This window comes from Henckelia pumila, chromosome 1, assembly GCF_033568475.1.
Source record: "Henckelia pumila isolate YLH828 chromosome 1, ASM3356847v2, whole genome shotgun sequence".
Lineage (NCBI taxonomy): Eukaryota > Viridiplantae > Streptophyta > Magnoliopsida > Lamiales > Gesneriaceae > Henckelia > Henckelia pumila.
In genome coordinates, this window is record NC_133120.1 from 144,606,091 (window position 1) to 144,678,179 (window position 72,089).

General features: G+C 36.8%; 2 protein-coding genes across 4 annotated transcripts in view; both read right to left on the reverse strand.

The window, feature by feature from the left end:
- The window catches only part of LOC140877771 (uncharacterized), a 5,899-nt gene extending 2,947 nt beyond the window's left edge, over window positions 1-2,952 (reverse strand). Inside the window, exons 1-5 of one of the 3 annotated variants that reach the window (XM_073281355.1) lie at window positions 2,777-2,952; window positions 2,587-2,685; window positions 1,341-1,569; window positions 841-932; window positions 1-233 (exon numbers count right to left, since the gene is read on the reverse strand). The exon at window positions 1-233 is cut by the window's left edge and continues 120 nt beyond it. In XM_073281355.1, the coding sequence (XP_073137456.1) occupies window positions 84-233; window positions 841-932; window positions 1,341-1,569; window positions 2,587-2,685; window positions 2,777-2,908 (702 nt within the window). In that variant the 5' untranslated portion in view covers window positions 2,909-2,952 and the 3' untranslated portion in view covers window positions 1-83. The remainder of the gene's footprint in view (window positions 234-840; window positions 933-1,340; window positions 1,570-2,586; window positions 2,686-2,776) is intronic. The other 2 variants (XR_012149306.1, XM_073281349.1) reach the window with 2 other exon arrangements.
- A 31,684-nt stretch (window positions 2,953-34,636) lies between these two features.
- LOC140885578 (5'-adenylylsulfate reductase-like 5) lies at window positions 34,637-40,338 on the reverse strand. The gene is made up of 4 exons (XM_073292540.1): window positions 40,002-40,338; window positions 36,781-36,962; window positions 36,085-36,209; window positions 34,637-35,425 (listed from the first exon to the last, which is right to left on the reverse strand). Exons 1-4 carry the CDS (start codon window positions 40,167-40,169, stop codon window positions 34,992-34,994), a joined length of 909 nt encoding a protein of 302 aa, XP_073148641.1. The 5' UTR covers window positions 40,170-40,338; the 3' UTR covers window positions 34,637-34,991.
- Between the last annotated feature and the right edge of the window lie 31,751 nt (window positions 40,339-72,089).

Below are 72,089 nucleotides of genomic sequence, written 5' to 3' on the forward strand. Positions count from 1 at the left end.
TGCAAGAATACACTCATATCTTTGTGTAAGAGCAATTATTTGCTAAAGGGCCTAGAACATCACGCAAGAACTGCATTCTTATATCAAGATGAAGGCAACGATTTCATAGGGTAAAACTGGACTGAATTGCTGAATTTCATCAAATGAATCGACATGAGCAAACTGATATAGAGAATTAAATAGCTATCATACCTGCTCACTATTGAGCTGCATATTACACTCATATCCAGAAACTGAATAAGAAATTGGCAAAATTAAATCCGGATGCCCCCATACCACATCTCAAACATAAATGCACAAAAAATTAATACCGAGCAAAAGTCTCCCATCATGCAAGAATACACTCATATCTTTGTATAAGAGCAATTATTTGCTGAAGGACCTAGAACATCACGCAAGAACTGCATTCTTATATCAAGATGAAGGCAACGATTTCATAGGGTAAAACTGGACAGAGTTACCGAATTTCATCAAATGAATCGACATGAGCAAACTGATATAGAGAATTAAATAGCTATCATACCTGCTCACTATTGACTCATATCCAGAAAATGAATAAGAAATTGGCAAAATTAAATCCGGATGCCCCCATACCACATCTCAAACACAAATGCACAGAAAAATTAATACCGAGCAAAAGTCTCCCATCATGCAAGAATACACTCATATCTTTGTATAAGAGCAATTATTTGCTAAGGACCTAGAACATCACACAAGAACTGCATTCTTATACAAAGATGAAGGCAACGATTTCATAGGGTAAAACTGGACTGAATGCCGAATTTCATCAAATGAATCAACATGAGCAAACTGATATAGAGAATTAAATAGCTATCATACCTGCTCTCTATTGAGCTGCATATGCTCATAAACTGCACGAGCCAAGTATTCATCTTCTTCATCCTCCCATGCTTGGATGAAACATTCTGACTCTGTCAGTGTTCAGATTTTATCCATCAATTTTGTCAAGCACCAGCTTGATGAAAAATGTCTTGAAGGGGAGTTGTATGTGGAGATCAAGAGACATGTTTTATATTTTTAGCTAACAGCATTGAACTTGCTGATCAAATTCCAACCACGCACATCAATAATTTTTGACAATGAATGCAAATTGAAGCTAAATGTTCTGGCATTCAGCAATAAACCTACTTGCAGCGAGTGAAAGATTTGCCAAAATTCAGAGTGAGAGCCTAATTTTTTTAAGAGTTTTTTGGTAAGGCAACATTATCTCAATATCAACCATAATGCTCTAAACATCATATGCGAAGACAGAAAATATTGAAAATTGCCTTCGCAACCACGGTAACTGCAATTTCCATCCACCGTAGCTGTATTCATACCTTTTCTAGTTTTCTCTGTTCTAAGATCCTCATAAAATATTCTTTCCATCAGTAGTAGCATTTCTTCATAGTCTCCTTGATAACTTGTGGAAAGCACGTCATCTTCCCATATCATGTCATCAGTTTTAGCGTCAAAAGTCGGAATCCCATATTTTTCATGCAAAGATGATTCCTTAATTTTTCTTAGTTCATCAGAAACTATGTCCTGGAGAGTTGATTTGACAAGATTCTGCAAAAAAGAAACTTTTAAGCAAATTCAATACTAGCAAGATAACTAACATAATATGGTAAATTTATCAGGAGAGTTCATTGCCATACACTAGAATTCTGTTAGGCAAACAATATCCCTTCCATTGAATGAAAAAATTGGTTAGTGTGAATTTATATTTACTGGATTCTGTTAGGTAAACAATATTCCATCAAGTACACCAAAGATTGTCCTGCGAGGGTGTGAGATATAACAGCAGGTGAGGAGAAGAGTCACAAGCAGATTCATCGTTCCAGGTGTTGGAAAAAGGCTTAGGTACAATTGAAAATTAGTATTCATTACCCAATGGTGAGAAAGGGGGCAGCGAGGTAAGAGCCCATGCATAGGTCATCGAGGTACACAAATGCATATCATGATTGCAAGTGCAGAAGCCACATTCAAGAGATGGAATGGGTGGTTAATATGAGTACAAAAGGAATCTCAGTCTGAAACTTCTGAGATAGACAAGACACTCTGTTAAGTTTATATAATATATAATAGGTATGACGAGCTCTGCAAGTAACAACTGTTTAGCATTAGGATAACTGCCCTCAAAAGACAAGCCATACGAGGTTTAGTAGGCAATGTAGTAGTACGTGTTATTTTTCGGTATAAAAAAAACTTTGCTCCACAGCCATGGGTATTATGGTATACAAATGGATATTAAAGGAATCTTGCACCTGATGAATCACTTTCACATCTACTTAATTGAATAAGTCAACCCATTTCCTCAAGAAAAGGAGACGTAGGATCATTCTCCACAATTCCCTGTCCTAAGCACCGTTAGCCAAAAGGAGAATAAGCTAACCAGAAGGCTAAGGTTAAACTGGATATTTCTTTGTCTCTTACACACAAACATATAAACTAATTCTTATATTCTCATTGAGATTATAAGCGTTAACATAACTGTGCAACAATTAACAATCCACAACCAATACACAAACGTTCCCAGATAGAATTTAAGCTTAAACAAATAAAGAAATAAATAGCAACCAGCACCTCGTGATTGGAAGAGTCGTCCGCAGCTTCTGGTAATCTCAATTTCCAAAGCAAGCGAGTTCTATCCTCGCGTACCCTTTTAAAGCAATTTTCTCTGAGCTGCATTTCGGAATATATTTTTCTGCATAAACAATTGATTCCACACACACAAACCAAAAATAATAATAATAAATAAAAATTGACGAAGCACCTTGTGTTTCCAATCGGTGTAAGTAGACGATTGAGCTTTCAGAGATGATCGACGAATTCTGGGAGCGGGCGCGGGCGCGTCGTTCTCCTCTTCCACCATGTCTCCTCCGCTACTGCTCTTCATCTCCCCCATCACGCGGTTGCGAAATGATATATATCTAGCACAAATTCATAATTAATAATTTATTCTGTTCTATTCTATTCTAAAAAGATCTATTCTTCTATTTTATTATTAATTATTAGTATTCTCTATTTTTCTATTCTATCTATTCTTCCATTCTATTTTACTAGTAACCAGACGCACGCCTTCTATTCTCTATTTTTTTTAACTAAAAATAATAATAACAATAATAATAATAAATAGTGAAATAAAAAAATGGACTGTTTGTAAATAAATATTCATAAAAAACAAAAAAAATATAATAAAAATGATATTTTCATAATTACATAATCATTCAAGGGTAAAATCATGAGAGATGTCATACCAAGAGACCATTAAGGTGCTCTTACTTTATATATAGTATAGATAATAGTTGGAAGACATATAGTAACTGCTAACATGAGGATACCAACTTTTGTTTCCGATTTTACCCTCTCATCCTACTTTTATCCACTATTCCACTAAACCTCTCACTCACTCCACCCACAAAATTAAAAATACATAAAAAATAACTTCTATTTTACATTATGCGTGTGCCTTTTTTACTAGTTATTGTAAGAGTGTGAGCCACCCTGCCATGACCTATGGCCCGTTTGGGTTGACCTGTTAAGGTCCGCCTTCAAAACGACCATAAACACCTCAACCCGCCCAGCCCAACCCTGCCACGGGTTGCGGGCTAGACAGGCCAACCCGCCAAAATTTTTTTAAAAAAAATAAAAAACAACATTATTTTTTGAAATTGAAAAAAATATATCAACAACATTACACAATAACAAATAAGAAATGTCACAATTAAACAAATTATATAAAATTTTGATGTTAACTATTATATTTTGGATAAAAAAAAATCACATTTCCAAATAATATGAATAATATAAATAGATATTTAACCATAAAAAATAATAATGTAAGATATTAAAAATATTACAAATACTAGTTTTAAAATTTTAAAATCACATTATCTAAAAATAAGTGTTTTTATGCCCATAATTTAAAAAAATAAAAATTTTATTTTTTTTAAAAAAATGGTGGGCCGGCCCGCCCCGCCTCAACACGCGGTCCGTTTGGGTTGGCTCATTTAGGCCCGCCTCCAAACAGGCCCATAAAACCCTACCCAACCCAACCCACCAATTTTTAATGGCGGGACGTGCTGGCCAAAATGGCCCGACCCATTTTGACGGCTCTAGGTGGATGCGTCTTGTTAAAACCTTATTAGAAAAAATCCAATGGGACAAAATTCTAGTGAAAGAAAAAGAGTACGACATCTTATTACTTATTAACTGTCTCATTAAAAATCATGTTATGAAATTCACGTGAGAAAAAAAAATACAACTTTGATTTCTCTCCTTCTGCAAGCATCACTTAAAATTATTACATCTTAATATTCTAATCTTGTGCATTGATTTTCCAAAAATTGATGTATATGATGTCTTCGCCCTTAGATATGGTACTTCAAGATTAAATTTTTTTTTTTTAATCTTCAAGTTGATGAAAATAATATTTGAGCATCAAATCCCTTGAGGATTTTCTATATATCATCGTCAAACCAATGCAAGTATGACAAATGCAAATATTTTCATAATCATCTTCGAAATTTTGACAAGTTTTGCTAAAATTAGCTCATATTGTCATATGTCATTTTTCAATCATTTTTATTGATAATCTCTATAAATTATAGTTTAAGATAATCATCATTTTACATAATATAAAAAGTAAATTAATAATTATGTCATTTCTCTCCCAAATAGTTTATGAAATCTCATCTTTTATATACTTGTATTCTTCACAAATAACATGATCCAAATTGGATTAATTGAAATAATCGATTGTTCAAGCTTCTAGCGTCCTTTTTCATTTACTTGCAAATAATATAAGATATGGCCCTGCGGGATATCGATTTTTTTCATAATGATAAGCCTCCATTATTTTCTCACATTGAGATGTTCACTCATTTTTTTTAAAGGGGTTCTTCGTCACTTCAGACAATTTGTATACATTTTTCAACTTGAACATAAATGTAGCTAAATAGTATAGACGATCTTATACACAAGATCAAATAATATATTTTGAGATTTAAATTTTGAACATCAAGTTCACTTTATATTTCATTGAGATCGATCTCAAAAATATTCTTGTAGCTTATATTTTCTCACCCTCAATGTTGAAAATATTGTTTTAAAAAAAATGAAAAATGAAAAATTACGACATAAAAATCTCATATTCAAAATAGTTGATCATAATATCTAAATATTTATAACATATTTACAATCTCTTCAAGAGATTTATTTTAGTTTATTTCTTGAACAAATATTAACTTTCAACACATAATCAGTTGGCATGATAATTTTATGGCATTCCCAAAATATGACGCATTTATTCTCAAAATCAATGGTTTAGTAGTTGATTGGAGGCAAAATAAATCATCTAAACCAGCATATTTATAATCATAAAATTGATATGCATACCCCTTTTTTTTAATCAAGCTTGTCTTGATTATATATTCTAGAAATTTTTCTTAATACATATTTTCGCAAACACCAAGTTGCGATTTGTGGACCATGTTTATCATTACTAATTCATTCCAGATAATATGGAGATTTCTGTCAATTTAAGCTTATGATGTTGATATCAAATTTGATAAGCCACAAACAAGAATTCATAAAATCTTATGAAATTTTGATTCAAAAACCTTCATATTTATCGATCCATGAACTTTTGACTTCTTCATAATATCTTTGTGCACTTCAATAGTTTGTCAACTATTTATATAATTTGAATGCTCAATTATGCAAAACTCTGAAAGTATTTGCATCAATGATATTTTTGGAGATCTTTAGCTTTTCTAGAACTATTGATTTGCAATATAATATGTATAACAAATCAATATTCAGTGGATTCATAAATGCATATGCGTCAATATTTATCACTATTTTATAACATAAAGCACATCATTTTTTCACCGTCAATCAAATGATTTTTAAGATCTCTCATACGTGCATATCAATATACGATGAATATAATTTGGGTAGACATCAATAGTCTTCACAAAATCTATATTGTGCTTGATGAATATCAATAAAATATTTTTGTGTACATCATATACAACATCATGATATATAGTGATATGAGATCATGTACATTTAGTAAAATACTTGATTAAGTATTTATGTAATAACCCAATTTCCATTATAGTAGGAGTTCGGACGATCCGAACCAATCAAGCCATGGGGATCGAACCATCCGAACAGTTCAGAACCATGAATTTAGTTCGGAAGCTCCAAAGCGATCGGACGCTCTGAAGTTGAGATCGGAAGATCCGATCGCATGTAGATAAGATGATATGGGTTTGATGTGACCTGACAAGGAGATCGGATGATGCGAAGCTAGAATCGGACGATCCGAACTCTATTGGCAGCCAATTTTCAGATAAGAGGACAAGTGTTTGGTGGGGGTTGTTTCAGAGGGATCGGACAATCCGATCTCAGAGATCGGACCATTCGAACTACACCTATAAATAGCGGCCGAGGGTGGCCACTTTCAGTGCACCAATTCCTATTGCCCTCTCATTCTAGCTCGATTTTAGGGGCTTTTAGGCATTCTTCTTGAGGGCCAGGAGGCGACGGAACGCTGCTGGGTTCGTAGCGGAGTTGTGCCCAAGTTTTGGGATTATCGGCATCAGTGGGCTGACGACAAACTCAAGTATAATACTAGACTCGGATTAGCTTTTGTGAGTAGCTATTAGTCTAGTTAAGGCTTTTAGTAAGCTATAAATGATATAGTGATTATATGCTTATAGGCTTGGACTTGAGTACCCGGATGGCTAGGTTGATTGAGTTGCATGATTTTAGGTACGGACGTACTATCCGAGATCCTCTGGTTGAGTATATGTATTCTATGATTGCATGTTTTATGTGACATTGATTATATGTGCATTTATTATGCCACGGATATTATGCCGCATGCATTGGCACGTTGAGCCTGTAATTTACATTGAGATAACCAGTAGAGGGGTCGCTCAGCCCCATGATATTTTGTGGATGGATACCATATTTTTGTATCCAATTATGTCCACGATTTATGGTATGGGAGTCACCTCCTGATGCGAGGGCCCAACATGCTACATATCATGGCGCCTTTGACTGAGCAGTGTTTTATCTATGATAGGTTCCCGGTACCCATTCATATGTATTTGTATTTTCATTCATAGCATGTATATACTCATACCTCCGTGTTGAGCATTATTTGCTCACGGTCTTGTGTTTTATTGAACACCTCATTCGACGGGACAATAGCAGGTTTTCCAGGTTTGGGGATCAGTAAGTAGTTGGCAACCGAAGAGTTGGGAACTCAGTTGGTGCCAGTGGTATTAGGTAGGCTTGACAATTTGTATTGGATTTTTGATTGGGTTGTATTATTATTATTTTGGGTTTCAGATATTTACCGGTTGTATTCTGCCGGGTTAGTATTTGATTTAAGTTTTTGTAGTTTTCTCTGATTTTGTTATTTAAGTTTTAATTGAATGCATAAGATTTGGTTACTTAGTGATTCCGGTATGAGTCACTATATTTATGGTATCAGAACATGCAATATGAGTCTTTGGGACATAGTTCTTGAATTATTGGGGTATCATGTTAGAGTGACGATTGGGACATCAGATGTGGGGATGATGAGGCACCTAGGTTTTCTCAAGGTTGTCGTCATCAAGATGATCTTCAGAGACTCGATTTATGTAGGTTCCAGCAGGATGGGACCTAGAGAAGGATCGTGTCCAAGATGTCATGAATAGCAGGATATTGGTTGGAACATATGGGATACTACTGTCCATTCTGCTTTGACCTAGAAAGGCATTTCTGAAGATTCTCCACAAGTAGTTGGAGAGATTTTCATAAAGATCTTGTCTCATCTACCCGATAATGGACCCAACAATATTGGAAGGATCCAGGTAGATTAGTAAGAGTTCGTGTGGAAGGAGTTCTGCCAGTATGCTTGTATTGATGCTTGAGAGAGGCAGACTGGAAACTGCATGTTCAAATCTGTAGTGACCCGCACCGTGATCACCTACTAATTAGAATCTTAAGAATGAAATTAATCAATAAATAATCTTAATCGGAGTAAATTGCGGAACTTAAATAAATCAATACCAGAAAAGCAAAACCTAGTGGTCAACCTTGCCATCCAGCCTTGGTCACTACCTAACCTCCCTATCCTCAGGAGAACTACCTGCATCTGCCCCATTGAATAGGGTATCCAGACAACAAAAAATAACCGAAAGTGAGCCTAACATTCTCAATACAAGAGTTTGAGTATACAATATCATATGTGCATGTATGCAAATGAACTGGGTACCAAGACACTCAGGTCAAGAAACTAGCTGATGTGGTGATATTCTCCTATATTTATTTGAGTTAATTTGTATGATTAGGATAATGTACATTGATTAAATGCATTGTATAGTTCATAATTATTGTTTTTGGTTTGATTTAGGAGAAGAAGGAGAATGAGCAAAAGGTAGATGAATTTGAGAGGAAAAGATGGAAAAGCTATTGCGCAAGAATGAATTATGGAGCAACAATGATAAAAAAAAATTATTTTTAATTCTAGGAAGATCCAAATCCGATCTCCATCGTTCAGAATGAAGTTCAATATGTTTTGAAGTTGTTGTCCAAATTTTAGCTCAATCCGATGGCTAGATCTTGAGATATGAAATTTTCAAAAATGTTGCGCGCTGGAAAAAAAAGTGAGCTCGCTCGATCGGTAACGTTTGACCGATCGAGCGAGACCTGTGCTGCGGGAAAAAAATATTGGACATAAAGTTGCTTGCTCTATCGATAACTTTTGACCGATCGAGCGAGATGTGAAGTTCGGGAATTATATTTTAATTATGAAACTGTAACACCCGAAAATTTTAATACGTAAATTTGCATGCATAATTAAGGAAAATAATTATTTAAAATTTATATTTGGGTTAAATGACATTTATGTGTTATTATGTGAATTATATGCATGATTTAATTTATTTTAACATTTAACCCGCTATTTTAGAATTTTTAGATTTTTAAGGAAATTATTGGTTTTGATCGCGTAGACGGGACCGTGGACGGACGAGATACCAAAAATTCTTAGCCAAAAATATTTTATGAGCTTTATGAGCCTTAAAATAATATTTTTAGGTATTTTGTCAAGAAAATTTTAGTATTTAATTATATATTTATTTAAGGATTGATTTTTAGCCAAAATAAGTCATTTTATTGACTTTTATTAATATTTAAAAATTCCCAAAATTATTATTTCGGGATTTTGGTTTAATATCAGATTTATTATTAATTTTAATAGTTTAAAAATTTTATATTTTATGTCATATTATCTACCTAACTATATTATATTAATTAATATCCTATTTTAATTCTATTTAATTTATTTAAAACCTAAACCTACCCTACCACTATCTCCTTCAGCCGACAACTCCCTTTTCTTCCACCCTCCTTCAAGCCTCCATCATCCTTCTTGGCAGAAAACCCCATAGCCGATCATTCAAGCTTCATTCCTTGAAGAATTTTGGTCCGTTCGTCGTCCCGAAGACCCGTAGACGCGATATTCTTCGTCAATAATTTAAAGGCATGTGTAATTCTTTTCTCTCAACACCATATAAGCTATTACACGTTTCGTTACAGATTTTATTTGTTTGACATGGGTTATACGTGAATGGATGCAATAATTTGAGGATACACTGTGCATACCCCTCGTTTCTCTCCAAAATTTGATGCATATCCACGATTTTGCCTCCATGGGATGGTCAAGTACTGTGGCTGATGGTCAGGGGGTGTGTCAGGGTCATAAGGGTCGAGCCATGGCCAGGGTTAAGGCTAGATAGGGCTAGGCCGTGATTTTGGGCATGAGGTTGACAGCAGGTGCGCAGGTTAGGGTTCATGGGAAGGGCTCGGTTTGGTTAGGGGCTGGGCTGCATGGCTTGGGTTCAGGGGCTAGGTTAGTACCGCCCAGACGTGGGCTACGTCTGGGCGGCGGCGCTCCGGCCAGGGGTGGCCGGAGCGGGCCGGCAGCAGGCCAAGAAGGCCTGCTGCTCACGGCCGAGCCGAGGGGAAGAAAGGGGCTACGGGTTGGGCTATGGGTTTGGTATGGGTCGGGTCCTGGGTGGTCCGGGTCGGGTTTAGGTCATAGTGGGTCGGGTTAGTAGGGTCCGAGTTTGGGTTAGGTGGGCCGGGCTCGGGTATTTTAATTTTTAAGAATTTAATAGTTTAAGTGGGTTTTGGGCTTTAATAATTAGTTAGAAAATTATTTGGGCCTCCAAATAAATTTTTTTGGGCCTTAAATAATTTATTCAAGTTAGCCCAATGATTTTTATGGGCTTGGGAGCCCATAGGAATTTTTGGGCCAGTCAGTGATTTTTGGGCCAGTCCAAAAATTTTTATGAATAAATTAGTTATTGGGCCCAAATATTTTTATTTAAGCCCAATAACATTTAAGTACTTTATTTTAGTAAAAATTATAATTTGTAAAATTATTTATTTTAATTATGGGTATTAAGTCAGTTAAGGGGTTTAGTAGAGAGATCAGCAGTCTGGACCAACCCATGAAAAATAAATGAGTCCGAAATATATATTTAATTATTTTATGCATAAAGTTTATATTTTAAGTATAAGTATATTTATTATGAAAATAAATTAAATATATATTACGGACATATTTTCAGTGCATGCATTCATGAAATTTCTTATGTATATAATTATGTAAATGATGAGCAATAAAATATTTTTGTGGAAATTGAAGTATGTGTGGCATAGGGGTGGTTTTTCACCATATAATTCGGTAGTTTTACTACCATAGGGGTGGTTATCTACCATATGATTCGGTAGTTTACTACCATAGGAGGTGATTTATCACCGCCATCGTACGTTGGTTTGTGAGACTGATCAGTCGACACATGAGCGTCACACTTATGGATAGGACCATCTTCAGGTTTAAAAAGCATTGCTCAATTATGTGATATATGATAAAGAAATAATATGTTTATGATTATGGTTATGATTCAGTTATGACTCAGCAGTTTTATTATGTGATGAAAATATTTCCATGCATGGTCATGTACATGTATATGTATTAGTAATTATGTGATGCATTATTTTTAACCTTGTTATAAAGGATTAGACATGTTGAGCCCCTAGACTCACTACGCTTATATGGTGCAGGTGAGACAGATGACTTTTATGTAGCTCCTACCGGTGGTGAGGACGTATGAGTTCACGGAGCAGTGGACCCCGTGACCGTCGCAGATTTTAGTTGATGTTTAAGAAACATTTATTTTATTATGCTGAGTTTTTTTAAACAAGTTCTTCTTTTTATTATTTTAATTATGGGAATGTTGAATTATCAAACTTAGTATTTTTATTTCTTGCATAAGGATATTTTCAGCAATTAATTAAGTTATTTTTATGTAGTAAAATTATTTTTTTTATGTTTATACATATATGTATGGGCGTATATGTATAGTATTATTTATAGATTATTTAAAAAAAAAATTCCGCATTTATTAGTAGTAGGCGTTTCATTTGGTATCAGAGCGCGGTCCTTGGAGGGTGTCCTACTGCCACGTGAAGCTCAGAAATCCTACTACCGGTCTGTAAGTTTTAAATGTTTTCTTATGAATTATAAGGAGCATATGTAACGATTTAAGATTTTCATGTTAGAAAAGTTTTAGAACCCTTAAGTTATGCATTGCGATTTACGTAAAGAAATATGTGGTGGTGCAGAATGCCTCCAAGACAGATGAATAGGCGAGGGGGACCTCCACCTCCGCAGAATCCGCTTGCAGCATTGGAGCAGGCCAATGCGAATATGATGGCTGGGATTACTGCTCTGTTGGAGCAGCAGGCGGCACGTCCTAGGCTCACCCATGATGAGGATGTTGCCGAGCGGTTCCAGAAGAAGGTACCTAAGGAGTTTGTCGGCACCACTGATCCACTCATTGCTGAGGGGTGGATTCGATCACTGGAGTCCATATTTGACTACATGGGGATCACTGATGCTGACAGGGTGAAGTGTGCAGTGTATATGATGAGAGGTGATGCAGCCTCTTGGTGGGAAGGTGCGGTTCGAGGTGTGAATCTACCTAAATTGACTTGGATAGAGTTCAGAAGCATGTTCTATGCCAAGTATTTCACTGAGGATGTGCGCAGTCGCATGATCCGGGAGTTTATGAGTCTCCGCCAGGGAGACAAGTCTGTGGTGGATTACATCACCCAATTCGAGAGAGGGTGTCGTTTCTTGCCTCTTATTGCTGACAGTGCGCCGGATAAGTTGAGGCAATTCGTGGATGGTTTGCGGGCTGACATCAAACATGACATTCGCATGTTGGATGTCACTACTTATGAGGCGGCAGTTAGCAGAGCATTACGTTCTGAGGAAGGGAGGCGAGAGATGCAGCGAGAGCAGCAGAGTAAGAGGCAGTTTCAGCCAGGGTATCAGAGGGCAACTTCGCAGCCTCCTGCGAAGAAGCCGTATACTGGGCCGTCTAAGGGCCCGAATCAGCAGGGACAGCAGCAGAGGCCTCAGGGGCATCAGCAGCAGCAGCAGAGGGGCGGGGCCCCTAATACTGGAGGAGTTCCGATCTGCCCACAGTGTCAGAAGCCGCACACCGGGAAGTGTCTAGTGGGGTCCAATGTATGCTATGTTTGCAAGGAGCCAGGGCATGTTTCATATAACTGCCCGAAGAGGAAGAACACCACTGGGTGGGTGTTCGTCATGCTGGCTGAGGAGGCAGACCCAGATACCTCCTTAATCACCGGTATTTCCTAAACTTTTTTTTTTAAGAAATTTTTTTGGGAATTTACTTCATGATTTTAAATTGCATGAATTATCTGTTTGTTTAGTTAGAGTAGGATGCTCATTTTATTCGTGTTTAATTAAGAGAAATAATTTTGTAACTTGTATTGGGAGAAAAGTAAGTTTAGTATGCGATTGTTGGGATTTTCTGCGTGCAGGGAGAATTCTAGTGGGAGGAAATTCCACGTTTGCGTTGCTAGATTCAGGAGCCACGCATTCGTTTATTTCCCTAGAGTATATCAGGCGGATATGCATCAAGCCTGAGGTTGCTGTTACAGGTTACGATGTCATTATGACGTCTGGTCAGGTTCTTACTACCACTAGTGTCTGCAGAGATTTGGAGATGGAGTTACAGGGGCATACTATCAGAGCAGATTTTGTGGTTTTACCGTTGACTGGATTCGATCTGATTTTGGGTATGGATTGGTTGTAAGTCAACGGAGCAGTGATTGATTTTCGGCAGAGGACAGTGGTATTGAAACCAGTGGTAGGCGACCAGTTTGTTTTCTATGAATCTCCGAGAAGTGAGATCTCGCCTGTTATCTCTTATACACGTGCGATGAAGTTATTGAGACGTGGTTGTCAGGGGTTTCTCGCCAGTGTAGTCACTTCATCAGAACCACCTAGCAGATCATTGTCAGACATAGAGGTGGTTTGTGACTTTTCAGATGTCTTTCTGAAAGACGTTTCGGGAGTCCCACCAGCTAGAGAGGTGGAGTTCAGTATTGATCTGATACCAGGTACTCTGCCTATCTCTAAGGCACCGTATCGACTTGCTCCTACTGAGATGAAAGAGTTGAAGGAGCAGATTCAAGAGTTGTTGGAGAAGGGCTTTATTCGTCCTAGATTTTCTCCTTGGGGAGCTCCAGTGTTGTTTGTGAAGAAAAAGGATGGTAGCATGAGACTTTGTATCGATTACCGAGAGCTCAACAGGGTCACTGTGAAGAACAAGTATCCACTGCCGAGGATTGAGGATTTGTTCGATCAGTTGCAGGGAGCTTCGGTTTTCTCCAAGATCGATTTGCGATCTGGCTATCATCAGTTGAGGGTCAGAGATGCAGATGTGACCAAGACTGCTTTTCGGACACGCTATGGGCATTACGATTTCTTAGTAATGCCGTTTGGATTGACCAATGCTCCGGCGGTCTTCATGGATCTCATGAACCGCGTATTTCAGCCGTACATAGATCAGTTTATCATAGTCTTTATTGATGATATCTTGATCTACTCGAGGAGCATTGAGGAGCATAGACAGCACTTGCAGACAGCATTGCAGACTTTGAGGGAGCATCGACTGTATGCGAAATTCAGTAAGTGCGAGTTTTGGCTAGAGCAGGTGGCATTTCTTGGCCATATAGTTTCGAAAGATGGGATAGCGGTGGATCAGACGAAAGTGCAGGCAGTGCAGGATTGGGGAATTCCGAAGAATGCTTCAGAGATTCGCAGTTTCTTGGGTTTAGCAGGCTACTACCGGAAGTTCATCAAGGGTTTTTCTTCTACCCTTGACTTCCTTGACCAAGAAAAATGCAAAGTTTATATGGAGTTCAGACTGTCAGAGGAGCTTCGATCGGCTTAAGGAAGCACTCACATCTGCGCCAGTGTTGGCAATGCCTGTTCCACACGAGGAGTTAGTGGTTTACACGAACGCGTCTAAACTTGGGTTGGGCGCCATATTGATGCAGAGTGACCGGGTCATTGCCTATGCGTCGAGACAGTTGAAAATTCATGAGCAGAACTATCCGACGCATGACTTGGAGCTAGCAGCAGTGGTTTTTGCTTTGAAAATCTGGAGGCACTATCTGTATGGTGAGAAGTGCAAGATTTTCACAGACCACAAGAGTCTCAAGTACTTCTTCACACAGAAGGAGTTGAACATGAGACAGCGCCAATGGTTGGAGTTAGTTAAGGATTATGACTGTGACATTAGCTACCATCCGGGTAAGGCTAATGTAGTGGCTGATGCGTTGAGTCGGAAGACTTCAGTGGTATCTTGTGTGACAGTTCAGTTGCCACTTCAGGAGGAGATTCAGAGATTCGAGCTTGAGTTGTACTCGAGCGGGCAGACACCGAGTTTGGCAGTGTTAGTGGTACAGCCGAATCTTCGGAATCGTATCAGAGTTGGACAGCCTGCAGATGAGGAGTTGCAACGATTGAGGCAGAGAGATGAAGCCAAGGGCGGGCTTCTCTATACAGTTGTTGATGGTATCGTTCAGTACCGTGGTCGTATGTGGGTACCGAACGTTGATCAGTTGAGAATTGAGATCTTGACAGAGGCTCATACATCTCCGTATTCCATTCACCCCGGAAGTACGAAGATGTATAGATATTTGCAGTCATTGTATTGGTGGCCCGGCATGAAGAGAGATATTGGCCGATTTGTATCAGAGTGCTTGACTTGTCAGCAGGTCAAGGCAGAGCATCAACGACCTGCAGGGTTACTTAAGCCTCTACCCATTCCGGAGTGAAAGTGGGAGAACATCACGATGAACTTTGTAGTTGGCCTTCCGAGGAGTACTAGAGGATGTACAGCTATTTGGGTGATCGTGGATAGACTCACAAAGTCAGCTCATTTCTTGCCGGTGAGGACTACTTACTCATTGACGCAGTATGCAGAGCTTTACATCAAGGAGATTGTTAGACTGCATGGCATACCAGTGTCGATTGTATCGGACAGAGATCCGAGATTTACGTCTGCATTCTGGAAGAGTTTGCACACAGCTTTGGGGACTCGGCTATTATTCAGTACAGCGTTCCATCCCCAGACAGATGGTCAGTCGGAGAGGGTGATCCAGATTCTTGAGGATCTACTGAGAGCTTGTGTCATTGATTTTCAGGGCTCTTGGGAGACTAGACTGCCATTAGTGGAGTTTACCTATAACAACAGTTTTCAGTCGTCTATAGGTATGGCTCCTTATGCATCTCTCTACGGGAGGAGATGTAGATCGCCAGTGCATTGGGATGAGGTTGGCGAGAGGATTTTACTTGGTCCCGAGATTGTACAGCAGACTGCCGATATTGTGACACAGATACGGGATCGTATAAGGACAGCTCAGAGTCGTCAGAAGAGTTATGCTGATACTCGACGACGAGATCTTGGGTTTGTAGTAGGTGATCATGTTTTTTTGAAAGTATCACCTATGAAAGGGGTGATGAGATTTGGTCGCAGAGGCAAGTTGAATTCGAGATATATTGGGTCATTTGAGATCTTGGAGAGAGTTGGCACTTTGGCATACCGTTTAGCACTACCGCCAGGGCTTGCAGCAGTGCACAACGTTTTCCATGTATCCATGCTTTGGAGATACATCTCTAATCCGACGCATGTGTTGGATTACGAGCCTTTGCAGTTAGCACCAGATCTAGCATTTGAGGAGAGGCCTGTTCGTATCTTATCCAGAGATGAGCGGAGATTGAGGACGCGGGTCATACCGATGATCAAAATCCAGTGGCAGAATCATTCCGAGGAGGAAGCCACTTGGGAGACCGAGGCAGACATGAGGACTCGCTACCCGGAGTTATTCGAGTAAGCACTTTAATTTCGAGGACGAAATTCAATTTAAGGGGGGGAGAATTGTAACACCCGAAAATTTTAATACGTAAATTTGCATGCATAATTAAGGAAAATAATTATTTAAAATTTATATTTGGGTTAAATGACATTTATGTGTTATTATGTGAATTATATGCATGATTTAATTTATTTTAACATTTAACCCGCTATTTTAAAAATTTTAGATTTTTAAGGAAATTATTGGTTTTGATCGCGTAGACGGGACCGTGGACGGACGAGATACCAAAATTCTTAGCCAAAAATATTTAATGAGTTTTATGAGCCTTAAAATAATATTTTTAGGTATTTTGTCAAGAAAATTTTAGTATTTAATTATATATTTATTTAAGGATTGATTTTTAGCCAAAATAAGTCATTTTATTGAATTTTATTAATATTTAAAAATTCCCAAAATTATTATTTCGGGATTTTGGTTTAATATCAGATTTATTATTAATTTTAATAGTTTAAAAATTTTATATTTTATGTCATATTATCTACCTAACTATATTATATTAATTAATATCCTATTTTAATTCTATTTAATTTATTTAAAACCTAAACCTACCCTACCACTATCTCCTTCAGCCGACAACTCCCTTTTCTTCCACCCTCCTTCACGCCTCCATCATCCTTCTTGGCAGAAAACCCCATAGCCGATCATTCAAGCTTCATTCCTTGAAGAATTTTGGTCCGTTCGTCGTCCCGGAGACCCGTAGATGCGATATTCTTCGTCAATAATTTAAAGGCATGTGTAATTCTTTTCTCTCAACACCATATAAGCTATTACACGTTTCGTTACAGATTTTATTTGTTTGACATGGATTATACATGAATGGATGCAATAATTTGAGGATACACTGTGCATTCCCCTCGTTTCTCTCCAAAATTTGATGCATATCCACGGTTTTGCCTCCATGGGATGGTCAAGTACTGTGGCTGATGGTCAGGGGGTGTGTCAGGGTCATGAGGGTCGAGCCATGGCCAGGGTTAAGGCTAGATAGGGCTAGGCCGTGATTTTGGGCATGAGGTTGACAGCAGGTGCGCAGGTTAGGGTTCATGGGAAGGGCTCGGTTTGGTTAGGGGCTGGGCTGCATGGCTTGGGTTCAGGGGCTAGGTTAGTACCGCCCAGACGTGGGCTACGTCTGGGCGGTGGCACTCCGGCCAGGGGTGGCCGGAGCGGGCCGGCAGCAGGCCAAGAAGGCCTGCTGCTCACGGCCGAGCCGAGGGGAAGAAAGGGGCTACGGGTTGGGCTATGGGTTTGGTATGGGTCGGGTCCTGGGTGGTCCGGGTCGGGTTTAGGTCATAGTGGGTTGGGTCAGTAGGGTCCGGGTCCGGGTTAGGTGGGCCGGGCTCGGGTATTTTAATTTTTAAGAATTTAATAGTTTAAGTGGGTTTTGGGCTTTAATAATTAGTTAGAAAATTATTTGGGCCTCCAAATAATTTTATTTGGGCCTTAAATAATTTATTTAAGTTAGCCCAATGATTTTTATGGGCTTGGGAGCCCATAGGAATTTTTGGGCCAGTCAGTGATTTTTGGGCCAGTCCAGGAATTTTTATGAATAAATTAGTTATTGGGCCCAAATATTTTTATTTAAGCCCAATAACATTTAAGTACTTTATTTTAGTAAAAATTATAATTTGTCAAATTATTTATTTTAATTATGGGCATTAAGTCAGTTAAGGGATTTAGTAGAGAGACCAGCAGTCTGGACCAACCCATGAAAAATAAATGAGTCCGAAATATATATTTAATTATTTTATGCATAAAGTTTATATTTTAAGTATAAGTATATTTATTATGAAAATAAATTAAATATATATTACGGACATATTTTCAGTGCATGCATTCATGAAATTTCTTATGTATATAATTATGTAAATGATGAGCAATAAAATATTTTGGTGGAAATTGAAGTATCTGTGACATAGGGGTGGTTTTCCACCATATGATTCGGTAGTTTTACTACCATAGGGGTGATTATCCACCATATGATTCGGTAGTTTACTACCATAGGAGGTGATTTATCACCGCCATCATACGTTGGTTTGTGAGACTGATCAGTCGACACATGAGCGTCACACTTATGGATAGGACCATCTTCAGGTTTAAAAAGCATTGCTCAATTATGTGATATATGATAAAGAAATAATATGTTTATGATTATGGTTATGATTCAGTTATGACTCAGCAGTTTTATTATGTGATGAAAATATTTCCATGCATGGTCATGTACATGTATATGTATTAGTAATTATGTGATGCATTATTTTTAACCTTGTTATAAAGGATTAGATATGTTGAGCCCCTAGGCTCACTACGCTTATATGGTGCAGGTGAGATAGATGACTTTTATGTAGCTCCTACCGGTGGTGAGGACGTATGAGTTCACGGAGCAGTGGACCCCGTGACTGTCGCAGATTTTAGTTGATGTTTAAGAAACATTTATTTTATTATGCTGAGTTTTTTTAAACAAGTTCTTCTTTTTATTATTTTAATTATGGGAATGTTGAATTATCAAACTTAGTATTTTTATTTCTTGCATAAGGATATTTTCAGCAATTAATTAAGTTATTTTTATGTAGTAAAATTATTTCTTTTATGTTTATACATATAAGTATGGGCGTATATATATAGTATTATTTATAGATTATTTAAAAAAAATACGCATTTATTAGTAGTAGGCGTTTCAGAAACTTTCTTGGGAAGGACTCTATACTATAAATATCATCTAGAACCCGAGATTTGATCATCTTTGGATGGTTGAAGAGTGAAGAATAGGTCTGGCGACTAGGTTTTATCTTTTTTGTTATTAGATTTAATTTCTTTCTTTAATTCTTCTCAGTTTTAGTTCTTGGTATAGGAAGACAAATCCTTGAATTTTATTTATCTTGTGAGATTTTGCTTTTCATCGTTTAATTTTTATTTGAGTATCAAGATTTGTTTGGGATTGATTGATATTCTTGTATGTTTGATTGTTGGCTTGATCACCTGATAATTTTCTAATACAATCTACAGATAAATTAGATATCAAATCCTTAATTGTTTGATCCCTCTAATTTGTGGAGCAACTATGATTAATAATTTTCGCTTGTGAATTTGTTAATTCGTAGGAACATCTCTTGACTAGATTAAATACAATCGTTTGTATTTGTGTTGTTTAGTTTTATCAATTTCACTAGTTTGAATGATACCTTGAATTTAAATATTAATCTCTTGTATTTTGGTTAATTCATTGGTAAGGGTTAATTTAGAACGCTTGTGTCTAATTAACTAAAATTAAGGTGAGATAAGAATTAAGTTTTCAATGATGAATATTCAAATATTAATTAATTATTTTTAAAGAATCGATGATCGATTGAATAACTTCAAGGGTGTAATCGACCGATACCAAGACTCGTTAATTAATTACTTTTCCATGCTTTGAATCTTGCATGCTAGTTGGTAAAATTTGTTTTATTTGGTTTTAATTATTAGTAGTTAATTTCAAAATTCAAAAAACCCCTTTTTGTATCCAGTTATGTCCACAGTTTATGGTATGAGAGCCACCTCCTGATACGACGGCCCAGCATGCTACATACCATGGCGTCTTTGACTGAGCAATGTTCTATCTATGATAAGTTTTCGGTACCATTCATATGCATTTGTATTTGCATTCATATCATGTGTATACTCATACCTCCATGTTGAGCATTATTTGATCACATCCGTGTGTTTTATTGGGCATATAATTCAACGGGGCAGTTGTAGGTTTCTCAGGTTCGGGAACCAGTGAGTAGTTGACAATCGAAGAGTTGGGAACTCAGTACTTGGTGCCAGCGGTATTAGTTATGCTTGATCTTTTTGTATTGGATTTTTGATTGGGTTGTATTATTATTATTTTGGGTTTCAGATATTTATCGGTTTTATTCTGCCGGGTTAGTATTTGATTTAAGTTTCGCAGTTTTCTCTGATTTTCTTATTTAAGTTTTAATTGCATGCTTAAGATTTGGTTACTTAGTGATTTCGGGATGAGTCACTACAATATCTCAATACTTTGTGTCGATCTTACTATTTATATCTCGCTTCATATGAGATAATATGTTTCACTCTTTCTTTAAAGAATTAATTAACAACATTGTATCAATTATGTTCATTGACACTATCACATTCACCTTGTAGAATGGATAATATTAATAAACAACTTTCAATAATTGTTTATATTTTTTTAATAACAAAATACTATAATTAAAATATGTAACTGACATAATTGAAAGAAATTTGACGTGATTTTCAAATTCTTGCGTGTATCGAGTATATTTTTTACCTCAAATAACGACATTCAATCTTTCATGAATATCATTGCACGTGTTTAGTTCAACCTACTATAAGGGTATTAACCTAATATGATATCTAAAAACTCTTGATTTGTCATGCCAACCGTATAATATTAATTATGCATATGTTTTGAGATGTGGATCCTTGAATTAATGATCGTTATATTTTTTGTTCATATTAAGCATGTAAGAAAATGACATGTAATAAAATATTTATCATTCATTTAACAAATAATATCACTTTAAAATAAAATTCAATTTTAATCAAACAATTTTGAACAAGTAAAATTATATCAAGATCAAAATTTAGGAATATAAACATCATAATCAAAATTTAGGAAATAAAGATATAATAACCCAACATGTCCTTAAATTATAAAATCCTCAAATCAATAAAGTTATCGACAAATTTCATAATCAATTAATGCAATATCATGAAAAATAATGAAAACATAATATATTCATAAAATTTGTAAATTATTTTATGTCATCAAAATAATTTATGTGAATTAAAACAAAACAAATGTTAGACTTTTCCAAAATTTAGTTTAAACAAAAATACAAATTTAATTTACCAAAATAAATTAGTTACGTAAATAATTAAATAAAACTACATAAATTATTCATAAATCAATCCATTGACATCATTGTGCATGAGCTATCATCAATCCATTATCGTCATTGGCCAATATTGACAATGTTTTTACTTCATTAAGTTTAACTTTTATTTTTCTTTTTTTCTATTGATGGCATGCATTGCGGTCTCACTGCCACATATTCATAATTTTTTTTACCAACAACTGTGCAGTTCATCATTGAACATCAAGTCATTTTTCATAAAAATAGTAAAAAATAATAGATCATGTTTCTCGTAAAGCATTAACATATATATGTTTTGAATCGATATCAACTCAATATCTTTTGATAAATATATATATATATATCATATCTTTAATAAAATTCTTTTAAGGATATTAACAATTTTAGATCACATATCGATATTTTTTTAAGAAATTGTAATAAATTTCTTAATTCATAAGATGCTCAAAAATTAATTCAACCAAAAATGCATTAAATAAATATTTTCCAAGAATATTTCCAAACCCTGGATCTTATAATATTAATGTTCTTCATGAATCCTGGATATCACCAAAATAAATATGTTGTAAAGATTTGTGACACCAAGTTGTTATATCGTAGTAAAAATTGCCTTAACATCATATTAAAAAAGGGATTTTAGCTACAAACACAAAAACAAAATATTTTCAACAAAATTAAAATGAAGTCATTAAAATATGTTTTCCAAGATAATATTGATATTTCATGCTCATGTTCTAAAATTGATAGGATCGATTTGGGGAGATTCTTTGAGTTACAATAGTTCGGTTCTTAATATACTGAACACCGATAAATTAAATCGAGTTTAGTTTTCAAACCAAGCAGAAGACATTCAAGATAATCCTTCGTAGAAACCAATTAATCCATTTGTAAATCATTTTAAAAGATATGCAAGTTGAATTTGTAAAAATATTTGGTTGAAGCATTTTATCAAACATTTTGTATGCAATATTTGGCATTTAAAGAACAAGTAAAATGCTTCAACAATGCATTTTAAAAACAGTGGAAATAGTAAAGTAAATGCGATAAATAAATAGACATGAATTTGCTTATGGATGTTCGGAGATAAAACTCATATGTCACCCCTTCTTTCCCTTGAGGGATCCACTAGAAAACTTTGGTTTATACAATCTTTGTATACAAATCACCTCACACTTAGGACTTATCCCTTGCCTAAGTTGGAACTCCTAGCACACTCGATTGTAGATCTCTACCTCACAATCTGCATAATGTTTAACTCTCTTATGTCAAGACTGCAAACACAATCTTTAATGACTGTGTGAAGACTCACTCAACTAATCTTTGATGTCCATCTCTCTTGTATATGTGAGTGATTGTGTGTGTAATAAAATGATTCTTTACAGTGTATTTATATCTTAAATTTATCTCACACATTGGGGAAAAAGTTCTCATAAAGCTAATATATCTATTTTGTCTCCTCTTCTTGGGCTTGCTCTTATCTAAACTAATTTTCTTCATATAGGCTGCCCATTCTTTGAATCCTCTTCCAAAACTTGTATTTGATCTTCAAAAAATGTTGTATTTAAAGCATCCAAGAGAGATATATACATTAGATACAATAATATACCCGTTGAAAAAGATTCTGTACTGTTTTTGATAAAACAACGGTCATATTTTCCTTGCTGGCCATTTTTCCCGTCTTGGACTGCTCTTGGAGCAGTAGGCTGAAGCAGTCGGCACTTGAGTAAGAAGTTGGAATATGATTCGTTGATTTATCGGTAGCATGATGAACATAAAAAGTTGTAGCCTTTTTTTTTTTTTATAGATTTTCAACGCATTAAGAATCAATCAATTTTAATTTCATATGAGAGAATTATGATTGAAATACCAGACCTGCTCCAAAACAGTCGAGAACAAGATAGTCGGGGAGCAGTCGGCACTTGAGTGACCAATTGGAACATGATTCGTTTATTTTTGGGTAAAGTGATGAACATGAAGGTTGTAGCATTTTCTCTTATCTTTCCCACTAAATCAAGAATCACTCAATTTAGAGTTTTATAAGATAGATATGCTCTCAAAGTTTCAGACTGTGCCTGAAATTCTGCTCTGCAGAATTTCAGTGAAGAACCAGAGAATTCAATGTTGTTTATCAGCTCTTTATGCTCCAATTCAGACCTCTAATTGTGAAGATGATTTGTAGATAATGGTATTAGCTTCGTAACGCATACTGAATTGTTTCATTTGAATAACTGATCTGCAAGATATGGCCAAAATACCAGAACTAGTCTGTCAAACTACTTCTTGTCATAAAATCGTCCAGTTCAATGTTGAGGCACTAGTTTGACCTAGCTAACATCCGAATTGGATGGTATTAAATATGACTTGAAGCTTTTTGAGTTGGTTGTTCAATGGTTTTTAGCGACTGATCATTTGGATTATCAAGCTATAAGATATGCTCAAAACAAGAAGATACACCAGAAACTAAGTTGTGCTGGAATTATATTTCAACACCTCATCTCTTCCAATTTGTGATCAACAAACTACACGCACAAGCAAATATGTTAAAAACACAATAACAAGTTTTGTTATCATCAAAATCAAGATTACTTACATTTACGGACCCAACAAGAATATTTAGAAATTTTTTTAAATAGAGGTGCGTTTCTGCAAAATTTTATTCAGATGTATAAGTTCTTTCACACCTTTGGCAAATTTCTTTATTTCTTGAACTATTGATGTTTTTTTGTACTTGTGTCAATCTTTTAGCGAAATATTTTTAAATTAGTTTTTAGGAGGAAAATTAGTTTTTAGGAGGAAAACCGAGAGAGAACCTAGGAGGAAAATTTTGGATTCTTGTCTTGTAAATTGCTCTGTTTTTTTTTTTTTTTTTATTTTATAAATTTTCAAAATTTGATTTCTATTCATCCAATAAATTGGATTTGTTTTTTTTTTTTTTGTCTTTTTTTCTCCACTAAATCCAACTAATACCGCTTATTTGATATCGTTGTTTTTGTCTTATGTGGCTCGTGTGACTATGTCTATGACACTGCTTATAAAGTCATAAAACCTATATTACGTACATATATCCTTCTAAGCAAAATGAAAAGCTTTTTTATCTCATTTTGAAATGTTGGGGCCGTTTCAGCTTTATTTCTTCCTTTTTTGTTTGTTTGTTTAGATGTAGTTTAATTTAACATGTGTAACATGAATGAGTCATGTAAAATAATCGATATCAAATAAGTAATATTCGATGAGTATAGTGGTTTTCGACGGAAAAAAAAAACTAAAAAAATCTCAAATTACTTGATCAAGAAAACCAAAATTTGACAAGTTTCACTATTTAAACTTAAAAATGACTAATTTACAAGACTAAAATCTCAATTTTATTAAACGTATACAATCATGAGAATTATCAATGACCTAAACAGAACAATAGAAAACAAAGTAAACGTCAGTTCTACAATTGTTAATACACGTGCGACTTGATTATCTGAAAGTCTACAATGTTGAACCACAAAAGATGTTTGACTACTATAGTGTTGTATACACGTAACAATAGGAGCTTCCACATCAAACTGGTTACTGGGATGCGTTAGTAATGGACACCAAGGCATTAGAAGCATCTATTTCCACCATGATATTCGGTCACTCAAAAAGAGATGGAGTTTATAGTTGATAGAGCTTTCAAGAAGTACTTTTCAGTTTTTTTAAACAAAATTTCACAAAATTTCAAAATTTTGTTAAGAAAAAACTGAAAATACTTTTTAGAATTTTTTCCAAACACTGCCTAAGACCCTCTTAAACGTATCCATTGCATGTATACGGGTAAAAAAAGAAAAAAAAAAAAAAGATCGATATATGAGTCTCAGCTCATCCATAGAGAGAACAATAAAATGACAAAGAAGTAATGATATTTGCACATCAAAATTAAATTCTATTATCTAGATTAGTTGATGAATTCAAAAGAAAATGAGTTTCGAACATTATAGGAACTCAATCCAAATTCTAAATTCAAACAAGCAATATATGAAGCCATATGGCGTTTCGTGAAAAGATGCTAAATGGAATTATATAGTTTAATTATTTAAATTGGAAACAGTAAAATAACGATGAAGACAAACAAATTTTGGGCAATTAAGTCGTATAAGACTAAGGGCATGATTGGTACATTAGAATGGAATAAGAAAGGAATGGAATCAACTTTGGAATGAAATAATAATAGGAATGGAATGATACTTTTATTTCATTCCAATTATTGGTATCGAAAAAAATGAAAAGAAATGGAATGAAATTATTTTAATAATTAAATATTTTTAAGCAAAAAAAAATTACTACTTATATGTATTGTTGTTATTATTATTATTAAATAATAAATTAATATTATTATACAATTATTTAATTTAATTTAATTTAACTTATATATTAATATGAATAATTTTTAAAATATTTTTTAATACAATAATATCTTTTAAAGTAATAAAAATAAATAATTATTATAATAAAATTAATATAATAATTATTATTTTATTAATATTAGTTGGGTATGAGGAATGAGATGGGAATGTCCATTCCATTCTCATCTCATTTTTTCATATCAATCATGCCCTAAGTGTGATGCAGATATTTATGTGTAATGTGGGAACATTTCAATAAGCAAATTATGGAATTAAATTATTAAAATTACATTAAATTAAAAAGAGTAAAAGAATGAACTACGAATACAAACAAATTTTTAGTTACATAGGAAAAAACGTCTTCATCTATGCATTTATATATGCATGTGTTTTTTGTCACTGAAAAAATCATAGTAGTAAAGATTCAATGCTCCCATTATCAGCATCAAAAAAATTTTCCACTAAAACCCATTATGTATATATAGTAATATTTTTTATTGTATTAAATAATTAATATCTTATCATAATTTGATTTTATAATATTTTTAAATTATAATGATTTTATTTTATTATGATATATTTAATATGAAAATATATCATTATAATTTTTTTATTAGTTATTAATTAAATAAAATTTGATAGATATTAACTTATGAAAATATTTTCTCCTAAATGTTATTAACATAAAGTTGAAAAATAACTTTAATAATTTTTATTAATTTTTAAAATTTTGTACTTAATAAATTTAAAAGTATATAAATTCTAGCGAATTCAACGGATCTATATGAATTGGACATGTCGAGTTCGCAGGGACAGGGCATGTCCAAGTGGGATTAGTCTTCTCCAACTAGCCAAATAAGTGGATTGGATGGGTTGAAAAACCCCTCACCTGTACTGTCCCATCCCTCCCATTGATGACTATGAGTCGGTCACGAGTCATTTAGTCTTCCGTTTTGGGTTTTGTCTATGCTACCCCATTCGGGTAGTGTCCGAATGGGGATCCAACGGTCCATATTTTTTTGGATTTGAATTGATCTCATTTGAAATGAGATCAAATTAAATCCAAAAAAACATGGACAGTTGGATGAAGCACATGGGTACTGCCCATGTGCTAACATAGACAAAACCTCCGTTTTGACAGGCCAAACAAGTGATGACAAAAAAAAAAAAAAATCAACTTCACCCTTGTTTAATAAAAGAAAAAGATAAATTATACTATAGGCAATTTGCTCAAAAATTTCAAAATTCAAACATATTTTGCTTTGGGGTCCCTAGTCATAAAATATGGTACAAAACAATAAAATATGTGGTACAAAACTATACAAGACATGGTATAAATTAACAAAAATTATGGTACAAAAAAGTGGCTAGGGAGTGCAGAGCAAAACATGTTTGCATTGGGGATTTTTGAGCAATTTGCACTTATACTACTCTACTTTCAAATTATATAATTTTAATAAAAAGAAAAGGATATTATTATATAATTCTTTGCTATCATTCGAATCATTAGGAATAATTTATTTATTTATTTTATTTATTTATTTTTTTGAAAAAAGTCATTCATATAGATTCAATTCTGCAGTCAAGAGAAGCTATTACAGAAAGCCACGTAGGCACATTATCAAGTAACCAAAATAAACATGAAGAAGAAAGAAAAGCTCTATGGGCCAACTCACGAGCCACTCTGTTGGCAGTACGTTTTGAAAGAAATATTTTATTTCTTAAAATCATCCTATTTTGAAAAGATTTTATTTAATATCTTTTGCCTTTTTTGGACATGAAGTAATAGTATTTAAGTTATTTATTTCCTTGAATAACTTGGTTTGAGATTTTGATATGCTTATTATAATATCTTATCTAATATATCATTTTCATATTGTGTAGATTTGATATGAACAAATCTAGAGAATCCTATATCTACAAGAAAACATCTACAAGAAAGGATTTTAGTCTATATATTGGAGAGAGTCAAATCAATAAAGTCAGACCGATACATAGAGAGATCGAGAGAGATTTGTGAGCTTTAGACATACGTTAAGGAAGATCTACTGAAGCTTAGTTGGGGTCGTGTTGTTACTTGTTGCCGTGAAGAATTGGAGATGTAGTGACCCTTACCGAGATCACCTACTAAACAAAACTTAGGCATGCAATTCACTTATTCAAACAGTAAATCAGAATTAAACTGCGGAAACCATAAACATTATACAACTAGATCGAACAATGTATAAACCCAATACAACAGAATAAAAACCTAGACGAAGCTCCAGCTGGCCAATCACTGCCTAGCCCCTCTTGGATCCACCTGTCTCGTCCAATCGCAAACCTGCCCCATGGAATAGGGGGTCCAAAAAATACAGAGTACGGGACGTTAGCATAAAACGCTCAGCATGAGAGTATGAGTATACATGCATGCAAGTGAACCGCCTACTGACTAGAGGTCAAGAATAGATAACAGAGACAGACCGGGCCCTGGTATGTAGCACGCTATGCCGTCGCTTCAGAAGATGGCTCACATACCGAAAAATACCAGTGGATACGCGGGACCCAAATCGATGGAAGTTCATCCACTAACAGGATAGGGTAAAACCCTACTAATAGACATCTCAAAGGAGATAGTACAAGATGCAAATGTATGCAGCATATAATCATGACATATCAATCATGCAGTCACATAATATATGCATACTCAGTCAGGATATCTCGAACAGTACTTTCGTACCTCAAATACTAGGCGCGCTCTACCAGCTCTAGGTCTACGCCTATAATCCGCACTACACTACCAAATGATACTAATATCATTAAAGAGTTCTAAAAGCCTTAACTAAGCTATTGCATACTGTTAAATATTTTTAGGAAGCAAAAGGTATATTTCGTCCGTCGTTGGCCCTTTGCTGTCGATTGCCTCAAAACTAGGCCACAGCTCTGCTACGACATTTGGATCGCTATGCCACTTTCGGATTCCCAATGGGACGCCTAGAATTCCCTAGATCTGAGTTAGAAGGCTAAGGAATCGAGAGAGAAGAGGTGGAAGGTGTGCTCAAATGTAAGCCTCGGCACCCCTATTTATAGACAACAAACGTTGCGTCCGTTCCTCCATCGTTGCGTCCGTTCTGCCTGACGAACGTTGCATCCATTCACCATCGTTGTTTCCGATGGTGCCAATGTCACATCAAGTATGTAAGCAGTGACGCATTTCTGATGGCACGAACGTTGCATCCGTTCCTAGAACGTTGCTTCCGTTCTGCCTAACTCTCCGGACCATTTTTGATCATTTTGGGTCTAATCCCGGGCTCCGTTAATCCATTAGAAGTCTTCTGAATCCAATTTATCGGTTTAATTAGCAATTACTTACTAAAACTGGGTACGGGCTACTACATTCTCCCCCACTTAAGATATTTTGTCCTCGAAATCAGATCTTAAGTACCGAATGTAAAACGAGGTGAAGAATCATTCTCTTATTCAAATTGCAAAATTTACAGAGTTTACAACTGAATACAATTCGAAATGAAATCAAAATAACTCAGGATGTTTTGTGCGCATCCTGCTTTCGAGCTCCCAAGTGGCTTCTTCAGTGCCTCGGCGCTGCCACTGAACTAATACCAGGGGAATGACTTTATTCCGTAAGACCTTATCCTTATGATCCAGGATACGAATAGGTTTCTCAACATAGGTCAAATTCTTATCCACCTGAACCTCAGACCGTTGTAGGATATGAGACGGATCTGCCACATACTGTCGCAACAGAGATACATGGAACACATTGTGAATACTGGACAGATATGGTGGCAAGGCTAGCCGATAAGTCAAATCGCCAATGCTCTCCAAGATCTCAAACGGACCGATAAACCTGGGAGACAACTTGCCCTTAAGGCCAAATATGAGAATCCTGCGAAAAGGTGACACTCTCAGAAATACTCTCTCCCCAACATCAAACTGCAAAGGCCTACGCTTAGTGTTAGCATAGCTGGTCTGACGATCCTGTGCAGTCTTAATCCGTTTCTTGATCTGATCAACAACATCTAATGTCTGCTGGATAAACTCCGGTCCCTCAGTCTGCCTCTCTCCCACTTCTTCCCAGAAGAGTGGAGTACGACAACGTCGCCCGTACAACGCCTCAAAAGGTTCCATCCCAATGCTAGTATGATAGCTGTTGTTGTACGCGAACTCAATCAATGACAAATGATCCTGCCAGGCTGTACCAAAGTCCATAGTGCAAGCTCGAAGCATATCCTCCAAAGTATGAATAGTGCGTTCTGACTGACCATCTATCTCCGGATGATAGGCAGTATTCAAGCTGAGAGTAGTGCCCATCGCACGCTGAACACTCTCCCAGAATCTAGAAGTGAACCTGGGGTCTCGATCACTGACAATGCTCACGGGCACTCCATGAAGTCGAACGATCTCCTGAACATACAAATGGGTCATACGATCCACGGTGTACTCTCGGCTATAGGCAATGAAATGCGCTGACTTGGTGAGTCGGTCCACCACAACCCAGATAGCATCACAATTCCTCGAAGACATCGGCAAATGGGTCACAAAATCCATCGTGATAAACTCTCATTTCCACTTCGGAATAGGCATACTGTGAAGCAAACCTCCAGGTCGTCGGTGCTCTGCCTTGACCTGCTGACACACCAAACATCTCGAAACATACTGATACACGCTGCGTTTCATCCCCTTACACCAAAACCGAGTACATAGATCCTTGTACATCTTGTTGCTCCCCGGATGAATACTCAACTTGGTGCGATATGCCTGAGACAAGATCTCCTCTCGCAACTCTTCATCCTGCGGAATCAAAAGTCTACCAGACAAACACAGAAAACCATTTGACTGATAGTGAAATCCAGACGTACTACCCTCGTTGGCTAGATGAGCCAAACGCTGGGTTTTTGAATCCGACATCTGAGCATCTCGAATTCGCGAATACAAAGCTGGCTCGGATAATATCGCAAATATCTGGATACTCTGCATACCTTTCTTGTGCTTGAAGGTATACCCTGAATAACAACAATCACCGATCGCACTAGACATAGAACAAGTCTGAAGTGCGGACAGTCGTACCTTGCAACTCAAGGCATCAGCAGTGAGATTAGCAGCTCCCGGATGGTACTTAATCTTGCAATCATATTCCTTAAGCAAGTCCATCCAACGTCTCTGCCTCATGTTCAACTCCGCCTGAGTGAACAAATACTTGAGACTCTTGTGGTCGGTGAAGATCTCAAATTTCTCGCCATTCATACTCTGTTCTCCACAAAACTGCTGTGAAGACCTGGACCCCTTCCGGGAATTATACGGTGGTTACCAAGCATCAATCCCCTGTCTTGTATGCTATTGGTACTGGAATTGCATTCAATTATGGCCGACTTGTGTTTGACACAGTCATGGCCTTTGCAGATTGTGCTCAACCAACATTGAAGCTGCCTTATCCATCTCTAATCTATTATATGCTGCTGTCTCAAGAGATTGAGAAGGATGATGATGAGCTACTTACTGAGCCTGGGGAGTTGCTAAAGATCGCACCTACATTACTTAAAGGAAATAGGAAGATAGACCTTCCTTGGTCTGAATCAGATGTTGCCACAGGTGTTGTGGCAGGTGTTGCCAACACTTCCTCTGCCACTGCTGTTTTTGTACCCCCATCTGCTGCTCAAGATATTGATCCGAACTTTATTCAAGCTCAACAGCTGCATGCTGAGCAGAAGATTACCCAAGCGAAAGCTGATCTCGCCTATTACGAAGGGATGAAGGCTCACTATGAGTCCCTATTAAGTGGAGCTGGCCCTTCTGAACAAAAAAGGGGAGAAGGAAGTGAAGCAGAAGAAGAAGCTGATGCCTCATCTGAGAGCAATCAATTCTAGTTTGTTTATAGTTTGTTTATTATGGTTTTGCTAGTATCGTTTTTTTAGTTTTTGTGTTTTGCTCTGATCCTAATCAAAATTGTTCTTTTGTGTTGTCCGCTCTGATATGAATTCTTGTTTCTGTTTCTCTTTGCACTTATGTTTTCTGATTTGAAGTGTCATAGCTAGATGTTGCCAACATTTCGTGACAACACCTCTGCTTATACTTAGGGGGAGAATCTATTCAGGGGGAGTTTTGATTAAGGGGGAGTTTAGTTGATCTGTTTGTGAAGTAAATGTGTTTTATCCAGAAAGGCAAAAAGTGAGAGATTGAAAGGAATATTTTATTCCTTAAAATCATCCTATTTTGAAAAGATTTTATTTAATATTTTTTGTCTTTCTTGGACATGAAGTACTAGTATTTAAGTTATTTATTTCCTTGAATAACTTGGTTTGAGATTTTGATATGCTTATTATAATATCTTATCTAATATATCGTTTTCATATTGTGTAGATTTGATATGAACAAATCTAGAGAATCTTATGTCTACAAGAAAACATCTACAAGGAAGGATTCTAGTCTATATATTGGAGATAGTCAAATCAATAAAGTCAGACCGATACATAGAGAGACCGAGAGAGATTTGTGAGCTTTAGACGTACGTTAAGGAAGATCTACTGAAGCTTAGTTGGGGTCGTGTTGTTACTTGTTGCCGTGAATAATTGGAGAGCACTCGAAGATTAAAGATCAAAGAGTGTTTTGTGTCTACAAGTTTTGACATCAAGAGTTTTTCTCCTTATTTCGTTTTATTTATTCTATTTCATATAGAATGTTTTAGGAGAACTTTTACAATTTATTTTCTCACTTGTTTTGAGAAATTGAATTTTACAATGATCACTAGTTTTAGGGTTTGTAAAATTCTTTGAAAGTTTTCTAGTAAAGTTTTGCCCTGAGGCGCTGCAAGAGTATTTTATACGCTTACTTAAATTATTTGAGTCTATTTATTTGGTTGCTTGTTTATTTTTTTACGTTTTTATTATATTCCGCTGCAAATTACTCAAGGTGTTATTGTAGGTGTTGTCAACACCTTGTGACAACACCTCAAACTGTTTATGTGCAACCACTTTTACCTTACACGTTTCATATGTTGTAAAGAAATAAAGAAATCTGGGAGAAGTAAGATTAGATCGGACTGCTGAAATTAAATCACCAATCGGTCCAAGATGTTCCACTGACCCATTCAAAGCTTGAACCACAGCTAAGGAGTCTGAGAAGATACATACACTAGCAAAATTATGTAGCACGCAAAATTCCAAACCAGATTTAATAGCAACCAATTCCGCAGATTTTACATAATTTATGTTTCTGATAACAGAGGCTTTAACACCAAGAATTCTACCATTACAGTCCCTGATCACAATCCCCACGCTATATAATTGCCGACTTCGATCAAAAGCTGCATCAACATCCAAACGCAACAGAGAAAAAACCCAATCAATCTTGATAGGTCGACACGGGTAACTATCTTCATGTCTGCGTTTACACTCCTCGTTCCATACTGCCCAAACCATCATTGTGAATAGCTCCACATCTTCTTTATTCATTGTTTCCATGATCGCCCAGCCACAAGATATAAAAGATTCCCGCTGTAACTTTTTCAAAATGAACCAAAAGTCTGATAGTTTCCATAGAAAAACAAAAGTACTAGCATAATTTTTTAATATAAAAATTAAACTATTTGTATTTAGTGATAGACGGTGTTTGACTGAACTTATAAGTTCTACAAAACAGCTTATAAGCTGTTTTGGAGCTTATAAGCTCTTAAATTTTGTTTGGTAAATTTTTTTTCAAACAGTTTATTTATAAGCTGTCAGAATAAGTTGTTTGACAACTTATAAGTTATTTTTAAAAAAATTTGAAAAAAATATTATGTTAACATTCTATCTTTTCAAAATATCCTTGAATATTTTCATAAATTCTCGTCATATCCTCCACCCATTAAATATTAAATATTATTTTAAAAAAATTTCCAAATCACATAAAATTTCCTAAATTAAAATATTAAAATAGTTTTATTTTTTAATATATATTTATACTAAAACTATTTTCGTATATATACATCGAAACATTATCTTTATAACATTATACCCTTTTTGATAATTTTGACCATAAAAAGACCATATAATACCAAACATATCAATATCTTTAAGTTGTTTAAAATAAGTTTACCCAAACACTTTAACAGCTTATTTTTAAAATAAGTTCTGGCAGCTTATAAGCTCATAAAACAGTTTTTAAGCTCTAGAAGCTTATAAGCTCTTTTTAATAAGTTTAGCCACAAGATATAAAAGATTTCCGCTGTAACTTTTTCAAAATGAACCAAAAGTCTGATAGTTTCCATAGAATAACAAAAATACTGGCATAATTTTTTAATATAAAAAATAAACTATTTGTATTTAGTTATAGTCCGAAGTTAATGAAACCAACTAGGTTCATCAAGAATTTTACCTACAGCGGCGATGCCTTTAGCATGCATCTAAAATGAGGCATTTATTCTCGCATATATTCATTTATAAACCCAATAAATAAAGATAAATGTTCACTTTAGATCCCTCACCCCAAAATCCCGAAGGTATCAAAACACCTATCTGATATCATTCCCAGGACCCCGAGCATCGGAAGAGCTAGACTGCTAGACGAGAAATGCCCCAACGCCCTCTCGTTTGTTTGATCATGTTTTCAGGCCGTTTTCGGAGGCAAAAGTAATGGGAACAAAGCTTACCTCAATCAAAACTCAATTATAATCTTCATCTATCACTCGATATTAGTTAGTAGCAACACATGGATCATCTTATTTGTAGCACCATTTTGGGGCCATATGTCCAAAAACTTGGCTCTAGAACGTTAGGATGTTCGAGTCTTGGAGAAGAAAGAGGAAGAGGATCACGCCAGTGATACAACGACCCGAATAACAAAGCTCATCACCGCCATCGGAGACAAGGTGCTTGGGAGTGAACCAGGAGAGAGAGGCTGGTGCATAGGTCAAACGGGGATGCACAACACGAGTGTGGTGAGGAAGCTAAACTCATATATTACTTGTATTGTCAATCAGATTGCGCGTAGATAGAAGAATCTGATAAATTTGAACTATAAATTCTTGGTACAAAACCTACTCAAACTATGTCGGCAATTTCCAAATTCATGTATTCCAAAGGTAACAAACTCAAGAACACAGTACAAAAAGTCATCACACAAGGATAACTGCTACCCTCTAAGGCAGAAGTTAAAACATGTACTACCGATTAATATACACCGACGGGGACAGGTTCTGAACTTTATACTATTCCTTTCTACAGTTATACTCCATAAGACAAAAGGGCTTTGAGAGCTAAAGCTTACAATAAGAGAAGGGAAAAATAATGACTAAAAAACAGAAACAGAAGAGAACCCAGATTATCTTTAATGGTCACTTCTTGCAATCTGACAAATGTAAGTTCCACCTTAAGGTGCTTCAAGGTGATAGGTACACAAGACTAGTTTACAAGTCTCTCGAAGGAAATATTCTTGTCGAAGATGTCTCTCCTACGGAGACGGATGCCAGGGACGATGCCCAAACCCGAGCATTCCTAGCTCCTTCATGGAAGTTCCTAGTTTTGCATACCTTTAACTTGCTCCAAATTCTCTTCACGTCAATCAAATGGAACACACGCCCTAAAAGTTGCCTCGATTCTCCGAAAATTCCCAAATTTAAGTGAGGAATGCATGCGACCCACAGTTCGGTGACACGAGATATAATCTCTGGAAAGAAATAAAGGATAGCCCTTGACAAGACAAATAGTACAGAAAGTACAAGATACAATTCCCTCCATATTATTTCCGTTAATGACACTCCATTCCAGGGCTTTAAAATTTTCTGATCACTCACTGGGCTGCATGAGTTATCTTCAAGCATATCCACTACTGGATCGAGTCCTTCAGAAAATAAAAATAAATTAGAAATTAGAAGAGACAAACAGTATTTTTTAATCCCAAAACTCGTAAGAAATATTTTATGACATAGAACTAACTGTACTCGTATTACTGAAAAAAAGATTGTACGAAAGAGTCAAAGGGACAAAACAAACACAAGGCCGTTGAGAAAAAAAAGAATGCAAGTCTTGACATCTTTGCAAGACTCATAGGTTCCACCCGTGCCCTTTTGACACACCAACAGATGAAGGCGCACCGTGCACGTAAATGAATCTTAAGCACACAAAAATGAACATTTCAAAAAATCAATAAAACCCAAGTACCCAACAATTATAGATAATTATATAACATGCTGAAGAAAAGCTACTGATGAAGACCTCGATAATGAATATAACTTAACATCAGCAGATCAATTAAATGCATCATAACTCATAATAGCCGTAAAAAATTTCAGGAGATGAGTATTTCAACTTAACAATTTCCAATGGTGCAGATAGACTAAGATTATTCATGCAATTTGTATTTCCGTAGAAGAGGGATTAGGGAAGTGTAAATGTGCAAGTGTAACTGTAACCATGCTGGATAGTTTTACCAGAACCTTGGGTCATAAGTATCACACATGACACAACAACTAGAAAATATGCTTTTACCAGGGGAGATACCTGTAGCTCTTTTGTAGAAATTGACAAGAGACGAGAGATCTTTTCGACCATGATACTTCCATCGCATGTTCTGATTCACTATAAGTAGCGAGGGTACACTGTGAACCCCATATCTAGAAAAAACACTGCACAAAATGCACAAGCAAGTTAAGCTTATGAAGGGTAGAGAATCAAATGTAGAGAACATGTTATAAACCTTCCACAGGTGTGCAAGTTTTAGTGGGCACTCAAGCAAGGCATGCACAAGTATGGTAAACGGTAAACATAAAAGACATTTCACTACTCAATGATGTCCACCCCTATTAAAAACTATTAGCCCTTCAACAAATTTGGGTCCCAAGAATATCTCAGAGGAGTTGAGCGCTATCGGTTCAAATTCCAAGTGAACAAAAAAGCACCAGATGTCACAAAGAAAGCGCCAGATGTAATGCATAGGAATTAACTAATAGTATCCTACGAGGTCACAACCTTTACTGTACATATCTGACAGCAGCAAAAAGAGAACTAAACCTAGGCCTTTTGCAAGTAGGCCAGGATGTCATGTTATTATCAGGATATAAGTACACAGATGCCATGATCTAATATGAACAATGCTCGTTCTATGATTGGTTCATGTCATAAGAAACCAGTAGTCTTTTTTTAAGGTGAGGGGGAGATGAAAGGACTAAGGAATCATCGTAAGGTAGAGTCACACACCTGGGAGCGGCTGAAGATTGTTCAACCATTAGGTGTTTAATCTGCGGATACATTGAACTGAGAGTAGAAAACTTTGACTGAAAGATGCTAGAGAAAGGACACCATGAAGCATAATACAGAACAGCAGTATATACATTCTTTTGAGTGGAGCTCATCACACTTTCAAGCAATTCTCCATCCACCTTCAATTGAAAATTAATGCATATGAAAGATAGGAACATAAAAATTAAGAATATCATTCAAAACTCTGCAAAACAGATATGCGGAAAAGCAAAATCTATCATGAGTTGAAACTCAACATTCACAATAACAAAACAATAGTGGTTGCAAGCATTCATCAGCATAACCCGGTATCATCACTAACAATGATCAGCAACAAAGATGTAAATCGAGAATGGACTATTAAAAATCACCATCAATATTGGCTATTCATTAAGTCATCTATATAACAAGACTAAAAAAGTGAACAGGCATCTAAAGGTGCAGATTTGGTAATCTATTTGGCCAGATAAAAACTGACGGAGTATGTATCAGTATCTGAATGCAATGTACAGCTAGGTTAGCCTTCATCATGTTAAACTGTCTGCATATTTCAGTCAGGGTATTTAATTTTTTATCTTCTTCCATCTGATTTGTACATTTTTCCAAGTTTAAGGCACTGAATCGATTGTCAACATCTAGCATGGATCAAAAGTTTATGAAGCTTTCATAAATTTGATTACTTCCCATTAAAACTTTAATTTTTCTGGACCCTCCATTCATCTAACAAGACAGGAGTAATAACGTTGGAGTTTTTACATTGAACATGAAGAAGTGATGCTAACACTGACTAGAGCTATCCCATTACGTTCAACATCCAAAAGCAAGCCACAATTTAAGTAAAAATGTAAAAAGTTATCAGATGAAGCAGGCAAATTTAATAAAGAACTAACAGCAATTCACAAAGATGGTCTTTCTGGTATTGAAGTGACATGAGAATTTGAATTTTGCAATACAAGAGAAGAATTATTGCAGTGTTTCAGCTGTCAGTGCATTAATTTTACAGTAAGAATTATGTAAAAGTGTGCCTAAAATGACAAAAGGGATCAAACCATTATTAAATCAAATGACTGACTTCACTCGAGAAAATACATTCCTACTGCAACTTTCCGACAGAAAATGGACCATCTGCTCGATGGGAAGCTAAATGATAATTGTAAGGATTATATGGCACAAAATGCTTTGTTATGAAATGCAGGATAGACCAAAACACCACTTTGGCTGGTTAGATTCACTACAATCATTTAATTGATCAAAAAAGGTATAATTTTTTTCTTTAAGATAACACCCTTTTGAGGGAGCTTAAATTTGAGTTTTTAATGGGGGGGAGGAATTAAAGGCTGAAGTTTTATGTAGAGGGCATGTATAAGTCTAGTCATATTTTAAGTTTGTGATTCTCAGCTCCTATAAAACATTTTTTTTACATGTTGTGAGATACAACGAATTATGTCTTGGTACCATCAGTTCCGATTTACTTGAATACTCAACTCAATTGCTTCTCTCTGCGGTAGAGAGCTTTTGCTTCGGTTGAAATCGTCACTTGTTTGGCTTGCAAACCTCTATTGCTCTCATTCAAACAGATTTGGGATTTTCGGTCAAGTTTTATAGCAAAACTGACGCAAAAAAGACCGGCTGAGAGTGCTTTTCATCCGTAGACAGAGATTAGTGTTGTTAATTAAGACCAAATGATAACAATTGTAGAAATTAGAATTTAAAAATCCAAACTTTATTCATTGTTTTTGCTCGCAAATACAATCTAACTGTGTTAAGAGCCTATGATCAACAATGATCATGATGGTGCAGTCACCTCTATCATTTGGAATTTCGGAAAGGTGAGCATAACATTTTACCATTGTTCAAATGTTGTATTCACTTATTGTGGTAAGTCTTTTATGGTGCCTTTTATGACAATAACTACATAATCAACATCGAATAATGCCATGTGCAATGAAAAGTTTGTTACTTTCTTCCAGCTTATACGAGAGAATAGTCGGATATGGAGTATGGCCACATTATTTATTTCTCGTATGATTAAATAATTTTGGTAGGATCTTGAATTTTGAGTCAAGGTTTGCAACCAGCGGTCAGTACTCAGTAGCGTGTGTTCATTTATTAATATTAATAATCGTTCAAATTTACATGTGGAGGAAAAAGATAACTTAACTATTTGAAATAAATAAGCCGTTGGAAAATTGGAATATGATAATTAAAAAAGAAAAAGAAAAAGAAAAATTTAATAACCTAACAGACATACATAAATTCTATTTCCTCTCTAGGTTGGGACACCATTCGCCACAGTCTTACTCTCAACAAGCAGGAATTGGCATAATGATATCCATAATAGTTACCCATTATTACAATTGTTGTTAATAAACACATTATTATTAAGCATAAATCAGCATATCTATGTATACTTGAGCATTGTATAATTGCCTATCTGGAGTAAAATTCATTTTAGCATCAAATCATCGACAAATCAGCGCATTGATGCATGAGTTAGAAATGAATTGATTGCCATTTATTAAATTGATTCCATTTTTTTTTTGTGGGACAACAGTTATTAATCAGTTTACGAAAATTTAAATTATGATAAAATTGGCGATCACGCAACAGACCAATACAGCTTGGTGTTTCAAACAAATATTGAACTGTTGCCTAGTTAATATTAATATGTACATACTTTAATACACCTTGGTTATCAACATAAAACCGCCGCCAAGTACTTCTCATGAAAGAAGCCATTTGGTAGTTGTCAGTTGAAAAATCATTCAAATTTCACATGACATCTTTTCTAGGCATTACAAAAAAGGAAGGAAAGCAAGTAAAAAAAGGACAACACGATCAAGAATCCTACACTTGGGTCAAAGTTTGTCGAAATATATTTCTGCCAAACAAAGAAATGGCCAAAACCTCATCATAATGAAACATTTAAGCTCGAGCAGCTGTTAGAGAAAAGAAACAAGCTTTAGCAGAATTACCCATCTAGGTATCCATCCCAGCTTAAAGAAGACAAATTATGGAGCATAGAAAACAGAATACCGAAAATACAAGCAATTCTTGGAAACAAAAAATAAAAATAAAACAAATCTGTAAGAAGCATAAAATGTATAATCAAATCATAAATCACATCTTGCGCAATTTAAAGTAGCATGATATAGCCAAAATTAGAACCAAATAATCACCTGGATCGCAGAGAAACACAAAGGGGTGGAAAACGGGCACTGGGAATTCAGATCGTGAAGAAAGGTTTTGAATTCACGAGGGTGACAAGTAGTCAGGGACGCCGACGACCCCGAAGCGGCCAATATACAGACGAATATACAGGCGAATTTTCTGATCGGAACCTCCATAGAGAAAATCAAGAATATCTCCTGATAATTTGGGAGCAAAAATCAGAAATCTGACCAAGAAAAAACAAGAAAAGGAACCTAGCGGGCTCAATCGATGCTCTCCCCTTTTCAGCTCAGAGAGGGATATGGAAGAAGAATGTTGGGATTTTACTATTCCTCTCTCTTATCTATATTATATATCATATCATATCATGGAGTTTCATCGACCAACCGCCCTCCACAGTGAATTTCTTTTTTCTTTTTCTTTTTTTTTTTTAATACATTGTGCGCATCGCACTATGGTTATTATCAAGAATCAAACCACAATAACCATATTCTTCTTCTTCTCTATTTCTCAAAATGTTATATGTAAAAGTTCTTTTTTTTTTCTTTTAAAAATTTTTTTGTACCATCTTTTAAAAATTTGTAAGAGTTTAGGGAAAATTGGTTTTTTTTGCCCATAAATATTCGTATCTATCTGATTTTTATCCTCTACGTTATAAAATTTTAATTTTAGTCATGTAACTTTCTTTATTTTTTGTGATTTTAATTATTTTTCATCGATATTGCTGATATGATACTATATACGTCAACATCAGATCAACACTGCATTGATGTCACAGCTCCATGTATAAAAAAAGAATTAAAATTGCTTGAAAAAAGACAAGAAAACTGAAATTTATTAATATAGAAGATTAAAATCACAAAGAAACAAACATGAGAACAAAAATAATAATTTTCTTTTAAAATAATAACTCAAAATTTCTTGCATCTAAACACAACAAGAAACAAAATGATATATTCCTAATTCATGAAAGCGTATACAAGGAAATCATGGTACCATTGGCAATCTTTGATTGGCCAAAAACTCCAAATAAATCTAGCATAACTCGAGAGAATTTAGGGAGCGTTTGTAAATATCTAAAAAAAAAAGTATTTATGGATTTTTTTTTAACAAAATTTTTATACATATGTAGTTTTGCATATGTAATCGACTTGTGTATATTCCAATACAAAGAATTGAATCAAACCCCAGTTGTTTGAACTAGACGTATTTGTTCTATCAATTGAGTATAATAACGATAATTTTCTTCAGCGTCGTCTTTTTTAAATTTGACTCTTTGTTCATCATCACGTAATTTGAACAAATAATAATCTGCACTTGTGATTTCACGAATGAACATATCATCAATTGTGATAAGCCGAGGCAAATTTCTTTTTCCCACGAGGGTATGGGTATCTTCCTCTGCTGGATCGCTACAAATTAATTCAATTTGTATATCATTAATCGGTTGATGCTACCACACCTAGCTAGAGCTAACTCGCACATTATATTTATACTTTCCTTACCATAAATTTAAATAATATATTTAAGAATTACTCGAAATCACAATTAAATCATCGATAGGAGAATTATTAATATATACTAGCAACCGATATACTCATGTACACGCTCTGCATGTATGTAAATAATTTAATATCTAGTTAAAATTATAATAAATATAAAATTTTAATATTTTACAAATAATATGTCGCTATTAAAGAAAAGTACAATGAAATTAATTGAAATGAATCTTCAAAGCATCTTTAATGGGCGAGGAAGCCCAGCGAGGAAGTGGGCTTCCTCTCCCCAATTGCTCCTCGCCCCTCAAGGGGCGAGGACATAGCACGAGGAAAACTCCTCGTGCGATGATGCAGGCGGGATCCGCGCGGTGACCTGCCTGCAATCTTGTTTTTTTTAAAAAAAATTATTTTTTTATTTTGTTTTTAAAACTTGAAATTGATCCAATGGTCAGATTAATCTGGTCCGTTGGAGATCCAACGGTCCAGATTAATCTGGCCCTTTAAATTATAAAAAATAATCTTACAAATTATAAAATTATTGATAAAAAAATTAATCTGATTTGGACAATAATTTATTTTGTTGTTGATAATTTGTTTTAATTATTTGTAATTTTTAAAATTTCTTAATTTCTTGTATTTATTAATTTTTTGTAATATTAAAATTTTAATTATGTGTAATTTTAATTTTTTTTAATTGTAAAAATTTATTTTGTGTTTAAATAATAATAGAACATGCTCTTAATTTTAGTAAGACATAGATAGTGAGTGATTTTTGATAGTAGGAGTGACAAATGCAAGTATGCAACTATATTTTTATCATTTTACCCAATAATTTATATAAAGTACAATGTATGTTTGAGGGTTAAAATTATAAATTTATATTGATTTCATCAAACACACCAAAGTAGTTTCTAAATGAGTTTCAACCTTTATATAATAATAATAATAATAATAATAATAATAATAATAATAATAATAATAATAATAAAGATATATTACAAAATAAGAATCCACAGACATTATCAAGAAACAAAATTAGGAGCAACATCAACCAAGAAATTATTATGACAACTAATTACTTCCGCAATCAACTTCTTGATAATATATTTGTATTTCCATCTGTTCCATTGATTATAATTAATTAAAGGACGCACTGCACGAGAAAACAACCGGAGAGATTTGTTGCGACGTCGATCAAATGAAACTTAATTACGAGCAAATAAAGACAGAATGGAAGAAATATTAATGCCTTTATACTGACGATGGATCGAATTTTAATTTGTGTGACATATATATGTTTAATTCTTGCTAAATGAAGCATATAGGAGAGTATCAGTGTCAAATAAATAATATTCGAAACTTCTGATGAAAAAAAGACAAAACCCAAAAACAATCCAAGTTAACTAGACTAAGACCAAACTTTTAAAAGTTATAGAACTAAAACAAAAAACAAGCCAACTTACATGACTAAAATTATAATTTTTCTCCTTATAAATTTAATCCCTTAAAAACCAAAATATTTGCACCAATCTTATAATATCTCAATTATATCCTCTTGTAATTTAAAGGGTGTTCGACGCTTATTAAAAACAGCTTATAAACTCTAGGAGTTTATAAGCTGTTTTAGGAGCTTATTATTTGTCAGTTCTTATTTTAAAAGTAAACTAAAGTGTTTGGATGAACTTATTTAAACAACTTAAAGATGTTGATGTGTTTTGTATTATAAGATCTTTTTATTGTCAGAATTTTTTAAAAAATGTATACTATTATGAAAGTAATGTAAATATTAATATACATACAAAAATAATTTTAAAATTTATCATAAATGTGAACATATATTAAAAAAATAAAATTATTTTTTATATTAATTTAGAAAAAAATTGATAAAAGGCAGTAGTCTACTAACATAATGCGGAAACAGAATACTAAGTTTTGCTGAAGCTTCAAATGTAAATAAAGCAATAACAACAGATTTGTCTCTGAAAGTTCAAAGGATAAACCTTCCCCTTATTCTGTTTTCAAAAGGTATTAATAGAAGATTTGATAAGTACACACACTTTGATACAAACCCACTTCAGTAGGGCTTATCTACTGCCTACTAAAACTTCTAGTACTCTCGAAAGCTTTAACAACTGAACACACTTTTGAAAGAAGATTCTTTTCTCAAAATATTACAAAGCATATACTCTGATAATAACTTTACAATGAATAAGAGACACAATTGATCTAAAGATTTGATGTATATATCGCTTTTGAGTATGCAAGAGTATTCTTTTCGAGTGTAGATATTTTTGTAATTGATTTAAGACTTGATCGCGGATTATCTCTGTGGTTCTTCTATCTAAACTCGAATGAGCCAATTGAGCTTTTTATAGCTTCCGATCCAACGTTAGACAACGACTCTATTAACTCCTTCATTTATTGTACCTGTAATCAAGAAATGTGTTTTTCTTAATACATCACATCTTTCACACTAAAAAAAGATATGTGCAATAAATGTGTCTTAATGCTAGTCCGCGACATTAAATAAAATGTACTATGAAGGCAGAACGACTAATAAATGAGGTGACTACTGAAAAGTAGTCTACTTAGTTTTCTCGATTTAAGCCTAATGGTTCCATCTTTGATTTAAGTCAGTTTTTCAGATTAATTCTACTGGCTTCTGATTTTGCTAGATCTGATTTACGCGGGCTTTCTATTACTACTGATTTGTTGTCTAGTGAATATGTCTACAGCTACTGATTGTCATCACCAAAACTAAATTACTTAATAGAAAACATGGAGAGAATTTAATAAAATATATAAAGATAATATGGAGAAGTAAAATTTCAAAAAAAAAAAGATCTTTTCAAAAAAATAAGGATGATCCTACCTTTTAAAAATAACTTATAATTAACTGTCAAACAATTTATTTTTACGGCGTAAAAGGTGTTTTGAAAAAAAAGTTTTCAAACAAAATTAAAAAGCTTATAAGCCCTGAAACAGTTTATAAATTTTTTTTGTAAATCTTATAAGCTTTATCAAACAAACAATTTATAAGCTATTTTTAAGAGCTTATAAACTTTACCAAAAAGATTAAATTTTTTTATACCAAATACTATCTTAATAAAGACTAAAATCCTTAAATTTTCTTCATTAATTTCTTTCTCAAAATGTCCGACTCTCATGTGTGAGATAAGAATTTTAAATTTTAAACAATGACAACTATTTTTATTTTTAACATTCATATAATTTTTATTTTATTTTATTTTTTCTGCTTGTAAATTTTTTAATGCTACAAACTATTTGAAAAAATATTTCATGTATCAGAATAAGGGGCACTACTCCTATTAAATACCGAGATTGCTAAAATTCTTTATGAAAAAATAATGATCTATTAGCTCCCTGTGTCTTTTTTAAATCTTGAGCTCACACCTCCCCATATTTTCAAATTTTGAGCATACAACACCTTGTCCGTACATGTTTACAAGCGTATTTGTGCACAAAATTTGAAAACATAAGGGAGGCCACCTAGGCAGCTGCCTAGGGCCTCCCCAGGGTGAGGCCTCAAATTTTTAAAAAAACTATATATGTATAATTTTTTTTTCTATTTAAAATTTTTTTATAGGTCACGTGCCTTTAAATTTTTGTAGAAAATATAAAAAGTTGCTAATTTTTGTGATTTTGGTCATTTCTTTTATTTTCTAACAAAAAAAAACCCCCTCTATTTTTAGGATGCAAAGCTCTTTTTTTTGTTAAATTTCTTTCAAGTGAGTAAGATTATTCAAAGTGGGTCAATTATTGTGTCGTTTTTATTTAATTTGATTTTTCTTATATGTTTGTATGTCACGGTTGGTGTTTTTATTTGATTTTTAATTATCTGATTTTTGGACCTTGGTCTTCGAGATTTTAATTTTTTTTTTCTATATTTTAGTATTTAAATTATAATTTTTATTTATTTTGTTAGATTTTTTTGTAACAAAAATCAATTACTTATGCTTAATTAGTTTCAATACAATTGTTTTGTCATTATTTTTAGTATCAAAAATTTGAAATTTTTATTATTATATGAAATTATTGTATTGATTCTTTCTTGAGAAATTTGGCAGTAAATAAAATCAATGTTTAATATTTTATTACAATCTAAAATACGTTTTATATTGTGTTTATATTAAATCTTATATCAACAATCAATATTTTTTATTATTTAAATTATTTTTTGAATTTGTTCTGTTAGATTTTTATTGTGAATTCTGACAAAAAAAAAGAAAATTTGAATCTACAAGTTCAAAGAGAAAAAAAAAAGAATTGCAATAATAAGATTTATTAAATTATAAATTGGTGATCATTATGTTCATTTTATTATCAGTTTTTATGTAATATTTATATATTTAATAAAAATTAATTTTAAATAGAACTTAAATTAGCCTAGGACCTCTAATTTTCTGGAGACGGCCCTGCTATCTGGCTACAACTCATATTATTATTATTATTATTATTATTATTATTATTATTATTATTATTATTATTATTATTATTATTATTATTATTATTATTATTATTATTATTATTATTATTATTATTATTATTATTATTATTATTATTATTATTATACTTTCTATACTATATATCTATACTATTATATAAAAGATGGACCTACTATACTAACTAACTTTGAGAACACCAAAATTCTTTATTTCGTAACAAATGAAAATTTAAAATTTTTAATTATTATTTATATTTGATAAGACAATCAATAGTCGCATAACGAAATTCAAAGTCTTGTGATATTTTTAAGAAATAATCTATGAATTAGTTATTTCTTTTGTGAATTTGACTAGTTTTGTTAATTAATTAATAATAAATTATACAATTAAAGATACATATTAATTTACAAATGGATTTAAAAAATTTTAAAGTATATAATTTAGAGCTATAATAGATATAGGCTTAATTTTTTTTTCTAGATAGAATCAATAATAAATTGCAATAAGATATTTTTTGGGTAGCAAAAAAGAGAAAGCTAACAAAGAAAAATAGAAATAACTTAGAGGTCAAACTTGAAATATTGATAAATATTTTAGAGACAAAATAATAAATAATGTGGAAAAAGTTCGTAATTTAACTATTGAAACGAGAAAATCAACACAATAATAATGTTAAAATTTGATTAATTATCTATAAATGACATTGATAATAGAAAGTTATTCAAACTCCTATTATGAACAAATTGAATGAAAAATATATAATTTTAATATTTTCGAAAATTTTTAACATGAAAATATGAATTAAAAGAGTTAGTTTGCCTCTAAATGTTCATGGTCACATAATTGAGATAAAAAATAGAGATAAAAAATGATAAAAAAATTAGGACATTCTTAATTGATCAAAATGATTCAAAGAGAGATGATGTTGTTATCTTTTGAAAAAATTTGTATTAATTGAAAAAAATTGACATTATTTTGAGGGGCACGATTTCTTGAATTCGACTCAGACCTCCAAAATATCAAGTACGACACTAATTGTGCCCAGGAGGGACCGGGTGGAAAATGGGCCCAGTGAAAAAGGTGTATGGCCAAGCAGGGAAGCCTTGACATCCCGGACACTTGCAACATATTAGGTTCTTCCTTGGCCCGACAAGACAGGAAGACTAGGTCAATCCATTATGGATCCTGTCCACCGAAAATCAAGGGATACATTCTCTCTCATGTTTACAAGTCTTGGTCAAACCATGACACAACCCACGTCCCTACATCGTAGCCAATACCCGAGTATCTCGGGATAGTCATCAACTTGGTTATTGCAGTAAACCGATTGCGTTTTTAAGTAATTATAATAGCTAAGAATGATTAAATGGCCAAAATATGATTAAAGGATCCTAATTTGGATTTATTAAGTAGAAAATCGGATTCAGGACGTTTGAAAATGGTCCGGAGGGTTCCAAGGGTTCGATTGGTTCGGAAGGTCCGAACTTGAGAGCTAGGAATTTTGGAAGCTTCGAAATGATCGGATGGATCATTGAGTACGGATGAAGAGGGTGAGTTCGGAAGCTCCGAACTCACGATCGGAAGTTCCAAACTCCCTCAATCAGACAAAGTATGGGTTTTGATTGAGTGATTTGACGAGTGACAGAACGAAAGCTCCGAACCTAGAGATTGGAAGGTCCGAACTCTGTCGACGTAAGTGCATTATCCAATCACAGGACACATGTTCGGTGAAAAAAGATCGGAAGCACCAAAGATGCGATCGAAAGCTCCGAAGTGCGATCGAAACATCTGAACTAGCGATCAAAAGATCCGAAAGTGTTCTATAAATAGGGGTGAGATTTCTCATAGTTAGTGTGTGTTTTAGGAGCGAGTTTCGAGCCAGTGATTAATTCGTAGTATTTTAGTCGTCTTTTCCATGTTTGGGAGATAGCGAGGTGCTATAAGGCTTGTAGCTTGGCTGTTCTTGGGTTAGAGCCTTCGACATCAACGGGCTAACGATAGACGCATGTATAAGTTTGGACTCTTATTAGCTACTGGGAGTATCTATTAGTCTAGTTAATGATTTTAGATAAGTATTGGTGATATGATTTAATCTTGTCTTGCAGGCTTGGACTGTAAACATTGTTCACCTAGATCAGTAGTTGAAGTAAGTACTGACTGAGATAGTCAGCTTAGTATGCATGTTTATGTGTTGCATTGTACAGTGTTGAATTATTATATGTCATGAGATGCATGATATTACTGTTCATGATTTGTATGCATCATTAACATACCATGTTGAGCCAGTGTATTCTTTCGACATAACATGTTGTTTAGGGTCGCTCATCCCTAGGGTTTCTTCTTTGTATGATCGGGTACCGTGTGACACCCACTATATCAATGGAGCAGCGTGTGCGGTTTTACCCAGGACGGTGATGGTCCAAGATCGGGGTTCAGTATTTGTGGCACCCACTCTATCTTTGGAACAACATGCGCATACTGGTGGCGTCTACGTTCTGAGCATATTTTTCCAGATTTGATCCCAATTTTCCAGATCCTTCATGTTTCATGTTGCATGCATAATATAGGCCTGTTTACTCATATTTTTATACTGTGCGTTAGCACTCACGTTCCTGCTTTTATCTCGAACACTCCATTTGGTGGGGGTGGTAGCTAGTTTACAGGTGGACCATGAGCGAGATCAGTGGCCGATCTGTGAACAGGGCTTGATAGCAGGGGTCACCAGTGTAGTGATCCTGCATGATATCACCTACTAACTGGCAACTAATAGCATGCATTAAACTTAATACAGCAAAATAACTTAACAGAGTAAGACATGCGGAAACAAAACCATAATTTAGTAACATAATCCAGACTTAAATCTGTAGTGATACAACCAAATCGAAATCTTAAACAGTAAACATTATACAGCTATATCGAATCCTGCTGTATAATAAAGTCCTCAAGGCTCCTGCTCCCTAGTCCTGCCTTGAACTACCAGCTCCGTCCATCCTGCGACCTGCCCCATGGAATAGGGTGTCCAAGATAACCACTAGGACGTGAGCGCTACGCCCAGTACATAAACATGAGTAAGCATATGTATATAATGCATGTAACATGATGACTGGTAAAAGATCATCTGAAAAGTCATGCTCAGAACCGGCGCCATATGAGTGCTGCCACCGCACGGATCAACCTCTGGGTGCAACCACACTCGTCTAGTACACCAGAGTAGACAGACATAAATGCCCCCGCCGTCGCAGTACTCTCAGTGACAGACTATCGAGTATAGAGCTGAGCGGCTCTATAATCAGGTATAACAAGGACTAGGCTCAACGTGTATATGCACATGACATATGAGTATAGAAAACGGTAAATCATACATCATGCCATATAATAATGCCAAATAAATGCAACATATAAACATGTATACTCGCTGGCAATCTCAGTCAATGTGTACGTACCTCTAGGCTAGTTCAAGTATAATAGGATCTTAGGTTCCAAGCCTATATTCAAAAGTTCACCGTATCACTACATAAATTCTATAAGCCTTAACTAAGATAATAAGTACTCCCAAAACTTAAATAGATTCCCGAACCATACCTTCGTCCGTAGTTAGCCCTTTGGAGTCGCTAGTCCCAGATGACTATAACCACCCCTTGGTTATTTCAGAACCTCTATTATAACCGATAGGGCCCTCAAGTGTATATCTCACACTATATAACTGAAGAAGGAAACTCGGGAATTCGTAATTGAAAATGAACTCTGAACGGCCTTATTTATAGCCAAATTTCTCGGCCAGAATCGGAACTTCCGATTTCGGAATCGGAGCTTCCGATCCAGCTCATTGCGTGCATGTCTGCCATGCCAGGATCGGAAATTCCGATCTACGATCGGAGCTTCCGATCTGCTCTATGACCGACACTTGTCAAAACTCGCGACTGAGTCATCGATCATTTCTGACAGCTGGGGATCGGAACTTCCGTTCCAGGATCGGAGCTTCCGTTCCGATCGGAGCTTACTATCCGGGATCGGAGCTTACTATCCGGCCCAAAATTAAAAAGCCCAAATTTTACTTCTGAAGTCCAATAACACTCCGAAATTGGTTAAATACCAACCCTTAATCATGTTTAACATATTATTATCTTAAAATGGTATCTGGGTTACTACATTCTCCCCACCTTTAGATATTTCGTCCGCGAAATAACATCTAAAGACAATAAAGATAACAATATGAAACATCAAACCATGTCTTATTACAACAACGGTAATTACATCTTACATGGTAATCAAAAATACAAAGCAAATAACTCAGGATATTCTGTTCGCATACGACTCTCAGTTTCCCAAGTTGCTTCTTCAACGCCTCGGCGCTGCCACTGTACCATCACAAGTGGTATAGTCTTGTTCCGAAGAACTTTCTCCTTCCTGTCTAGGATACAGATTGGTCGTTCAACAAAAGACAGATCCGGTTTTAGCTGAATATCAGTAGACTGAATCACATGAGATTCATCAGCTATGTACTGTCAAAGCAACGACACATGAAAAACATTGTGTATACTGGAAAGAGATGGCGGTAAAGCCAAACGATAAGCAACATCTCCGATCTTCTCCAGTATCTGGAAAGGCCCAATGTAACGAGGAGACAACTTGCCTTTCACACCGAATCTCATCACCTTCCTGAAAGGTGATACTCGCAGAAAAACATATTCACCAGGCTCAAACTGAAGTGGCCTGCGGCGAATATTCGCATAACTGGCTTGTCTATCTTGAGCAACTTTGATCCTATGCTTGATCAAATCTACCTTGTCTACAATCTGCTGCACCAATTCAGGACCCTCGACTTGCCATTCCCCGACTTCATCCCAGAATAACGGAGTACGACACCGTCGACCATACAATGCCTCGAAAGGTGCCATATCAATACTACGATGATAATTGTTATTGTAGGCAAATTCAATCAAAGGTAACTGATCCTGCCAAGATAAGCCAAAATCCATGACAGAAGAACGTAGCATATCCTCCAGCGTACGAATAGTGCGCTCTGACTGCCCGTCAGTCTCCGGATGATACGCAGTGCTCAAACTCAGAGTGGTACCCAACGCTTGCTGAAAACTACCCCAAAAACGTGAAGTAAATCGCGGATCTCTATCACTGACAATACTCACTGGAATCCCATGTAATCGCACAATCTCCTGGATATATAAGCGTGCCATGCGATCATAAGAATACTCCTGGTTATAAGGAATGAAATGCGCTGATTTTGTCAAACGGTCAACGACAACCCAGATAGCATCACACTGACGTGAAGTCATAGGCAAGTGGGTAACAAAATCCATAGTCACGTGCTCCCACTTCCATTCGGAAATCTCAAGATTCTGCAGTAATCCACCTGGTCGTCGATGTTCAGCCTTGACCTGTTGACAAACCAAACATCTCGAAACAAATTGATACACACTTCGCTTCATCCCCTTCCACCAGAATCTAGTTCGCAAGTCCTTATACATTTTCATACTTCCAGGATGAACTGATAATCGACTCCTGTGAGCTTGAGATAGAATATCATTCCTGAGCTCCGCAACATTAGGTACAACCACTCTATTGGATAGGCACAATAAACCATCTGCCTGAAAATGGAATCCAGATGTATTAACTCCATTGGCTAGACGTGCCAATCTCTAAGTCTTAACATCAGATATCTGAGCATCTCTGATCCGAGAATACAATGCTGGCTCAGATAGAATAGTATACAAAGGAATCCCATTCCTCCCTTTCTTGTGCTTGAGCGTAAAACTCAATGAACAGCACTCTTGAACCATATGAGATATTTCATTAGTCTGAAGTGCAGACAGTCTCACCTGCCGAATCAAGGCATCAGCAGTAAGATTAGCAGAACCTGGATGATATTTGATTTCACAATCATAATCCTTCAGGAGATCCATCCAGCGTCTCTGTCGCATATTCAACTCTGCCTGAGTGAATAAATACTTCAAACTCTTGTGATCCGTAAATATCTCAAATTTCTCGCCATAAAGATAATGTCTCCAAATCTTGAGCGCAAATACAATGGCGGCTAACTCGAGATCATGCACTGGATACTTACTCTCATGTGACTTCAACTGTCGAGAAGCATAGGCAATAACATGTCCATGCTGTGTCAAAACACATCCTAACCCCTGACCAGAGGCATCAGTATAGACAACATAACCTCCTGATCCAGAAGGTAGAGCTAACATAGGTGCAGTAGTAAGACGTCTACGCAGCTCGTGAAATGACTCCTCACAATCCGAGGACCAAATGAAGGCAACATCTTTCCGTGTAAGCTGAGTCAAAGGCCTTGCCAACTGTGCAAAATTCTCGATGAACCGACGGTAATATCCAGCTAGACCCAAGAAACTACGAATCTCAGCAACCGTCGTCGGTCGAGACCAGTTCAGCACTGCCTCTATATTACTAGGATCAACAGATATCCCTTCATTAGAAATCACATGACCGAGAAATACTACCCGATCAAGCCAGAATTCACACTTGCTCAATTTCGCATATAGCTGCTTATCTCGTAACGTCTGTAGAACAATCCTCAAATGTTGTGCATGCTCATCCTTGTCATGAGAATAGACAAGAATATCATCTATGAAGACGATGACAAATCTATCCAGATAATCTCGAAATACCTGATTCATCAGTTCATAAAGACTGCCGGTGCATTCGTCAAACCGAATGGCATCACCAGAAACTCATAATGCCCGTATCTGGTCCTGAAAGCAGTCGTAGATATATCTGAGTCTCGTACCCACATCTGATGGTATCCAGATCTCAGATCTATCTTCGAATAAACAGAAGTACCCTGTAGTTGATCGAACAGATCATCAATCCGCGGCAAAGGATACTTATTCTTGATGGTGACACGATTCAACTGCCTGTAATCAATACATAATCGCATCGATCCATCCTTCTTCTTGACAAACAAAACAGGTGCTCCCCATGGAGAAACACTCGGACGAATATATCCCTTATCAAGAAGATCTTGCAACTGCTGTTTCAATTCCCTCATCTCTGACGGTGCCAGACGATAAGGTGCTCGGGATATAGGCGTAGTTCCTGGTACTAGATCAATACCAAATTCAACCTCTCGAACCGGAGGAAAACCAGGAATCTCATCAGGGAATACGTCAGGAAACTCGCTGACAATCGGTAGTTCATCAATACCCTGACTACTCGCAGACATATCAACTGCATAGATGAGGTAGCCCTCCCCACCTGACTCCAAGACATGACATGCTTTCAGAGCCGAAACAAGTGGCATCGGAGGTCGCGCACCCTCACCATAAAAGCACCAGCTATCACCCTCAACGGGATGAAACTGTACCAGACGCTGATAACAATCCACAGTAGCGTGATACAAAGTCAGCATATCTATTCCCAAGATACAGTCAAAATCTGCCATCGCTAATATCATCAAATTAGCTATTAACACATTACCCTCAAACTCCAGAAAGCAACCCATCACTAGACGCTTAGTTACTATCTCTTGCTCCAACGGAGTAGATACAACTAAATCCATATCTAATGATACATAAGGTAATCTATGTCTCTTAACGAAGCGACTAGAAATAAAGGAATGCGATGCTCCAGTATCAATTAATACAAGTGCAGGAATACCACATAACAAGAAGTTACCTGCCAACATGCGATCGCTTCCCTCAGTAGCCTGCTCCTGAGACAGAGCAAACACCTGCCCTTGAGTCTGGGGACGATAACCAGAAGAACTCTGTGGTGCTGGCTGCTGACGTGGAACAATAGAAGCCTGAGATCCAACCTGTGATCCCGATCCACTAGCAGAACCCATGCGCTGAGGACAATCTCTCCGCAGATGTCCCTGCTGACCACAAATATAACAAGCCCCAGTAGCTCTCCGACATGAAGCTGCAGGATGCTTCCCACCACAGTGGCTACAAAACTCCTCCTTCTTCTTCTTCTTCCCAAAGCGGAAAGTACCTCGTGAACCACGAGAACCAGACGAAGTAGTAGGAGTAGAAGAAGACGTAGGTACAGATGACACAACAGATTGAGCTCGAGGCTCAACAAATCCACTAGGCTGTGCTGGCATCATCAACTGTCCACGCCTGTTGCTGGTCTCCACAAGACGGCAACGGTTCACCAAAGTCTCATAAGACACTGGGTCATCACAGACGACAACCTGTGCGTAGATATCTTGGTTCAGGCCTTGCAGAAAGATATTATACTTCGACGCATCACTCGCATTGATATGAGGACTGAAAGGTAGCAGATCAAGAAATCGCTGCTGATACTGATCAATAGTCATTGATCCTTGCCTCAAAGTAAGAAACTCCATAGATCGTGCTTGGCAAACAGCCGGAGGAAAATATAATTTCTGAAACTCCCGACAGAAATCCCCCCAAGTCACCTGTCCTCTCTCAGTACGTGCCTGAGCAACCTTGGCATCCCACCAAAAACGTGCTCTATCCTCTAGAACGAATTCTAGAACTTCCAGTTTCTGCTCCTCAGTACACTCAAAAGCTCGGAACGTGCTCTCAAGTTTAGACATCCAGCTTCTAGCTTGTTCAGGATTCTCGCCTCCCACTAAGGGTTTCGGTCCTACCTGCATGAACTTATTAATAGTATAGCGACGTCGACCCTCATGAGGACGATGTTGATCATCCTGATGATGATGGCGACGATGATGATGACCACCTCCCTGGCCAACACTACCGTGACTCTCGTCAGCCATATCCTGAAAAGAATTGCACATTAAAATCCCAAATGCGCAAGAATTATTCTAACTAATTCTAAATCCCAAGTACTAATCCCAAAATCTAAGCATGCTCTGATACCAAAAATGTAGTGACCCTGCATGGTATCACCTACTAACTGGCAACTAATAGCATGCATTAAACTTAATACATCAAAATAACTTAACATAGTAAGACATGCGGAAACAAAACCATAATTTAGTAACATAATCCAGACTTAAATCTGTAGTGATACAACCAAATCGAAATCTTAAACAGTAAACATTATACAGCTATATCGAATCCTGCTGTATAATAAAGTCCTCAAGGCTCCTGCTCCCTAGTCCTGCCTTGAACTACCAGCTCCGTCCATCCTGCGACCTGCCCCATGGAATAGGGTGTCCAAGATAACAACTAGGACGTGAGCGCTACGCCCAGTACATAAACATGAGTAAGCATATGTATATAATGCATGTAACATGATGACTGGTAAAAGATCATCTGAAAAGTCATGCTCAGAACCGGCGCCATATGAGTGCTGCCACCGCACGGATCAACCTCTGGGTGCAACCACACTCGTCTAGTACACCAGAGTAGACAGACATAAATGCCCCCGCCGTCGCGGTACTCTCAGTGACAGACTATCGAGTATAGAGCTGAGCGGCTCTATAATCAGGTATAACAAGGACTAGGCTCAACGTGTATATGCACATGACATATGAGTATAGAAAACGGTAAATCATACATCATGCCATATAATAATGCCAAATAAATGCAACATATAAACATGTATACTCGCTGGCAATCTCAGTCAATGTGTACGTACCTCTAGGCTAGTTCAAGTATAATAGGATCTTAGGTTCCAAGCCTATATTCAAAAGTTCACCGTATCACTACATAAATTCTATAAGCCTTAACTAAGCTAATAAGTACTCCCAAAACTTAAATAGATTCCCGAACCATACCTTCGTCCGTAGTTAGCCCTTTGGAGTCGCTAGTCCCGGATGACTATAACCACCCCTTGGTTATTCCAGAACCTCTATTATAACCGATAGGGCCCTCAAGTGTATATCTCACACTATATAACTGAAGAAGGAAACTCGGGAATTCGTAATTGAAAATGAACTCTGAACGGCCCTATTTATAGCCAAATTTCTCGGCCAGGATCGGAACTTCCGATTTCGGAATCGGAGCTTCCGATCCAGCTCATTGCGTGCATGTCTGCCACGCCAGGATCGGAACTTCCGATCTACGATCGGAGCTTCCGATCTGCTCTATGACCGACACTTGTCAAAACTCGCGACTGAGTCATCGATCATTTCTGACAGCTGGGGATCGAAACTTTCGTTCCAGGATCGGAGCTTCCGTTCCGATCGGAGCTTACTATCCGGGATCGGAGCTTACTATCCGGCCCAAAATTAAAAAGCCCAAATTTTACTTCTGAAGTCCAATAACACTCCGAAATTGGTTAAATACCAACCCTTAATCATGTTTAACATATTATTATCTTAAAATGATATCTGGGTTACTACAACCAGAGGTTTCTAGATTAAGCTTTGTTCGATATTTATTTGATTCGATTGGGTTGTTTAATCGGTTTTCTTGGGGTTTCTAGTTGTTTTTCGGTTCTGTTCTACCAGGTTCTTAGATTGTTTAAGTTTCCACGATATCTCTGATTATTTTTTATGTTTAAGATTTAATTGCATGCCTAAATCTTTGTTTAGTAGGTGATTTCGGAACGGGTAACTACAGTTGCCCTATAAATACCCACAACAAAGGTAAAATCAGGGAGTTAAATTCATCCTAAAAAACGCTCTACATTTATTATTCTAAAATATTTTTTACTTTCTTGCGTGAGCACGTTGCTGACTTGATCGTCAGAGTGGTCACGCCGAAAATCCTTTCGGCACCTCACTAACCTTTCTTGTTCACGTGTGTGTAGAGACCTCTCGACTAGAACTCATTCTACCAGGTCAAGAGTTCAGATAGGAAATAAATTCACTATACCCGAGAGGCTGCCCACCTTAGCCTACCCAATTTTCCGGAGTAACAGAAAAAAACAACAAAAATAATAATAATTTTCTAGGTTCCTTAGTTTTGGTGATAAAAAACAATAATTCATTGTAGTAGATCCAGCTGCCATGCTTTCTAATACATGTACTCGACCGCTCATTTTAAGACTTTCAAATACTCTCCCGGTGTCAAACAATGAGGAATACTCACCCAACGTCAAGAAGCATAACATTCGCCTGGTACCTATCAACTGGCCTTGATCTACTTGACCGGCCCCCTCTGACAGATAGCTCACTCGACTGTTTGTACTATTGAAGATAATTTGTAACGGTCGTAAGATGTCATCTGATTCAATCTTTACAATTTTCACGTTGTTCATCACATTCTATCCGAAAATTGGTTGTCAAAACATGCACAACTAACAAAGTATCAGAAGATCAGAATATTTTCCAGAAATGTCCACTGCTACATTTTACACACAGGAGCTGTATGAGATCGTTGCCCTTCTATACCTGTATCATATAGTCCGAGATCCCTATTAGTACTAGGGAGTATCTATTAGCTTAGTTAAGTTTTATAGACCAGTATTAGTGATATGGTATTATCATGACTTGTAGGCTTAGAACCTGGACCGGTGCTACTAGGATTGCCTTAATAAGGTACGTAAGTACTGACTGAGATACCCACCGAGTATGCATGCTTATATGTTGCATATTATGTGTCATGATACATGTTTTACTGCTTTGATATATTATGTTGCATATGCATATTCATGTTGAGTCGAGTCTCTTTCGAGATAGCCTTAGTAGTAGGGTCGCTCAGCCCTGCATTCCTTGATATATTGTCTAACATCGGGAGACTCCGTAATGACAGGGACTGACGCTAAGGTGGTTTATACGAGTGTGTGGAGTTACCCAGCAGATTTGACCCCAGATGGTTCTACATACTCAGTGGCGCCCAGATTGAGCAGATATTGAGATAACTAGTACCCAGTCATTTGCATGCATCATAGTAGGTTTGTATACTCGTACTGTACGTTTTGAGCGTAGTTCTCTCACGTATATGTTGTTATGTTTCTTGGACATCTCCATTCGACGTGACAAGTTTGCAAGTGGACCAGGACCGAGACCAGTATTTAGTCGGTGACCAGGTCTTGGTAGTAGGGGTTGTCGATGGATTCTAGATTGAGCTTCTGTTTGGTATACTTTTATTCCAGTTGTTTTTCCGCTTAGTTGTAAGTAACTCTGATAAAGATATCTGATTTTTCTATATATCTGAATTTTCTATTTCATGGTTAAGACTCTGGTTAGTAAGTGATACAGGTAGGTTCACTCCATAGATAATCTTTCTACTCAAGTTCAGATTCTACAAGGGATGATCACTGACAATTTTCATGTCATGACCAATCAGATCAAGTCATTGTCTTCTCTTACACTGAAAATTTTGATTAATCAATCCAGTTCTTCTCAACCTACTCAACCCCGAGGAGGCCTTCAGGGCCAATCTAGCAGACAAAATCCTACAAGTCGAGGACCCGAAACTTATCGACATCCATCTAGTCTCTGATAGGAGTTCATCACAATTTATTTCATATATACTTTTCTATTGGATCTTTTATATTTTCTCTTTTTGAAGATATTAATGAAATATTTTCAAGACAAATGGTCTATGACCACTTAATTCGATATCAACTAGCAATTGATCTAGGTCAAGTAATAGTAAGTGAACAATGAGTCCAAGTATCGATCCCATAGGGATTATAGTCAATTCTCAAGAATTAATTATTTAGCTTAATCTAGACAAATAATAAAAAGGTTGCGATGAATTGAATACAAATTCAATTACTAAAAAGAAATAAGAAATAAAATAGTTGAAAGATAAATTTAATTAAAACGAGACAACCAATACACACGAAGATATCAAACAAATTATGCAAACAAGTGGCAAATCTAGGATCCAGATTCAATCTTAAATCACGGTGAATTATCCTAATTTATTTAACATTATATTTCTAGAACAGTTAAACCTATTCAAATATTTACGGATTAATTTTCATAAATCTAAAAAAATTCAAATGCATTGGTAATTATGAGAATTCAATTTTTACCTAAAATCGCATACTGAAACCGAAGACTATTTCTAGTCGGTTTAACCATATGTCAATTATTGAAGGGATCGAAATCAACTCCTAATCTGTCGAATCAGAATCAATTAACAAGCAAGTAAATAATTTATCATATTATTTACAAGAACAAAACGTAAATTCAACAATCAATAATATTAATAAAAATCTAAAAATCCCAAATCAAAATTCACATGTTCGACATAAAATTGTTCGACCCAATCTCGCCGTCTTGGTTGAAGAAATACTAATAAAATAACGAAAATAATATTCAACAAAAGTTTAATAATCTAAAGAAGAAAGGAAGAAAAAATCTGAAGAAGATGGAGCAGATCTCTGCTTTTTCAAGCCCTCGCCTTGCCGCCTCCATCCGTCTGCGTGAATCCCTTCTCTAGATCTGATAATTTATATTTATATGTCCTTGAATGCCCACGAAATAAAGCCAGAAAAATTAAGACTTTTAATTTCTGAAAATTCAAATATTTTTTGATTCGCGATCGCTCGCGCTCGAGCGAGGCATGTCCTGCCAAAATATATTTCACGTTCCTCTAGGCTCGCTCGAGCGCATAAAGTTGCACTCGAGCGAGGTATGTTCTGCCTCAGATTTATTTTCCCACACAGACCATGCGCAGATGCGCTGCTCTTGTTTTCTTAAATATGCGCATAAGCTCCCTTCATTGCGCAGAGGCTCCTCTTGCTTCTTCAGACGGCGCAGCTGCGCATCATCCAAGCCGCAGATGCGCCTCCTTCCAAATCCCTTCATTGCGCAGACTTGCTGGTTCATCGCGCAGCTGCTATTCATAAAACGCATAAATGCACCCTTCTATCTTTCTTCATGTGGTGCGCAGCTGCTTCTGAATTCCATTCCCTTCATCGCGCAGCTTCTCCAATTCATGCGTAGCAATGCATTAGTTCTTTCTTCAATCCCGTTTCGCAGCTTGTCTCTTTTTCACCACAAATTGTGAGTTTCCTTCCATTTTCCTGAAAATAAACCAAGGAGAATGACGTGCATACACATGAAATAAAACACACAAAAACACATATAAAATAAAATAAACGCATGCAAAAAATATATAAAAATATTCCAAAATAATGCATACAAAATGTACTTATCAACACCCCCATACTTAAACTTTTCTCGCCCTCGAGCAAGACAGACAATGCAATGAACACACAACAAAAAACAAAGTAGGAAAAATTCATGGGATAAATAGCCTCAAAGAAGTTATATATCAACTAAAAAAAACAACGCCCTTAACTCTTCACAATACACCCTTAGTTTAACGTGAACGTGCGTGTGTGAAATGTTATTCTAACTACATTCAACTTAAAAAGAATCCGTTTTAAAGTTGCTTAGCGACCTAATAACACATCAATGTAAGAGTCACTTGCATGCATCCATTCCTTCCAATTACCTCTAACAAACACACATTCCTTGAGATTATTTTTACGCACCGCCGGATTTTTCACCCAGATTTTTAAACGTCCCAATAATTACCCGCAAACTTAGCTATTGTGATAGGATTTGAATTTCAATCCCCTCGTCTATAGCCTGGATGGAGCATCAACCCCATTGATTGTCACGCCCTGGGCCCATGCCCGCATGAGCGCGACTGAACAATGAGTCCCTATAGCAACTACTTCATATTCGTACTCTCTTTACGAAAATGATTAACCCAAGTTGCTATAGAAGTCCATTGTAGCCCATTTTAAACTCATTTTAAACCTTTTATTTTTCCCATGTGGGACAGGGGTCTCACAATTACCCCTCTTTCAGAACGCGACGTCCTCATCGCGACCTGAACTCTCGATCAACCAGCACCGGGAATATAGAGGTGGCTCCTACGGTTTCAAGAGGTGGCTCCCGTCATGTAGCACTTTGCCCCGCAGGTTCAAGAGGTGGCTCCCACGCACGTAGCACTTTGTCCCGCATAGCCCTTATTTCCCAGGGTCTGCCGACTGGTGACTGGCTCTGATACCAAATGAAACGACTCGATCCTACTACTACTAATTGTTTTTACAAATAAATAACTAAATATTTAATATAAAATATATTTAAAAACTATGCATCCATAAATGAATAAATAAATAACTAATACTTAATATAATATATATATATATATATACTTGAAACGTGTAAATATATATATTAAATAATTACTTTCTAAAATAATTATAAACATAAACAATTTTTCATAAAAATATTCCAACTAAAAAAAAACCATAATAAGAATTTGCATGCAAATAAAATAAGTATAACCCATGCAATAAAATCATCATCAACCTCTCAATAAAAATTCTCACCTAAAATCCATAAACCCATAATTAAATCATAAAACATGTGCGAAAAACATAATAATATTCAATTCACTGAAAACATGACTAGAGCGATGGTCACGGGCTAGCCAACTGTCGGGATCCATACGTCCTCACCGACAGTCGGGGCAAAATGCTCTACATCAGTGTCTACCTGCTCACCTGCACAATTTAAGTCTAGTGAGCCTAGAGGCTCAGCACGCTCTATCTCATAATAACAACATGAATAAAAGTGATGCACCAAAAAGAGAATTCAAACGTTCCTTGGTAGATTTTCGAAGCCAAAAACGTGATCGCGACGCGTACGAAGAACACCGGAACGAACGAATACAAACCCTTCGATATAATATTCAAAAATCGTATGTGATAGTGTATGAAATCTGATGAGTGTGAGGGGAGGGGGATAGATGGCGGCTAGGGTAGATTTAACGTGAAGAAGGATTGAAGAAAATAAGCTAGATATATTTTAATTATTTATTTAGATTTTTGGGAGATAATATATCAAGTTAATATAAAAATATAACTCCTAAAATTAAATAATTTTTGAGTAATTTTCGTAATATATATTTATATATTTTTTTAAATCTCCTAAAAACATTTAAAATAGCTTATTTTTGTGCAAATTGGTTTAATATATATCTATATATATAAAAACTATTATTTTATGAAAATAATACTTAAAAATAATATTTTAAGGCTCTTAAAATTATCTCAAAAATATTTATAATAAAATCCATATATCTCGTCCGTCTACGGTCCCGACTACGCGATCGAAAAAATTTTATTTCTAAAAATCTCATAAATAACAAAAATGCGGGTTAAATGTTATAATTAATATTTAAATCATTCAAATAAAATCACATAATCCACATGAAGTCATTTAACCCATTTATTAAAAAAACCATAATAAGAATTTGCATGCAAATAAAATAAGTATAACACATGCAATAAAATCATCATCAACCTCTCAATAAAAATTCTCACCTAAAATCCATAAACCCATAATTAAATCATAAAACATGTGCGGAAAACATAATAATATTCAATTCACTGAAAACATGACTAGAGCGATGGTCACGAGCTAGCCAACTGTCGGGATCTCATACGTCCTCACCGCCAGTCGGGGCAAAATGCTCTACATCAGTGTCTACCTGCTCACCTGCACCATTTAAGTCTAGTGAGCCTAGAGGCTCAGCACGCTCTATCTCATAATAACAACATGAATAAAAGTGATGCTGTAGTGACCCGTATCCGAAATTAACGATTAATGCGTAATTAATCGTGTAATCATGTTTAGATTAAGTAAAACATGATTAAGGAAATTCCAAATTGATTAATGGAGTCCAGAAATGGATTCAGGACACTCGAAAATGGTGGGTAAGGTTCGAAGGGTTCGAACGCTCCGAACCTGAGTTCGGAGGATCCGAACATGGACGGAGCCAGGCTTCGGAGGCTTTGAAGGCTTCGGACGATCCGAAGATCGTTCGGACGATCCGAAGAGTAGCCCAGCCAGCTGTCCTAAAATATTATGTCATTGGTGATGTCATAGGGGTGACTTCGGACGATCCGAAGAGGCAGTTCGGACCATCCGAACAGTGTTCGGGACAGGTGCATGGTTGCATGCGATTGGATTGACACATGGCGAAGATCGAACGATCCGATGAGACGATCGGACGACACGAAGCAGTTCGGACGCTCCAAAGGCGTGAACGGACGACCCGAACCCTCGCTTATATATAGAGAGCCGAGGAGCTCATTTGAGACTCGCACCAACTTCCTCTCCTTCGCCCACGTGGCTCTATTTTAGGGCTTTGGGTACTCTTATTTTAGAGTTGGAGTAGGAAAAATATTCTAGTATAATCAGACAGTGTTTGACATAGTAGCGGAGCAGTGCTCGTGTAGTGGAGCCGTGCTCGAGGCTGTGGAGCTGCATCAGGGGTGTGCCCCTAGTTGCAGGATAGTCTCTATCAGAGGGCTGACGACGGATGCAGGTATAGCTATGGTCTCCTTAAAATATTTAGGAGTATTCAATAGCTTAGTTAAGGCTTTTAGAACTTAATTAATGATGCATGGATATTTTCATTGTAGAGTTGATGATAGGCTGAGAACCTAGAGTGGGACTGCTAGGACTGCCTGTAGTAAGGTACGTAAGTACTGACTGAAATAGCCAACATGATATATATTGTATGTGTTGCATGAGTATGTGCTACTTGTTTTACCATGTTTTACGGCTTTAGCAAATGCATGTTTTTACGGTTGACTGCATCTGGTATGATGTGAGTCATTGACAGTTTTTGTCAGTGAGGCGTTACTTCCTGCGGATTCATGTCTGGGGACACTCAGCCCCTGGTTTTGCTCTCACTAGGAGCGACCACGACGGTGGAGTAGACGCTATAGTTGATAGGTGAATATAGGAGCGGCACCACAGACTTGCTACCCAATATTGCCCTGTATATTCATGGCGCCTCTGAGTACTGTTTTACTCTCGTTTTAAATACACTTATGTGTTGCATATATTTTATATATCATTGCTTTCGTATTGATCTTAGAGCTCACGTCCAGTCTTTTCTGTGTATCTGGAAACCCCATTTGACGGGGCAGGTGTAGGTGCAGGATTGAGCACCAGGAGCTTGGAGTAGCCAGTGACCAGTGAAGACAACAGGATTAGCTGTAGGTTTTTCCCTTTAGGCTCAATCATTCGATTGGGTTGTATAATCGAATTTGTTTAACCGGTTGTATTCTGCCAGTCTTCTTTTATTTAAGTCTTCCGTAGCGATTTATTTTAATGCATGCTTAATTATGCTCTTAACACTGATTAGGTAGTGGATCCGGGTTGGGTCGCTATATTTATTGGTATCAGAGCGCATGCATGAAAGAGACTTGGGATATAGTAATGAGACTTTGGGTTATTCTTATAGGATTGATGAGACCTTCGAAGAGGTGATGATGCGATGATGGCCCGAAGATTATCATCATCGGAAGGAATTCTGAAGATTTGGCTTATGGGATACCAGCAAGTACGGACAGGAGTAATGGATCGTGTCCGAGCGTTCGAGATTTCTACTCACGTGGATCCTAGTTTGGATCGAGTACCGGATGCCAGAGGCAGTGGTAGTGGATTGGTGGGGACTTACTTGATGCTTGCATCTGTACAGTCATTACCATGATGAAACTACTCTGAAGATTTTCCAGTCGTAGTTGGAGAGATTGTCAGATAGACCTTTACCAGGGAATGCCTCGAATGCCTAAGGCATGACAGGTTTCGAGCGTAAGGTCATTAAACTCATGCGGAACATAGTTTTGCCGGTATGCTTGTACCAATGCGTTCGGTAGGCACACGGGAAACTTCATGTTCAAAAGCATGATTTGGTTACAAGAAGAAAGCTGACAGTAGATCGTGAGCAGAAGAGGTCGACTGACATGCACTGATGCAGAGCATAGCTGGTTAGCTATCGCGTGCCATTTCTCCGGAGTTCTTTGTAGGAGGGCGGTTAGAGAGACTTGGTCGGGAGTATGCTTGTATCGATGCGTGTGTCGATTAGAAGCTTCATGCTCAAGAAACGAAGACTAGTACGATGATTTAAATATTGTATTGATGTAATTTGTAAACAATATTTCAGTTGTAATGAATCATCATACTTTGGTTGTATCATTTCAAGTTCGATTGTACATTTCATTGTATTTTGAATACTGTATGTATTACATGAGATTGTAATAAAGAGAATTGTACATAACTTGAAATAAGTGATACATGTATTATTTATCCAACAATTCGTGAATGATTGCATGATTGTGCGGAAGTTTGAATTGGGTTTAGTTGATTAGTGTTCAACTATTGCAGCTCATGGGATTTGAGTGGGTCGATTGTGACTGTTTGACTTGCGGTTAGTCTAAGCGTTTTCCTAGGATTGACCTAGTTAGTAAGTGGACTAAGATAGTGCCAGCAATCAGTGGACTCATCTAGAGGCATAGGAATATTGTTCGGTTTAGAACATTGGGCTTTATTCTAGGTTGTTTTCGTAGAACAATAAGCTGTTTGACCTTCGTTAGGTTGAGACTTGTGATGATGGGTTTTCATCGAGATGCCAGGTCCAGTATATGCCGAGAGTTGTGGGCTATGACCATGAATAGACGTGATGGGGCGCGACCCTATGCCAGCGTTACCTGGGAGCCTTTGTGCTTCAGGATTGGCGGTGGGAAGGCTACTCAGTCTAGGGATTTGGTAGCAGTCACGATAGGGTATGACCTTGGATTAAGATATCCGGTTTGATATCGATGGTTCAATATCGTCTGGTGTGCTTGTAGTAACCCAGATACCATTTTAAGATAATAATATGTTAAACATGATTAAGGGTTGGTATTTAACCAATTTCGGAGTGTTATTGGATTTCAGAAGTAAAATTTGGGCTTTTTAATTTTGGGCCGGATAGTAAGCTCCGATCCCGGATAGTAAGCTCCGATCCCGGATAGTAAGCTCCGATCGGAACGGAAGCTCCGATCCTGGAACGGAAGTTCCGATCCCCAGCTGTCAGAAATGATCGATGACTCAGTCGCGAGTTTTGACAAGTGTCGGTCATAGAGCAGATCGGAAGCTCCGATCCTGGCGTGGCAGACATGCACGCAATGAGCTGGATCGGAAGCTCCGATTCCGAAATCGGAAGTTCCGATCCTGGCCGAGAAATTTGGCTATAAATAGGGCCGTTCAGAGTTCATTTTCAATTACGAATTCCCGAGTTTTCTTCTTCAGTTATATAGTGTGAGATATACACTTGAGGGCCCTATCGGTTATAATAGAGGTTCTGGAATAACCAAGGGGTGGTTATAGTCATCCGGGACTAGCGACTCCAAAGGACTAACTACGGATGAAGGTATGGTTTGGGAATCTATTTAAGTTTTGGGAGTACTTATTAGCTTAGTTAAGGCTTATAGAATTTATGTAGTGATACGGTGAACTTTTGAATATAGGCTTGGAACCTAGGATCCTATTATACTTGAACTAGCCTAGAGGTACGTACACATTGACTGAGATTGCCAGCGAGTATACATGTTTATATGTTGCATTTATTTGGCATTATTATATGGCATGATGTATGATTTACCGTTTTCTATACTCATATGTCATGTGCATATACACGTTGAGCCTAGTCCTTGTTATACCTGATTATAGAGCCGCTCAGCTCTATACTCGATAGTCTGTCACTGAGAGTACCGCGACGGCGGGGGCATTTATGTCTGTCTACTCTGGTGTACTAGACGAGTATGGTTGCACCCAGAGGTTGATCCGTGCGGTGGCAGCACTCATATGGCGCCGGTTCTGAGCATGATTTTTCAGATGATCTTTTACCAGTCATCATGTTGCATGCATTATATACATATGCTTACTCATGTTTATGTACTGGGCGTAGCGCTCACGTCCTAGTTGTTATCTTGGACACCCTATTCCATGGGGCAGGTCGCAGGATGGACGGAGCTGGTAGTTCAAGGCAGGACTAGGGAGCAGGAGCCTTGAGGACTTTATTATACAGCAGGATTCGATATAGCTGTATAATGTTTACTGTTTAAGATTTCGATTTGGTTGTATCACTACAGATTTAAGTCTGGATTATGTTACTAAATTATGGTTTTGTTTCCGCATGTCTTAATCTGTTAAGTTATTTTGCTGTATTAAGTTTAATGCATGCTATTAGTTGCCAGTTAGTAGGTGATACCATGCAGGGTCACTACATTTTTGGTATCAGAGCATGCTTAGATTTTGGGATTAGTACTTGGGATTTAGAATTAGTTAGAATAATTCTTGTGCATTTGGGATTTTAATGTGCAATTCTTTTCAGGATATGGCTGACGAGAGTCACGGTAGTGTTGGCCAGGGAGGTGGTCATCATCATCGTCGCCATCATCATCAGGATGATCAACATCGTCCTCATGAGGGTCGAAGTCGCTATACTATTAATAAGTTCATGCAGGTAGGACCAAAACCCTTAGTGGGAGGCGAGAATCCTGAACAAGCTAGAAGCTGGATGTCTAAACTTGAGAGCACGTTCCGAGCTTTTGAGTGTACTGAGGAGCAGAAACTGGAAGTTCTAGAATTCGTTCTAGAGGATAGAGCACGTTTTTGGTGGGATGCCAAGGTTGCTCAGGCACGTACTGAGAGAGGACAGGTGACTTGGGGGGATTTCTGTCGGGAGTTTCAGAAATTATATTTTCCTCCGGCTGTTCGCCAAGCACGATCTATGGAGTTGCTTATTTTGAGGCAAGGATCAATGACTATTGATCAGTATCAGCAGCGATTTCTTGATCTGCTACCTTTCAGTCCTCATATCAATGCGAGTGATGCGTCAAAGTATGATATCTTTCTGCAAGGCCTGAACCAAGATATCTACGCACAGGTTGTCGTCTGTGATGACCCGGTGTCTTATGAGACTTTGGTGAACCGTTGCCGTCTTGTGGAGACCAGCAACAGGCGTGGACAGTTGATGATGCCAGCACAGCCTAGTGGATTTGTTGAGCCTCGAGCTCAATCTGTTGTGTCATCTGTACCTACGTCTTCTTTTACTCCTACTACTTCGTCTGGTTCTCGTGGTTCACGAGGTACTTTCCGCTTTGGGAAGAAGAAGAAGAAGGAGGAGTTTTGTAGCCACTGTGGTGGGAAGCATCCTGCAGCTTCATGTCGGAGAGCTACTGGGGCTTGTTATATTTGTGGTCAGCAGGGACATCTGCGGAGAGATTGTCCTCAGCGCATGGGTTTTGCTAGTGGATCGGGATCCCAAGTTGGATCTCAGGCTTCTACTTTTCCACGTCAGCAGCCAGCACCACAGAGTTCTTCTGGTTATCGTCCCCAGACTCAAGGGCAGGTGTTTGCTCTGTCTCAGGAGCAGGCTACTGAGGGAAGCGATCGCATGTTGGCAGGTAACTTCTTGTTATGTGGTATTCCTGCACTTGTATTAATTGATACTGGAGCATCGCATTCCTTTATTTCTAGTCGCTTCGTTAAGAGACATAGATTACCTTACGTATCATTAGATATGGATTTAGTTGTATCTACTCTGTTAAAGCAGGAGGTAGTAACTAAGCGTCTAGTGATGGGTTGCCTTCTGGAATTTGAGGGTAATGTGTTATCGGCTAATTTGATGATATTAGCGATGACGGATTTTGATTGTATTTTGGGAATAGATATGCTGACTTTGTATCACGCTACTGTGGATTGTTATCAGCGTCTGGTACAGTTTCATCCCGTTGAGGGTGATAGCTGGTACTTTTATGGTGAGGGTGCGCGACCTCCGATGCCACTTGTTTCGGCTCTGAAGGCATGTCATGTCTTGGAGTCAGGTGGGGAGGGCTACCTCATCTATGCAGTTGATATGTCTGCGAGTAGTCAGGGTATTGATCAGCTACCGATTGTCAGCGAGTTTCCTGACGTATTCCCTGATGAGATTCCTGGTTTTCCTCCGGTTCGAGAGGTTGAATTTGGTATTGATCTAGTACCAGGAACTACGCCTATATCCCGAGCACCTTATCGCCTGGCACCGTCAGAGATGAGGGAATTGAAACAGCAGTTGCAAGATCTTCTTGATAAGGGATATATTCGTCCGAGTGTTTCTCCATGGGGAGCACCTGTTTTGTTTGTCAAGAAGAAGGATGGATCGATGCGATTATGTATTGATTACAGGCAGTTGAATCGTGTCACCATCAAGAATAAGTATCCTTTGCCGCGGATTGATGATCTGTTCGATCAACTACAGGGTACTTCTGTTTATTCGAAGATAGATCTGAGATCTGGATACCATCAGATGCGGGTACGAGACTCAGATATATCTACGACTGCTTTCAGGACCAGATACAGGCATTATGAGTTTCTGGTGATGCCATTCGGTTTGACGAATGCACCGGCAGTCTTTATGAATCTGATGAATCAGGTATTTCGAGATTATCTGGATAGATTTGTCATCGTCTTCATAGATGATATTCTTGTCTATTCTCATGACAAGGATGAGCATGCACAACATTTGAGGATTTTTCTACAGACGTTACGAGATAAGCAGCTATATGCGAAATTGAGCAAGTGTGAATTCTGGCTTGATCGGGTAGTATTTCTCGGTCATGTGATTTCTAATGAAGGGATATCTGTTGATCCTAGTAAGATAGAGGCAGTGCTGAACTGGTCTCGACCGACGACGGTTGCTGAGATTCGTAGTTTCTTGGGTCTAGCTGGATATTACCGTCGGTTCATCGAGAATTTTGCACAGTTGGCAAGGCCTTTGACTCAGCTTACACGGAAAGATGTTACCTTCATTTGGTCTTCGGATTGTGAGGAGTCATTTCACGAGCTGCGTAGACGTCTTACTACTGCAACTGTGTTAGCTCTACCTTCTGGATCAGGAGGTTATGTTGTCTATACTGATGCCTCTGGTCAGGGGTTTGGATGTGTTTTGACACAGCATGGACATGTTATTGCCTATGCTTCTCGACAGTTGAAGTCACATGAGAGTAATTATCCAGTGCATGATCTCGAGTTAGCCGCCATTGTATTTGCGCTCAAGATTTGGAGACATTATCTTTATGGCGAGAAATTTGAGATATTTACGGATCACAAGAGTTTGAAGTATTTATTCACTCAGGCAGAGTTGAATATGCGACAGAGACGCTGGATGGATCTCCTGAAGGATTATGATTGTGAAATCAAATATCATCCAGGTTCTGCTAATCTTACTGCTGATGCCTTGAGTCGGCAGGTGAGACTGTCTGCACTTCAGACTAATGAAATATCTCATATGATTCAAGAGTGCTGTTCATTGAGTTTTACGCTCAAGCACAAGAAAGGGAGGAATGGGATTCGTTTGTATACTATTCTATCTGAGCCAGCATTGTATTCTCGGATCAGAGATGCTCAGATATCTGATGTTAAGACTCAGCGATTGACACGTCTAGCCAATGGAGTTAATACATCTGGATTCCATTTTCAGGCAGATGGTTTATTGTGCCTATCCAATAGAGTGGTTGTACCTAATGTTGCGGAGCTCAGGAATGATATTCTATCTCAAGCTCACAGGAGTCGATTATCAGTTCATCCTGGAAGTATGAAAATGTATAAGGACTTGCGAACTAGATTCTGGTGGAAGGGGATGAAGCGAAGTGTGTATCAATTTGTTTCGAGATGTTTGGTTTGTCAACAGGTCAAGGCTGAACATCGACGACCAGGTGGATTACTGCAGAATCTTGAGATTCCCGAATGGAAGTGGGAGCACGTGACTATGGATTTTGTTACCCACTTGCCTATGACTTCACGTCAGTTTGATGCTATCTGGGTTGTCGTTGACCGTTTGACAAAATCAGCACATTTCATTCCTTATAACCGGGAGTATTCTTATGATCGCATGGCACGCTTATATATCCAGAAGATTGTGCGATTACATGGGATTCCAGTGAGTATTGTCAGTGATAGAGATCCGCGATTTACTTCACGTTTTTGGGGTAGTTTTCAGCAAGCGTTGGGTACCACTCTGAGTTTGAGCACTGCGTATCATCCGGAGACTGATGGGCAGTCAGAGCGCACTATTCGTACGCTGGAGGATATGCTACGTTCTTCTGTCATGGACTTTGGTTTATCTTGGCAGGATCAGTTACCTTTGATTGAATTTGGCTACAATAACAGTTATCATCGTAGTATTGATATGGCACCTTTCGAGGCATTGTATGGTCGACGGTGTCGTACTCCGTTATTCTGGGATGAAGTCGGGGAACGGCAAGTCGAGGGTCCTGAATTGGTGCAGCAGATTGTAGACAAGGTAGATTTGATCAAGCATAGGATCAAAGTTGCTCAAGATAGACAAGCCAGTTATGCGAATATTCTCCGCAGGCCACTTCAGTTTGAGCCTGGTGAATATGTTTTTCTGCGAGTATCACCTTTCAGGAAGGTGATGAGATTCGGTGTGAAAGGCAAGTTGTCTCCTCGTTACATTGGGCCTTTCCAGATACTGGAGAAGATCGGAGATGTTGCTTATCCTTTGGCTTTACCGCCATCTCTTTCCAGTATACACAATGTTTTTCATGTGTCGATGCTTCGACAGTACATAGCTGATGAATCTCATGTGATTCAGTCTACTGATATTCAGCTAAAACCGGATCTGTCTTTTGTTGAACGACCAATCTGTATCCTAGACAGGAAGGAGAAAGTTCTTCGGAACAAGACTATACCACTTGTGATGGTACAGTGGCAGCGCCGAGGCGTTGAAGAAGCAACTTGGGAAACTGAGAGTCGTATGCGAACAGAATATCCTGAGTTGTTTGCTTTGTATTTTTGATTATCATGTAAGATGTAATTACCGTTGTTGTAATAAGACATGGTTTGATGTTTCATATTGTTATCTTTATTGTCTTTAGATGTTATTTCGCGGACGAAATATCTAAAGGTAGGGAGAATGTAGTAACCCAGATACCATTTTAAGATAATAATATGTTAAACATGATTAAGGGTTGGTATTTAACCAATTTCGGAGTGTTATTGGACTTCAGAAGTAAAATTTGGGCTTTTTAATTTTGGGCCGGATAGTAAGCTCCGATCCCGGATAGTAAGCTCCGATCCCGGATAGTAAGCTCCGATCGGAATGGAAGCTCCGATCCTGGAACGGAAGTTCCGATCCCCAGCTGTCAGAAATGATCGATGACTCAGTCGCGAGTTTTGACAAGTGTCGGTCATAGAGCAGATCGGAAGCTCCGATCGTAGATCGGAAGTTCCGATCCTGGCGTGGCAGACATGCACGCAATGAGCTGGATCGGAAGCTCCGATTCCGAAATCGGAAGTTCCGATCCTGGCCGAGAAATTTGGCTATAAATAGGGCCGTTCAGAGTTCATTTTCAATTACGAATTCCCGAGTTTCCTTCTTCAGTTATATAGTGTGAGATATACACTTGAGGGCCCTATCGGTTATAATAGAGATTCTGGAATAACCAA

Coding starts and splice junctions, on each gene's coding strand:
- LOC140885578 (XM_073292540.1), bottom strand. CDS start 40,169: ATGGAGGTTCCGATCAGAAAATTCGCCTGTATATTCGTCTGTATATTG. Junction 36,210..36,780: donor CAATCTTCAGCCGCTCCCAG/GTGTGTGACTCT, acceptor CATTTTGTGCAG/TGTTTTTTCTAGATATGGGG. Junction 35,426..36,084: donor TTTCTACAAAAGAGCTACAG/GTATCTCCCCTG, acceptor TATTTTCTGAAG/GACTCGATCCAGTAGTGGAT.